The sequence below is a fragment of the Pelophylax lessonae genome (assembly GCF_965119305.1).
Source record: "Pelophylax lessonae genome assembly, chromosome: 2".
NCBI classification, from domain to species: domain Eukaryota; kingdom Metazoa; phylum Chordata; class Amphibia; order Anura; family Ranidae; genus Pelophylax; species Pelophylax lessonae.
The window spans coordinates 560,122,186-560,185,302 of NC_138769.1; the positions used below are offsets into that span (position 1 = coordinate 560,122,186).

At 43.2% G+C, this 63,117-nt stretch overlaps 1 protein-coding gene across 1 annotated transcript; it reads left to right on the top strand.

Annotated features, from left to right (window-relative positions):
- The first annotated feature begins 16,268 nt into the window (after positions 1–16,268).
- On the top strand, positions 16,269–44,189 carry SKIC8 (SKI8 subunit of superkiller complex). Its single transcript, XM_082248366.1, has 10 exons — positions 16,269–16,494; positions 16,618–16,645; positions 30,508–30,613; positions 31,863–32,035; positions 32,141–32,289; positions 32,376–32,469; positions 36,852–36,945; positions 39,502–39,594; positions 39,684–39,762; positions 43,790–44,189. The coding sequence occupies exons 1-10, from the start codon at positions 16,483–16,485 to the stop codon at positions 43,877–43,879; spliced, it is 918 nt and encodes a 305-aa protein (XP_082104492.1). The 5' UTR covers positions 16,269–16,482; the 3' UTR covers positions 43,880–44,189.
- Positions 44,190–63,117: the final 18,928 nt, after the last annotated feature.

Sequence of the window (63,117 nt, forward strand, 5' to 3'; positions counted from 1 at the left end):
AAAGGTCGCAAAGTTCAAGGGGGCCAAATACTTTTGCAAGGCACTGTAACATTCTCAATCACAAAAATTTAAAAATCAAATTTTTTCATAATTTTAGGCCAATTTGTATTCTGCTACATATTTTTGGTAAAAAAAATTCTAATAAGAGTATATTGATTGGTTTGCACAAAGGTTACAAACTAGGGGAAAGATTTATGTCATTTTTATTTATTTATTTATTTTTACTAGTAATGGCAGCGATCAGCGATTTTTAGCGGGATTGCGACATTGCGACAGACAGATCAGATCCCTAACTGACATTTTTGACACTTTTGAGGGGACCAGCGACATTACACACTCACTACAGTAATTGATGCTAAAAATATGCACTGTTACTGTACTAATGACACTGGCAGGGAAGGGGTTAATAGCAGGGGCAATCAAAGGGTTAAATGTGTCCCTAAGGAGTGCTTTCTAACTGTGTGGGGGATGGGCTTGCTAAATGAACACAGGGACCCGTGTTCCTAAATAAGAGGAACACAGGATCCCTGTGTTCATAACTGACAGAACAGCGGTCTGTGTGTTTACAATGGCACACTACCATTCTGTCTCCACGGGGAGCAATCGCGGGTGCCCAGCTGCAATTGCGGCTGCTGGACTCACTGATTGGCTCCCACTGTGGCCAATGGGAGCTAGCGGCACCGCGAAGCGATGTACAGGTACGTCATTTCACGGGACAGAGCCGACCTACAGTAAAACTATGGAGGCTGGTTGGCAAGCAGTTAAAACATAAACTGAAAATCTTATAAAATTATTGAAACATAGACAGTATTAAGACAGCACTCCTTAGACTTAAAGTGATTGTAAAGTCTTATTTAAAAAAACAAACAAACAAAAACAAACATGTTATGCTTACCTCCTCTGCGCAGTTGCTTTTACACAGGGCAGTGTGGATCTTCCTCTTCTCGGGTCCCTCCTCTGTGCTCCTCCCTCTCTCCTGTTGAGTGCCCCCACAGCAAGCAGCTTGCTATGGGGGCATCCGAGCCGAGCTGCAGCTCCGTGTGTCCATTCAGACATGGAGCTGCGGTTCGGCCCCATTCTCTCTTTCTCCCGATTGGCTAACTGAATTTAATTGACAACCGCACAAGCTAATGGCGCTGTGTCTCAGCCAGTCAGGAGGGAGATTCCTGGATGGCCGAGGGACTCGTGGACATCGCTGAATATAGATGGGGCTCAGGTAAGTATTAGGGGGTGCTGGGGGGTCTGCCACACACAGAAGGCTTTTAAACTTAATACATAGAATGAATGAAGATAAAAAAAACCTTCTGACTATACAACCACTTTAAGAATGGCCAGTGCGCTCGAGTAGGGCGATGTACTGGTACCTGTTCTGCCTGTTTGTCAGGGTGCCAGGAAACCAGACCACACGAAGATGCAAGTAAAATAAAGCGATTTATTTATGCAACAATAATAATTGCACAGCAAGAGAGAGGAACAAAATCAAGAACAGCCGGGCTCAAGTTCGGAAGCGGGTTGTCATCCAAGCCAGGATCAAGTCCAGGAACAGGTAGTCATCCAAGCCGAAATACAGTCCAGAAGCGGGTAGTCTGCCGAAGCCGGGTCATCGTCTGATGTGGGATCGTCTGCCGATGCGGAATCCAGGGCCAGGAAGGTCGTCAGCCAAGCCAAGTCATGCACGGAGAAACCACAGAGACCATAGGACTGTTAGCAGTAATGCACCTTGGAGCACAAACGCAAAGGCAAGGTCTGAAAGCCATCAGGTGATTTATATAGTCAGGTGCGCAACATCATCACTGAGCGATGCCCATGCAGCAGACAAGTGATGATGCAAACAGAGTTTATAAGAGACAGCAGTCTGCACATGTCCAAGATGGCTGCCAACAGGAAGGCAAGGTAAGACCTTGACAGTACCCTCCCCTCAACGGCCCCTCCTCTGCGGAGCAAAAAATTGTTTCTGAGAAAAGTGAGCATGGAAAGCGCAGAGAAGGGTGGGAGCATGAACATCAGTGGAGGGAACCCAGGAGCGCTCCTCAGGACCATAACCATTCCAGTGAACCAGGTATTGAACCTGACCTCGGAACAGATGAGAATCCAAGATGTTGCTAACCTCATACTCCTCATGATTGCCCACAGGAATGGGACTAGGGCGAGGAAGTGAAGAAGTATAGCGATTGCAAACCAGTGGCTTCAAAAGTGACACATGAAAGACATTGGAGATATGCATGACAGGAGGTAGATCAAGGGCATAGGCCACCAGGTTCACCTTACGGAGGATGCAAAAAGGGCCAACAAAATGAGGTGCCAGTTTTGGAGTGGGCACCTTGAGGTTGAGATTACAGGCCGACAACCACACCCTCTCCCCGACCTGGTACGAGGGAGCAGATAAACGTCTCCGGTCTGCCTGGAGCTTCTGACGCTGAGACGCAGAGATCCGTAGAGTCTCTTGAATCTGCACTCAAGAGGAACGGAGGGCACGAAGGTGATACTCCACAGCCTGAATGTCGTGTGGCGAGAATAACTCGGGCAACACAGCCGGTTGGAACTCATAATTGGCCTTGAATGGAGACATTCCGGAAGACGAGTTGATGGCAGAGTTCCTGGCAAACTCTGCCCAAGGTAGCAGATCAGCCCAATTGTCCTGATGGTCAGCGATATAGCAGCGGAGAAATTGCTCCAGAGCTTGGTTGGAACGTTCAGCAGCACCATTGGACTGGGGATGGTAGGCCAAGGAGAGTTGAATACCCAACTGGGAGCAAAAGGCACATCGGAACCTACACACAAACTGACTCCCAGGGTCCAAGACAATCTCCTTAGGCAACCCGTGTAAGTGAAAAACCTCCCTGGCAAACACCAAGGCAAGCCCCTGAGTGGTGGGCAGCCGCTTAAAAGGAACACAGTGGCACATTTTGGAAAGGCGGTCGACAACCATGAGGATAACCGTGTAACCTCAAGACGCGGGAAGTTCCACAATAAAATCCATGGCCAAGTGAGACCAGGGATGCTCCCCATAGGCTCAAGGGAAGGTGGTGCTGAGATTTGTTCTGGGCACAGACCGAACAAGCAGCCACGTACGCAGCAACATCAGTGCGGAGAGATGGCCACCAGAACTGACGGAAATAGCTCAGGACATCCATCTGGTTCTTACCAAGATGACCGGCAGTCTTGGAATTGTGGTATGTGCGAAACAGTCCAGCAGGTCTCTCAGTGGGAGCAACAGGTTGGGCAGCCAAGATCTGTTCCCCAAGAGGAGAGGTTAAGTTGGTGCGGATGGCAGCCAGGATATGATCTGAAGGTAGGACCGGTGTCCGGTACGGAGTCCTCCCTAGACAACTCAGAATACTGGTGAGACAAGGCATCAGACATTCTTGGAGCTGGGCAAATAGGAGAACACATAGTTAAAACGAGACAAGAATAAGGATCATCTGGCTTGACGGGGTGTGAGCCTCTTGGCCTCCAAGAGGTATGTTAGAATTTTTATGATCAGTGAGAATGAGAACTGGAACCACAGAACCTTCGAGCAAGTGTCTCCACTCCTTGAGAGCCAGGATAATGGCCAAGAGCTCTCTGTCTCCAATCTCGTAGTTGCATTCAGCTGGAGACAGCTTCCTGGAGTAGAACCCACAAGGAAGTAAGGGTCCATCAGGTGTCTGATGCTGAGACAGTAGGGCGCCTACTCCCGTCTCAGATGCATGCACCTCTAGGACAAACCAGGATTGGGATGAGACAGAATGGGAGCCTAAGCGAAAGCAGACTTGAGGGCCTCCAAAGCTTGGATAGCAGCAGGTGTCCAATTGTGGGGATCGCTGCCCCTCTTGGTCAGATCTGAGATAGGTTTGGCCAAAGAGGAAAAGTTACTAATAAATTTCTAATAGTAGTTGGCAAACCCAAGGAAACGCTGAATGAAACGGAGACCACTAGGGCGAGGCCACTGTAGAACAGCCGAAACCTTCTGAGGTTCATAGAGAACCCCTCAGTAGAAATTATGTAGCCCAAGAAGGCAACCTGAGACAGGTGGAATTCACATTTCCCAAGCTTACAGAAAAGGCCATTCTCACGTAACCGTTGCAGCACTCGTCTGACATCCAGGTGGTGTGATTCAATGGAGTCCGAGTAGATCAAGATGTCTTCCAAATAGACTTCCACGCATTGCTGCAACATATCACGAAATACATAATTGATGAACTCCTGGAATACAGCGGGCGCATTGCACAAGCCAAAGGGCATTACTAAATATTTGTAATGACCGGTTCTGGTATTAAACAAGGTCTTCCACTCATCGCCTTCCTTGATCCTTACAAGGTTATACACGGCCCTTAGGTCAAGCTTGGTAAAGATCGTTGCTCCCTTGAGGCGGTCGAACAATTCAGTAATCAACAGAATCGGGTATGCATTCTTGACCGTGATGCGATTGAGACCCCTATAATTAATGCAAGGTCTCAACTCACCCCCTGTTATTTATGAAGAAAAATCCGGCATCCGCTGGAGAAGTGGACTTGCGAATGTGCCCTCGGGCAAGCGCATCCACCACGTACTCCTTTATGGCCTTATTCTCAGGCAACCAAGAGAGGATAAACCCTGCCACGAGAGGGAATAGCACCAGTTTGCAAGTCTATGGCACAATCGTACGGACGATGAGGAGGAAGAGTACCACCGCACACCTTGTCAAATACATCTCAATACTCATGATATTCAGTAGGCAATACTGAATCTGAGGAGGTACAAAGTACCTTAACAGGCCCATGGATACAAATAGCACCACACTGTGGAGCCCTAGAGAGGATCTCAATCGACTGCCAATCAAAGGTCAGATTATGCTTCTGAAGCCAAGGGTACCCTAAAACAACAGAGTAGTGTGGGGACGATATAACCTGGAAACAGGCTGACTCCCTGTGAACAGCCCCTATAGCCATGTCAACTGGAACAGTCTCATGGCTAACCTGTGCCGGTTGCAGGGGTCTGCCATCAATCGCCTCGATGACCAGTGGAGCAACATGGGGCTGCAAGGGTATGGAATTCGCAGCAACAAACGTACTGTCAATAAAGTAACCGCCAGCACCGGAGTCTACCAATGCCTGGGTAACCACCGAGCCTGCTGCCCAGGAGAGGACAACTATGATTAGTGGTTTATTTTTACAGGAAACCAGGAACAAGGAAATTCCACCAAAGATTGGCCCGACAGGATCTTACTGTAGGTGCAAGCGTTTCCCGGACGGGTAGGACAAGATTTCAGGAAATGTCCACCAAGGCCACAATACAGACACCGGCCCTCCCTCCTCCTAAAGGCCTGCTCAGCCTCAGAAAGGCAAGTGAACACTAGCTGCATGGATTCACAGCCAGACGCACCATCCCCAGGAGGCATGGGAGGTGAGGGAGGATTGGGTGGGAAAGAAAACTTAGGAGCCAATCTGGTAGGAGGCCTCCGCAGGTGCTCCTTAAACGATGGTCACTCCCTGAGCCTGGTATTGATCAAAATCAGGAAGGAAATTAGAGCCTCAAGCTCATCAGGGAGATCCTTGGCCACGATGGTCGTCTTTCGATGCATCGGAGAGACCATGAGAGAAGACCGTCACCAGAGCCTCATTATTCCAGCCCACCTCTGCTGCCAGGGTACGAAATTCGATGGCATACTTGGCAACGGTTCGAATACCCTGTTGAATAGACAGGAGCAACTTAGCAGCAGAAGCAGAGTGAGCAAACACATTGAATACCCTACGAAAGGAGGCAACAAAACTCAGGTAATCAAGAATCATGGAATTATCATTCTCCCATAAGGAATTCGCCCAGGCCAAGGCCTTGTCCGAGAGAAACGTGATTAGGAAGCCCACCTTTGACCTGTCAGAGGGAAACCCCTGAGGAACCATCTCAATATAAATTCCCACTTGGTTTAGGAAGCTACAACACTGACTTGGTTCACCCCCATAGTGCTGCGGGAGGGGGGCTGAACCAGTCATCCCTCTGGTAACAGCGACTTCAGCTGCAGGAGCAGGAGCAGCAACAGGAGCAGCAGCGGGTGCAACATCAGGAGGTACCACCGGCCCAGCAGCACCAGGAGCAAGGTGTGCTGTGCATGCAAGCAATGTCTGCAACACCTGAGGGAACTGACCCAAAAAGTGATCTTGTTGATCGAGCCTGGTAACCAGCATGGGAAGCGTAGGAGCACCCGCATCGTCGGGATTAATGGCCCTTGCGTACTGTCAGGGTGCCAGGAAACCAGACCACACGAAGATGCAAGTAAAATAAAGCGATTTATTTATGCAACAATAATAATTGCCCAGCAAGAGAGAGGAGCAAAATCAAGAACAGTCGGGGTCAAGTTTGGAAGCGGGTAGTCATCAAAGCGGGTAGTCATCAAAGCGGGAATCGAGTCCAGGAACAGGTAGTCATCCAAGCCAAAATCATCTGATGCAGGTCGTCTTCTGATGCGGGGTCATGTGCCGATGCGGAATCCAGAGCCAGGAAGGTCGTCAGCCAAGCCAAGTCATGCACGGAGAACCCACAGGACTGTTAGCAGTGATGCCCCTTGGAGCACAAACACAAGGGCAAGGCCTGAAAGCCATCAGGTGATATATATACTCAGGTGTGCAACATCATTACTGAGCGACACCCAGGCAGCAGACAAATGATGATGCAAACAGAGTTTATAAGAGGCAGCAGTCTGCACATGTCCAAGATGGCTGCCAACAGGAAGGCAAGGTAAGACCTTGACACTGTTCAAGCCTCCGTTCAATTACGGCTGGCTCGTCAGCAAGTGATAAATAATAAAGTAAACAGACGAAAAGGATTATGGAAATGTTTAGGCTGCAGCCTCTTTATTGGGTTTAAATCAATTTTAATTTTTAAATAAGCTTAACTCTTTATTACCAAACAGAACCGCTGTTAACTATTAACAGTCCATCATGCTTAGTCTCTCTCACTCTTATTCAGAATGATTGGTTAAAACCAGTGTTCCTTGCGCTTTTCCTGCACCGCGTTCAAAATGCACTGGGTGTGCAATGCAGTGCACTCAGCTGCGGGAGTCAGTATAATCCTAGCGATACCCCAAACACAGAATGCAAATGCAGTGTGCTTGCCTGACACCAGATTGCATGATACCACAGTACCATGTGATCCTGGGCAGTGTGTTTTTGAAAAGTAGTGCATGCACGACTTTTTGTGTGATCCAGTGAGATTTCAGCCTATTGAAATTAATGGGCTGAACACCGCACCGCACTGAGTCACACAGGAATGCAGACCATGTTTCTGTGCAATTCAGGTGTGAACCTTAGTGAAGGATAACCCTTCTTTTTCATGCCTCTGCATTTTAGTCTATGTGTCCATGCATGCATAGGCGTTTGGAGGCAGAAAAATTCAAACAACCAGCACATCCAGGAGCAGCGGTATTTTGGCAGAAAAAATTGCTTGGTGAATGTAAATGCGTCTAAATGTGCGTTTAGCGCTTGAGCATTAATTCATTTCAATGGCCAGAATAGATTATTATTTGGCCAATTTATTGAATAAATGCCTAAGCACTTGACATGCCTAAACCTGTGTACATGCAACAGGCGTTTTTTTTTCTGCCAAAACACCACTGCCAGGAGGAAAAGCGTGTAGCAGAGATAGCAAATACGTTCAGTATGCATGAGGTCCAAATACTGAAACATACCACTATACATTTAAAGTGTAAGTTTAGAAAAATTCTAACTCAAGCTAAATCTACTTTCACCCCCATTCTAAGACTATTCTATCTGAAGCCGCTGTCAGCGGCAGCTTCAGTGTAGAAGAGGGACAGCTAACAAAGGATGACCCATACTAACCCTAGGGGGGGCGCCATCTCACAGTCATTTGCAGCCGCTGTCAGTGATCTCTCCTCTACACAGAAGCCGCTGCTGAAGAGATCGTGTGATTGGACTAGAGCGGATTCAGAATAGGTATACAGATTTAGCATACATATCTTATCTTTACAGGTTTAAATAGAAAAGGCTTATTATAATGGGGGTGGGAGTAAAGGCCCGTACACACGATAAGAAAATTGGAAGCAAAATTTCATCCGACGAACGATCTGCCGATTTCCGGATCGTTAGTATAGTTGTGACGAAACCACATATTTGGGATGTTTATTTATATCCTGCATTCAGTGGACCTTGGTATCAAATACCTTTTTCCCCTTCAGCCAGGACAGCACGGTATTTGGCATGGCTGCCCCTAAGACCCAAATTATCCAACGCTACTCCTGAAACCAGTGGACAGTTCACCTTTTTGGGTCGATTTGGAGACATTCAGCACTCACCAACCGCGACCACTGAACTTATGGAACATTGTATGAGCTTTGCCTCATAGACTATTGTAGGTCAGAGCCGGACAGTCTCCTACTGGGGTCTTCTGCTATGGTCTGTTTAATAGGGTGTTCTGTGTTTATACGTAGGATAATATAGTGTAATGTACTATGTTTTAGCCTTGTTGCTGGCCAGTCTGGCCATCCAGGCTGGTTTTAGTGCTGAGTTAATTAGCATGCTAATTATAAAATTGTCTAGGTCTGGATTCCCATTCACCTATTGTTTCTGTCCAGATGGCTAGTTAATTAGCTCAGGTTAAATATGTTTCTGTATACAATTTCATCTGCATACGATAATGTAATCAGGCTCACCTGACCTGGTGGGGTAAATATTCTGTGTGAGGTTGTTCAATAAAAGTTCCTGTTGTACCCTTCATCTAGTTTCGACTGATGTTTGGGTATGTGATTGCGGTGTTTCTTTATTCTTCTTCTATGCTCACTAGGATTTTGGGAACGATCGTGCTCCAGGCAAAAAGGGCTATAGTCACAAAGTCCCTAGCCGGTTCGGGAATGTCTGAAAGAACGGTTATTCGGGATACCAGAGTTCTTTAATAGTACTTTCGACAGCTGATTGCGAATTTTCGTACGACAAAAGCTGAATGTGCAGGCTATAAAATTATTATCGTATGTAAACACGTCTGATTTTCATTTAATTAGTACAGTTTTCGTCTGAAAAAAAAATCGTAAGAGCAAGATTACACATTCTCGGAAACGAAAGAATACATACAAAACAATTCAACACATGACATCACTTCTAAAGTTGAATTCTGTCGTACGAGCATGCAACAAAAAACGGACGATAATCTGATCGTGTGTACGAGGCTTAAGATTTCATACCTCCCAACTTTTTGAGATGGGAATGAGGGACACCTATTAGCAAAGTTATGTTGGCATAGGACACACCCCCTTAAAGAAGAATTATACAAAAAAATTAGAGGTGCGCTGAATGGAAATATTGGTGCGGAAACTAAAAATTCTGAATGCACTTGCCCGAAACCGAAAATGACAGTTTTTAAAAAATATATATTTTTATATATAATTGTAGTATTTTCAACGTTTTTACTAACCACTTTACCACTAGAGCATTTTGGCTGTCTTACGTCTGGGCCACGTTTTTGCGATTCGGCGCTGTGCGACTTTAACTGACAATTGCGCGGTCGTGTGACGCCGTACCCAAACAAAATTTACGTCCTTTTTTTTCCCACAAACAGAGCTTTCTTTTGGTGGTGTTTAATCACCTGTGCGATTTTTACTTTTTGCTCTATAAACAAAAAAAGAGCGTTTATTTTGAAAAAATAACAATATTTTTAACATTTTTTTATATGAAATTCCCCCCAAAAAAGATGTAAAAACCAATTTTTTTTTAATTTTTGGCCAATTTGTTTTCTGCTACCTATGTTTGGTAAAAAAAATCGCAATAAGCGTATTTTGATTGGTTTGCGCAAAAGTTATTGCGTTTACTAACTAAGGGAAAGATTTCTGTCATTTTTGGTGTTTTTTTTTTTAACGAGTAATGGCGGCGATCTGCGATTTTTTTTGCGGGACTGCGACATTGCGGCGGACAGATTGGACCCTTGACTGACATTTTTGACACTTTTGGGGGTACCGGTGACATTACTGCAGTAATCAGTGCTATATATATGCACTGTTACTGTAAACATGACACTGGCAGGGAAGGGGTTAATTTTATTGGCGAGGGAGGGGTTAATGTATGCCTGGTGCTTACTAACGTGTGGGGGGGGGAGGTGACTGAGTGAGCCAGGGACAGATCGGATGTTCAGCTATGCTGAACACTCCGATCTGTCACTCCCTGTCACTTAGGAGATCCGCCCGCTCTGTTTACACAGGCGGGCGGATCTCCAAACTGGATTCCCCGGCGATCGGGGCAGAGCAGCGGCGATCGCCGCCGCTCCTCCCCTGGCCCGACTCCCGCTGTGAATGAAAACAGCGTGAGCGAGCCTCCGGTGGCGCGCGAGCGCCGCCTACAGGGGGAGGAGTCTAGCGACGTAGGTCTACGTCGCTAGACGATAACGAGCCACTGTGCCGCAGTAGCAGCACAGTGGCTAGTGCTAAAGTGGTTAATATCAATAATTTGAATGAATATGAATTTTTTGTCGGACATTATCGGCACCTTTAGCGCAAGAAAAGCTCAAGAAAAATGCATTCCTTTAAATTCTATGAATTTGTTCACATTGGTCTGTTGTGCTGTTAAAAATCTTGCTTGCTACATTTTTGTTAGTTAAAAAAACCACCGCACCAAAACGCACCTCCCCACTGAAATGTATTGAAAATGCAACAAGAACACATCAATAACGCACCTGTGTTACATTTTTAATGCGATTTTCGAGTCACATAACCTATGAAAAACACAATTGTGTGCGATTTCTGTGCCATTATCAGCACCTTTTTCTTTATTTCAAAATTCCGAAAACAATATTTTCGGCCAATATGTTTCCGCTGCCAAAATTTTGGTGCATCTCCAAAAAAATAATTACTTAACCACTTGAATCCTGAAAGGTTTCACTTCTTCATGATCTGGCCATTTTTGCAATAAGGCACTGCGTTGCTTTAACTCTCAATTTCACAGCTGTGCGATGCTGTACCCAAATAAAATGTATGTCCTTTTTTCCCACAAATGGAGCTTTCTTTTGTTAGTATTTGATCAGCTCTGCGTTTTTTTTTTTGGTTTTTTTTTGCTCTATAAACTAAAAAAACACTTAAAATTTTGAAAAAAAAAAAAAAAAAATTTTACTTTCTGCTATAAAACACATTCAATAGAAAATTTAAAATATCGAATTTATTCATCAATTTAGGCCAAAATGTATTCTGCTGCATATTTTTGATAAAAAAAATTCCAATAAGCATATATTGATTGGTTTGCGCAAAAGTTATAGCATCCAAAACCTATGGCATTTATTTATGGGATTTGTATTTATTTATTTATTTTACTAATAATGGCAGCGATTAGCGACTTAGCGCCGGTTCACATTACCGTGACGCTACTTCGGGTGGCGACCTCCGAGGTCGCGGTGCGAGCAGCGCGCCGCGACCTCGGAGCTGCCGCCATGGACTTCATAACATTGAAGTCTATAGCGGTCGCCTCCTGGTCGCCCCAAAGAAGCTCCGGACCCTTTTTCTAGGTCGGAGCGACTTGTGTCGCTCCTATTAGAACGGGTCCGCAGCTTCCCTATGGGAGGCGACCTGCGGCGACCTGTGAGGCGACCAGGTCGCCTCACAGGTCGCCCTAGTGTGAACCGAGCCTTATAGCAGGACTGCAATATTGCGCTGGAGAAATTGGACACCTAACTGACATTTTTGACACTTTTTTTTACCACTGATCACCAAAACAGTGATCAGTGGTAAAAAATATGCACTGTCACTGTACTAATGGCACTGGCAGGGAAATGGATAACATCTAGGGCAATCAAGGGTTTAAATGTGTGGCCAACATGTATTAATGTGTGTGCTGTTCTTACTAAGTTTTGCAGCATGAAAAAAACAGGACATTGCTGCTGTCAGAAGAGAGCCTTGTGTTTGTTTACCTACATAGGGCTCTCTTCGGTAATGTCAGGAGCCGATTGTCAGGTGCCAGCGACCAATCAGTGGCTGGCACCCGCTGATTGGTTCTTGGTGCAGCCAATCACAGCACAGTCGGTGCTGCCTTATATGTACATTATACGGTCAGCAAGGGGTTAAACCCACATGTGATGTTTTTTTTACCATTACTATTCCTTTATACTGGCTTCTGAAATTTAAAAATGCAGCAATTAAGAAATTGGATGAAAGATTTACCACTGGGAAATAGTGCATTAAATATAGAACTATATAGATCAGACCAAAATGAGGGGCAAATGTGGAGGAAAGAGGGACAGGGGGACTTTGTTCCAAATCAGGGACAGTTGGGAGCTATGCATTTAGCCTTAGTAAGAATTTGCCTAAATTTACACTTTAGCCGCTTGCCGACTGCCCGCTGCATATATATTGCGGCAGGCTGGCTCGGCTGCGCACATCGCTGTACCTGTACGGCAATCTGCGGGAGCCATCCTGGGGGCATGAGCGCGCTCCCATTAGCCAGCGGGGAAGCTGATTCACAGGGTCGGCGCCCGCGACTGCCGCTGGGCACCAGTGATCACTCCCCATGGAGAGGGAATGACAGTCTGCTGTTGTAAACACAGCTGACCGTTGTTCTCTCTGAAGTGAACACAGAGCGCCTGTGATCCTCCTATTTAAGAGCATAGGTCTCTGTGTTGATTCCACAAGCTCACCCCAATCACAGTTAGAAAACACCCCCTAGGCTCACATTTAACCCTTTGATCGCCCCTGAGTTAACCCCTTCCCTGCCAGTGTCATTATTATAGTAACAGTTCATATTTTTAGCACTGATTACTGTAGTAATGTCACTGGTCCCCCCAAAAATGTCAGTTAGGGGTCCGATTTGTCCGCCGCAATGTTGCAGTCCTGCTAAAAATCGCTGTTCGCCGCCATTACTAGTAAAAAATAAATAAATAAATAAATAAAATCCAAAAATATGTAGCAGAATACAAATTGGCCTAAAATGATGAAAAGAAAATTGATTTTTACTTTTTTTTTATTGGGAATGTTATATAGCAGAATGTGAAAAATGTATTTTTTTTTCTCAGAATTTCCGCTCTTTTTTTGTTTATAGCGCAAAAAAAAAAAAAAATTGTGCAGGTGATCAAATATCACCAAAAGAAAGCTTTATTAGTGGGAAAAAATTACATTCATTTTATTTGGGTACATTGTCGCACGACAGCGCAATTGTCCGTTAAAGTAATGCAGTGCCGAATCACAAAAAATGGCCTGGTCATTAAAGGGGTAAATCCTTCCGGTCCAGAAGTGGTCAAAGAATAAGTCCACCCTAACACTAAAATCCCTGTATCTACAGACATCTATGATCTAACACTAACCTATCTAGCCCTGTAAAGAAGAAATCAGTATACATACCTTTTTTGAAGCAGATCCGACTCGATCCCACGCTGAGCTATCAGCCGTGGCTTCGCTGTGGAGGCAGGTGCAGAGGACACATCCGACTATAAAAGCCCTATCATAAGTCTATGGGTGACGTCACGTCCCATTCATTTCACAGCTCTTATCCGTTGTGTCCTCTGCAGAGCTTCCGCTGCAGGGGATGGGATCGGCTTCAAAAAAGGTATGTATACTGATTTCTTCTTTACAGGGCTATATAGGTTAGTGTTAGATCGTGGAGGTCTATAGATGCAGAGATTTTAGTTTTAGGTAGAACTAAGGCCCCTTTCTCACGGGGTGGATCTGCTCAGCGGACTCCACTAGCTCAGCGGGGATCGCTCCGTTGATCCCCACTGAGCAGGCGGATGACAGGTCCGTCTCCGCTCACTGTGCAGAGATGGACCTGTCATAGTCCTGCTCTCCTATATTGGGAGATTGGATGAAAATGGACAGCATGTCCGTTTTAATCCGATCCGACCCGCTGGAAGGATGGCGAAAGTATCGCCATCTGTCTGTTTTATGCGGATCTTGTCGGATTGGATGACAGACGGGTGTCAGCGGACACATCTCCGCTGACATCTGCCTCTCCATAGAGTAGAATAGGTGGCCCAATCAGGTCCGCCAAAAAAACAGACAGGCGGACCTAATCGGTCCGATCGTGTGAAAAGGGCCTTATCCGTGTCCAAACTATGGCCCTCCAGCTGTTCAGGAACTACAATTCCCATAATGCCTAGATATGGGATGTGTAGTTCCGCAACAACTGGAGGGCCGTTGTTTGGACACCCCTGCAAGGCTTAACCACTTGCCGACCGCTCACATGGAGCGTACTGCGGCAAAGTGGCTCATTCCCGTCCAGCGACGTAGACCTACGTCGCTGGACTCCTCCCCCTGTAGGCGGCGCTCGCGCGCCGCCGGAGGCGCGCTCCCGCTGTTTTCATTCACAGCGGGAGTCGGCCAGGGGAGGAGCAGCGGCGATCGCCGCTGCTCTGCCCCGATCGTCGGGGAATCGAGTGAGGAGATCCGCCCGCCTGTGTAAACAGAGCGGGCGGATCTCCATAGTGACAGGGACTGACAGATCGGAGTGTTCAGTATAGCTGAACATCCGATCTGTCCTTCTGTCACTCAGTCACCTCCCCCCCCACACGTCAGTAAGCACCAGGCATACATTAACCCCTCCCTCTCCAATAAAATTAACCCCTTCACTGCCAGTGTCATTTTTACAGTAACAGTGCATATTTATAGCACTGATTACTGCAGTAATGTCACTGGTACCCCCAAAAGTGTCAAAAATGTCAGTCAAGGGTCCGATCTGTCCGCCGCAATGTCGTAGTCCCGCAAAAAAAATCGCAGATCACCGCCATTACGCGTTTAAAAAAAAAACACCAAAAATGACAGAAATCTTTCCCTTTGTTAGTAAACGCAATAACTTTTGCGCAAACCAATCAAAATACGCTTATTGTGATTTTTTTTACCAAACATAGGTAGCAGAAAACAAATTGGCCAAAAATTAAAAAAAAAAATTGATTTTTACATTTTTTTTGGGGGGAATTTCATATAAAAAAATGTTAAAAATATTGTTATTTTTTCAAAATAAACGCTCTTTTTTTGTTTATAGCGCAAAAAGTAAAAATCGCACAGGTGATCAAATACCACCAAAAGAAAGCTCTGTTTGTGGGAAAAAAGGGACGTAAATTTCGTTTGGGTACGGCATCGCACGACCGCGCAATTGTCAGTTAAAGTCGCACAGCGCAGAATCGCAAAAAGTGGCCTGGACGGAAGACAGCAAAATCCTCCGGTGGTCAAGTGGTTAAAGGGTAAATCCACTTTCATGGGAAAAAAAAATAGCAACTAAAGAAAAAAAAAATACAGCGTACACTATTGTGACACAAATCATATTGTAATTGAATGTTATTAAAAATGACCTTTCCTTTTCAATCTGCAGCTGTTGTAATTTTCTGAAAATGCAATGCAATATGGCTACCTGGAGGTGTTCTGTACACAGAATTTGTACTGACCACACCCCAGAAACATCATTTCCTGCTTGTGTGATTGGCTCACCAATTTCCCCAGAAGTCTGCCTAAGATACAAGTCAGATTTCTGGCATCCCCTGCACCAAAAATTACATTTTTGGTGAGATACTCCCAATAGGAACACGTCTAAGGGCTCTTTCACACGGTCCGCCTCCGTAGGCAGATCCGTGCTGCTCAGAAGGGGGATCGATACACAGATCCCCGCTGAGCAGGAAGGTGACAGCTCTCTCTCCCCTCTGTGTGCGGAGAGGGAGGTGTCAGAGCCCCATGCATCTCTATGGGGGAATCGGATGAGAACGGGCCGCCTGTCCGCTGTCATCTAATCCCATTCGATCCGATCCCCTGGACGGATGGAAAATATGGTTTCCATCCGTCCGGATTTGAAGGACAGGATGCGGATGGCAGCGGGTGTCAGCGGACATGTCTCCGCTGACATCCGCTGCCCCATAGGGATGCATGGAGGATCCGATCAGATCCGCCTAAAAAACTGATAGGCGGATCTGATCGGATCGCTCATGTGAAAGGGGCTAAAGGACTGCAGGCCCAGCAGCTTTCCTTATTAGAGCCCTGCAGCTGCTACAGCTGACAAATCATTTTTAAACCACTCTCAACAGACCCACTCAGCACAGGAGCACAGAGGAACAAACAGATTTCTTCATAATAACAATAGGAATCTGCAACAAATTTTGTTAAAATCTGTGTAATGTATATAGATCACCCAGAGGGGAATGTTTTTGTTCTCAACAAAGTGGAGTTAATTGCTAAAGATAAAACTTTTGCCACAAATAAATAACAGAGGTCTGTACATCGGGCATTTGAAGAAGAAGAAAGAGGAACCGAACATTCTTGTTCTGAAATGAAGGACATTTATGCCCGAGAACTAATTGAATCAGCAGCCCACATAGACACGCCCACTCAGAGAAGACCCGGAAGTGAGCAAAGCCTTCCCTCTAGTGCTGGTTGAATGAACACGGTCCTACGACGTCATCTGAAAGCGACTGTTATGTCAGCGGAGGAACTTAGAAACTGCCATTAGCAACGTGAAGCTGCAGTAGAGTGCGGACTTGGACGCTCCATAGACGCTGTGGAGAAGGAGATAAGCTGGTGTTGTACAATCAGGGAGCGGCTAGCTCTCCTCCATCCAGCGGCTGGACATGAGCACACAGGTAACTGCAGTGTGGAGCACATGACATGTCCCTGATCTGGGGGACTGCAAGGCTTTCTGTTAGAAGCTGTCTGTTTTGTGCAATGTCTTTGTTTTAACACTCTATCTTTTGTATCTTTAACAGTACAGCATCCTCTACAAGCAAGAGCTAGGTAAGAGCCCCAAAGACTACAGAAATGATGATGTGCTGGGATTTTTTAGCCTTAGTCCTGCAAATCATTAGCTGGGTTTGTTTGATTCTATGTAGATTTTATTTTTGCAGTGCTTTTAAAATGTTACTAAAGGCTTTGCAGCCCCTTACCTCCTCTTTTGGTGGCCCTTGCAGGCGCTCTCCACTTATCCTTTTCTGTTTTTCATAGCAAGCTGCTTGCCAATGCTGGCACAAGTGCGGGCTTGCTCCTGAGCATGGCTGTGTGCATCCATAGATACACATAGCACAGCTCGGCTACATCCCCTGTTACCGCCTCACAGGATGTAAAGGACAGCAGCAGTAGCCAATGGCTCCTGCTGTTGCCTCTGTTTCTGTGAGGGCAGGGATAGGGACCAGTGCTGGATTGATACATGACAGGTATTTAGGAAGGGGGTTGGTGCAAACAGCTAGACGCAGGGATATGCAAACTATGGCCCTCCAGCTGTTGCAAAACTACAAGTCCTATCATGCCTCTTCCTCTGAGTGTCATGCTTGTGGCTGTCAGAGTCTTGCTATGCTTCATGGGACTTGTAGTTCTGCAACATCTGGAGGGCCACTGTTTGCATATCCCTGAGCTAGAGGAAGGTTTTTACCTTGACGTGGAGCTTTAGTCAGAAAATGAAGTCCTGCTAGATGGCTTGAAGCTGGTCCCTTTTGCAGGCATAGCTATGTAAAACAATGAAAATAAGTGTCTATACCAGGGTTTCTCAACCAGTGTTCCGTGGAACCCTGGGGGTTCCTCCTGGAGTTGCTAGGGGTTCCTTGAGCAATGGGCAATGTCTGCCTCTCAGATAAGTTTCCAATGACACCATTGTTCCTTTTAGCTAATTCTTCCCAATGTTGACAGGAGTACGGCACATTCTTCCCACTGACTGTCACACTGTGTCATTAATTGTAGACTTGTCATTTTTAGCAGGGGTTCCCCCGAGACCAGAAATTTTATTTCAAGGGTTCCTCTGTGTTGCAAAGGTTGAGAGGCTGGTCTATACTGTTTAAAATCCAGTAATACAATGTCTTCCCCTACTTTGCACATGCTTATTTGCTTTCTATTTTTAGGCACAGTTGAATTTGTAGTGGCCGATCTGCTGACAGCCTTAAAGCGGAAATAAACACTCCTTTAATTTACAGCCAAGGAAGTTGCTTCTGTTTGATCTGCAACTGCCATTGTGCTGCACATGTGATTCAGTCTAAGTTTATTATTTTAATAAAAAAAAAATAAAAATCATTACACGTACATATAACAATGTGGTAATACACATATCCTAGCATATATAATCTTAGTGTTAATACAGCCTTCAATGATAGGTAATAAATACATTGCCTCAAAAATAAGAAAAACAAAAGAAAAAAAAAACAATTACAAATAGTAATCTGACCGTTAAAATTGATGAATCCTAACTTATAAGAAAAGAGTAAAAATCATGTTTTAAGGCCTTAAAGAACCTCAATAAAGTTATACTACTACAATTTTCCTCTTTGGTCAGCACCTGTCATGTGCACACACAAAAATAAAAAATAAAAAACAAAAAATTTATGATAATAAGAGTATGAATAAATTCTCTTACAAAAAGTATGTTACAAAATCTTGAGAGTTTCTAAAATATCTCCACTCTTACAATGTTGTATTATATGTATCTACATTGTCATTTTCCCAGGAGGCCATCTATTCCATATGTCTTAAGGCTCGGTTCACACTGATGCGATGCGGGAAGGCTGCGAATTCGCAGCCTGTTCCCGCATCGCACACGCACCCCCGGCAGTTCACACTGCCATATGCGATCCGCTGGGGGTGTCAATGTAATCTTAACGACACCCCCAGTTTGATCGCATATCGCAGTGCGATCGTGCACTTCGCACAGGATCGTATCGCACAAGTGTGAACCGCTGTGCGATCCGATCCTGATGCGGCAGCAAAAATGCCTCCTGTGCGTGTTTGCTGCGGGTGCGATGCGAATTTAGCCATACAAACTGTATGGCTAAACTCGCACCGCACAGCTGATCGCATGTCATGTCGGAGCAGTGCGCTCCGACATGACATGCGAACCCCGCACACGCAGTAGTGTGAACCGGGGCTCAATGGTCCATCTCCCATGCCCTTTCAATCAGGGGAGGAGTACCAGATTTACACCAGTTTCTAGATATAACGGTGCATGCTGCAGTTAGAAAATGGGGAAGTAAGCATTTTTTATTCTGTTTATAGGACCCAGGCATTATTGATAGCATTATAATCTAAGGATCATTAGGAATCCAATCTCCAACCAATTTATAATCCAGTTGGAAGAATTTATCCCAAAATACCATAAATAATGGACTAGTCTATGTTACACATAGTGCCCCGGGTACTATGTGTAACATAGTACCCAGGGCATTCATACATCTCCAACACATATTTGGTATGTAAGATTGAGGGGGGTCTTATAATTATATTCCTGAGCTTTATAGATAATAGAGGCTTTGTAAATAAAAACACTAATATTTTGTCCCAATCTATCTCTTCTTCACCAACAGCAATATCCTCCACCCATTTAGAAAAGAATCATGGATTTAACTGATGTGTCTCCTTCAAAAGAAGTTTATATACTATAGATAGAATGTGTGCTGGTCTCTCTGATTGAATAAGTAAAGTTTCAAATTCCGTATAAGAACGGATTACCGCCTCACACGGTTGGATACTTGGAAAATAGTGACCAAGCTTCATGTATTCTAGCCATGCATGCGAAGGATTATGACAATATGGCAGGAGATTAAAAAGAAGAGGTAACACACCCTGAAACAGAGTGTCCCCTAAAAACACTCTTGATATCCTGCTCCAGGATAAAAAATAGGATGCGTGCATAGTTGGTGTAAATGCAGAATCCCCAAACAATGGTAATAGGGGACATGGTCTAGAAGACAGTTGACCCTTATATTAAAAAAAAAAAAAAAAATGATCCCATACTTCTAGTGTATATGTAACCAAAGTTGGTAAAGAATCTAACGGTCTCTGAGCTGAAGAGGTCCATAACAGAGAAGTAAGGTCCGGAACAACAAGGTCCTTTTCTAATAGGACCCATAATTTAGTTGATTTATTATGAAACAAATCCACAATACGAATTAAAGACGATGCATGAAGATATAACAACATAGTGGGAATTGCTTTTTTTTTTGATTATAAACTTTTATTGAAAAATCTAATCAATACAAATAGTATAGTAAACGTAAAATTTACATACAGGTGTTTCATCAATAAAACATTTTAAGTAATAGGCATGTGAAAAAACATACAAGCGATAAAAAAGAAACAATAATTAAACAAAATATAAGATGTATATCCGTTCTTGATGGAAATATAGCGTTGTAAGAATGATAAAATATCCAAGAGTAGAGTGAGCAAGTTAACAGAATACGTGGGAAATCGTCAATATGTAGATTACCTCCTTCGCCTCAGTGAGAGGTGTCCAACTAACATAAACCATGGGTATGGTGTGGTGGAAAACAGAGATATCGAGTAATTGTATAGACAACATATGTTGATTGGTTAAGTTGATGTGATATTCATGTGGTTAGGGAACATTTGTATATTGATCAAATATTGATTTTTGATCAAATTTGATCTTAGTGTTTGTGATGGTGTGATGGTATTGTTCCATTAGTCTTATATCTTCTATTCTACTGATGACCTGATCAAAGGGTATGAAAGTTTCTTTCCAGTGTTTGGAGATAACCCATAACATTGCGATGCAAATGGTATGTGTTAGGCGTGTGAGATCTGTGGTGATTTCTGGAATATTTTTAAAAAGTAGACATTGCAGGTGCAAGAGTGGAAATTTACATCCTGTAACTCTCTCTATTAGATTGAATACTTCCTGCCAGACATTTTTAATTTTGGGGCATTCCCAGAAAATATGTATCAGAGAGCCCACTTCATTACAACCTCTGAAACAATTTGGGGAGACCTCGGGGTAGAATTTATTCAATTTTTTGGGGGTATAATACCATCTCGTGAATATTTTAATAGCCGTTTCCCTCACTCCTAGGGATTTGGTTGTCTTACACATATTTATCCACATGTCTCGCCAGTCGGCTATTGATATAGCAGTCTGTAGTTCCAACTCCCATTCAACCATGTAACCAAGTTTTGTATCCGGATCACAATTGTTAAGTGAGGAATATATTGTAGAGATATGTCCCCTACTTGAGAGATCTTTTAGACAAATATGTTCATATGTGCTGAGAGGAGATCCTGAAGGCTTAGGGTAGTGTGAATCAAAGAAGTTTTTGATAAGGTCATAATTGAGCTTTTCCGATAGTGGGATATTTTTGGTGTGTAGTAATGACTCAAAAGAGAGGAAAGTCCCACCATCATATAAGTCTAGTAATGAAGTTAAATTATTTCCGGACCACCATGCGAATCTCTCGGGGGTAATAAATGCTTCAGAAAATCTGGGGTTTCCCAAAAAGGAGGTGTCGAGAGGGGGATGAGATGCGAAGGACCATTTTTTGATAACAAGTCTCCACACCCTGAGAGCGTCAAACGATTTTATTACAGGAGAAGATTTTGCGTATAGGGACTATGTGGTCCCATAGTAGCCCTGCTAAGTGGTATGGGGCGAGTGAGTTTTCCTCAAAGTTAATCCAAGGTATATCTGAGGAACGATCGTGCCAATGGGCCATTTGGGCCAATCTACTACTAATATAGTAAAACCATATATTAGGAAGGCCCAGACCTCCAGTACGTTGGTGATGATATAGTATGCTCGCTACATACCTGGGTTTTTTGTTGCCCCAAACGAATTTATTGATTATAGATTGTAACTTGGTGATGTATGCTTTGGTAAGGTAAATGGGAAGTGCACGGAACAGGTATATAAATTTAGGAAGAATGGTCATTTTGATTGCTGTGATCTTACCTAGAAAAGATAGCTGGTATGAGGACCACATTTGGAGCATACCTCGTATCTTGGCAAGCAACGGAGGATAGTTAGATTGAAAAATAGAATTGTAATTTTTATTAAGTTGTATTCCCAGATATGAAATCTTCTCGGAGGCCCAGACAAACGGGAAAAGGGTCTTCAGCTGTAGGGTGTCGGACTCTGAGAAGTTAATTGGTAGGGCTACCGATTTGGATAAATTGATGCTAAGACCTGAGATTCCTGCAAAGCTTTCTAAAGTATTCAATAGATTGGGTAATGTGGTGAAAGGGTCTGGTATGTACATGAGAGCGTCATCAGCATATAAGTTTAGTTTGAATGTCTCTGATTTCTTTCTATATCCTGAGATTCCAGTATGTCTTTTAATCGCAATCGAGAGCGGTTCGATGGCAAGGGCAAATAGAAGTGGTGATAAGGGGCAGCCCTGTCTTGTGCCCCTGCCCAAAGGGAAGAAAGATGAGTTACAGCCCGGGATCTTAATTCTCGTTTTAGGATTTTTATATAGAGCAGAAAAGCCATTTAGAAACTCGTTAGAGAAGCCGAATCTGGGTAGTAATTTTCCAAGATAGCTCCAAGTGACACTGTCAAAAGCTTTGTGTATGTCCAGTCCTAATAGTACCAATTGTTTTTTAGATAAATTTGCGTCTTGTATAATGTTGCATGCAAGTCGGATGTTATCCGTAATTTGACGGTTGGGGATAAATCCTGACTGCGATGATGAGATGAGTTTTGGGATAATCTAGAAGCGAGGATTTTACTGAATAATTTAAGGTCGTTATTAATAATTGAAATTGGCCTAAAGTTTTGGGGGCTAGAAAGATCCTTGTTCGGTTTGGGGAGAAGAGTCATGTTTGCTAGGGACATTTCTTCTGGGAAGTCGTTGCCCTTAAGTATGTGATTAAAGAGTATTGTAAGTTTAGGGGATAGAATAGGAGTAAACTTTTTATAGTATGAAGCACTGAAGCCATCTGGGCCCGGTGCAGATGAATTACGAAGGGATTTAATCATATTAGTTACTTCAGTTTCTGTAATGGGGGCATTTAACTGCTCTATATCCGAGGGAGAGAGTGATGGGATAGGGATTTCATCAAACCAGGTTTGAGAATGTATTGGTGCCACACAGGGGGGGAGGAAAGTAGTGTAGAATAAAATTTTTCAAAAATGCTCAAAACCTCCTTGGGATGAGAAGTGGTCATTCCTGATGATGTATTTAATTTATATACGTGTGGAGGTTTTAACGTCTGGTTCAATTTCCTTGCTAGCATTGTGGAAGCGGTGTTACCATATAGTAGGAATTTGGATCTTGAGTGTCTGAGGGATTTCTCTGCATTATCTGAGAGAATGTTATTTAATTCTATTCTCTTTTGGTCAATTAATAGCCTGGTGGATTGATCATGTAATGTAATATGGTTTCTATACAATAATTGTAATTCCCTGGTGAGATCTTGAATCTTAGCAGTACGTGCACGTTTTTTTCTAACTGCTAACGAGATTAATTTACCTCTTATATAGGCCTTGTGAGTGACCCATGTGTTTGGGATTGAGGTGTCCACAGTAGGGTTTAATCTAAAAAATTTGGATATGGAATCGGAGAGTTCCTGAGAGTCTATCGGATTGGCTAATAGGGAGTCATTAAGTCTCCATGAGAAGGGAGTAGGAGAGAGACCTATTCCTGATGTGTCATATAGCACCATATGGTGGTCCAACCACACGCATGGAACAATGCTAGCAGAGATCGAATTGGCTAAGACCACTTGTGAGAAATAAATGTAGTCAATCCTAGCTGAAGAATTGTGCGGGTTAGAGTAGAACGTAAACTCTTTGGAGCCCATATTAAGACACCTCCATGTATCTACTAACTGTAAGTTATTGAGTCTACGCTCCAAGGATCTGGGGAACTTCTTGGAAGTCGAGTTTGGGTTGCTTCTATCCATGGTGGGATGAGAGACCATATTGAAGTCACCGCCTAGGATAATGTGGGAAGAGTGATGTTTCTCCAATATGTTAAAAAAATCAGAGAAAAATTTAACTGTGGCTCCATTAGGGGCATATATATTAGCTATTGTTAATTCCTTTCCCATAATGCGTCCCTTAATTATTATAAAGCGACTTTCTGTGTCTCTATATACTTCTTGGACATCCAGCGGGAAAGAATTATGAACGAATATTGCTACACCTCTACTTTTAGAGGAGTGTGTGGTATAAAAGGCCTGGTTATATGTCTTATGGAAGTATTTGGGGTGATTGTGTTCAGCAAAATGCGTCTCTTGGAGCAGCAGGATTTTGGCGTCCATACGCTTGAACTGGTGAAAAGCTTTCCTGCGTTTATTAGGGGAATTAAATCCCTGCACGTTATGTGAGACTATTCTAATGGTCATTTTGAGGCGAGAAAGTGGAATTTGCTATGGTGGGGTTTTAGGGTGATCGAGGTGTCTAAGAACCCATCCGTGGAGTTCAAAATTTGGAAGGGCCGTGGAGTAAGTGAGGGTGGACCCGAGGGATGAAGGTCTAGGTTGTGTAGCTCAGGGACATCCTGTGTCCGGAAGAGGTTTACCCAAGCACATGTTAATAAAAGGCATTCTGGATAACTGTAGGTATTGAAACGTCTGCGGATATACGTTAATAAATATGAAAAACTCAAAAAAGCAAAACTATAAAGGTCAACGTTTAACAAGTAAGATAAACCATGGATCAGTAAACCGTTAAGGTACTGATAAAAGAAAAACATAAATGAAGGATAAACTCCTTCTAAACAGGCGACCGAGAGCCAGCAGCAGAGCAGAAGGAGAATCGGCCCATAACTGGGGATCAGAAAGGGCGCGACCTCCCCGCGACCACCAGTGGCCACCGGTCGACTGAGTGGGTACAACATGTACAAGCGCGGTACCTCATTTAGGCCTTTTGAAGGATCCCTTCGCAAAGAGAAGGGAACAAAATGAGTGCAATGTCTGGTTATAGGTGGTTCTAAAAGAACCTAAGGGGGACATCATCGAGAAATAGCCAACAAAGATAGGGAGAATAAGAGGGTTGGGGGGGGGAAGGGAGGGGGGGAGGGAGGGAAGGAGGGAAAAGGATCAAAAAGCATACATTTTGGTAGTATATAAATCTATAACAATTATATTTCCTACATATGAATTCAAGATCATGTGGAAAAATATAAGGAGTATTAAAAAAAAAAAAAAAAAATGGAAAAAATAACTTGCGGATTAGGATGAGAACACCAAAAGATCTTGATAGATGTTAGGAGCAAAGATTGATTGGAGTTAATGATCTTCGGATGAGGGTTCCTTGCAGTTCAGGATTTGACCAGTAGGTGTCTCCCTTTGTCCACTGAACAGTGAATAGTGCTGTGGAGTATATTGGTACTGCATGGGAAAAAATTAAAAGGAAATGGGGAAAAGAGGACGGGGAAGAAAAGAAAAAATATGAGGGAATAAAATAAAGAAAGTACGTCAGATAAATCTCGTGCTTAATGTTTTTTGAGGAATCTCCAAGTATAATTCCGCAAAATTCTTGATTCCTAAGAATCAGAAGATGTGAAAACTAACAGAAAGCCTCAGATCCTGTCATTACGTGGTCTTCTGTTTCCTCTTCTAGAAGCCGGGGTTTGCCAAAGCGGTGAAGGTCTAGGAGCAGGGGGGGGGTGAGGGGTTAGAAGAGGGATCCATCAGTCCTAGCTTAATAAGGACTTCACGACCCTCTGGGATATTAGTAGCCACGTACGTGGAACCATTGTGAGGGATTACAAGCTTAAACGGGAAACCCCATTTATAACGTATACGTGCAACTTGTAGGATTGACGTGATTTCTTTTAGATTGCGTCTTCTCTCCAGTGTAGCCTGTGAGATATCCGGGAAAATCTGAATTTTATTGCCGTCGATAAGGATATTTGGGGTGTTCCTCGCAGCCCTGAGGATTTCCTCCTTGGTCAGGAAGTCCTTCATACATAAGATAATATCCCTTGGTGGTTTATCAGCAGGGGGTTTTGGACGGAGGGCACGGTGGATTCTATCACAAGAGAACTGGGACTCCATTACTTCAGGCAAAAGCGATTTAAACAGGCGATTTACTGTGGGTATGAGATCGGTATAGGTTTCAGGGATCCCCCTTAACCTCAAATTATTGCGCCTGTTGCGATTGTCCAAATCCTCCACATGTGCCTGCAGCTGGTTAAATTCTGAGCTTGACACCTCATGATCTCTGCTCAGCTCTCTGTAAGCTAGGGACAACTCATCATGCTTTGCCTCCAGCCTGTCTGTTCTTCCTCCAAGGGCAGAGATCTCCTGTGTAAGGGTGGTCTCTGTCTTGTGGAGCTCAGCCTGGAACTTTGCCATCAGCTTAGTGCACATAACTTCCAGGCTATTATCAAGGTCTTGTTTTGTGAGGGGAGCAGGGTACTCACAGTTTGCAGGGGTCAAGGAAGTCTTAGGAGCTGAGGTCTGTATGTTGCTGCCGACATGCACAGGAGGAGGAGGAGGAGGGGTGGCGCCATCTTGCTCCATATTCAACTTCTCCCGGGCTCTGAGGAGGTAATGAGTGAGGGACTTCTGTGGAGTCTTGCGTTTTTTCCTCTTGCAGGAAGACATGCACAGGAACTGTGGCTGCCAGGGGGTGATCTTTGGAGGAGTTTCGGCGGTGGTATATGGCCCCTGTAGCCGGGATCGCGGCCGGAGTGAGCGGAGCAGCAAGTTCAAGCCGCCATCCGTCCCGCGCATGCGCATGCATAGTTTATCCATTTTAAAAATATTTATGCGTCCAAACCAAAAAAAATGCGACTGATTGTAAAATTACAGAAAATTTTGGATGGTATGCAAAATTGGACTTAAAGTCAAATCCGCAACTGTCGACAGACAAGTAGGGATATGAATACCCAAATATTTATTTGCTTACTTCTCACATTACTGGGATGGAAAAACTACAGTTGATGATATGGCATTATACGTTTTCTTAACAAAAAAAGAAATAGAATCAGAAAAAAACTTAAAAAATCAAGAAGTAAAACCATCCGGTCCAGGACTCCTTTTCAGCTGAAGAGAAGTAATCGCTTTTACGAATTCCTCAATCTGAAAGGGTTGTTCTAATCTAGACTATAACATTTAAGGATGGGGAAGGCAGGGCAGTTTGTGTGATATATATTCCCTAATTTTAACAGAAAGGTCTTGATTTGGGGTATCTGGTGAAATATTATACAGACGTTCGTAAAATAAACTAAACCTCTCATTAATTTCTTTAGGATTATAGGTCATTTGACCATTTATTTAAAAAAAAAAAAAAAAGAGGTCGTACCCTTTCTATTACATAATGCCTTAGATAATAATCTACCTGGTTTCTCACTCCATATATATCTGCTTAGTAAAGTGATCTCTCCTAATAGCCGCTTTCTGATTCAATAGATCCATCAATTGATGTCTAGTTTCAGAAAGCTGTAACATTGTCATTTGTCTGGTTTCTTTTATGAAAGATTTCAAGTTGAGCAATCTGAGTGAGCAATATTTTACTTGACAATTCGCGGATTTTCTTTAAACGTGAACCATGCTTAATGAAAATACCCTTTAAAATGCATTTTAATGCTTCCCATTGAATGGGCAGAGGGGTGTCGTCGCAACGGTGGTCTTAAATAAAATGGGAATTAGCAGTTGCAATTTCTGTGGTACATTCCGTATCCCTCAACAAATTTATTGTTCAGTTTCCATGTCCAATCTTGTCTGGTTATATTTGGTGATGAAAGAGATAGGTATACAGGGGCATGGTTAGACCAAAGCATGTTGCATGTCGCATTTTGGTTGAAAAGTAAGAGCCTATTGAATAACGAAGAAGAATGGACCGTGGAATAACATGTATAGTCCCTTTTCTGTGGAATGAGTTATCCTCTATATATCCACCAAATTATATTGGGTAAGAAGCTTATTAAGTTTTTGAATCTGAAATTTAGAAATAGAACTCCTACCCGACGAAGTATCTAATGTAGGATCTAGAATACAATTAAAATCTCCAGCCAATATAATCACTCCCTCTGTAAATTCCATAAGATCTTGAATATATTGAACACTCGTTACAATTTGGTCACTTTTAAGGATATACATATTGGGGAAGGTATATGTTTTACCTTATAACGTCAATTTGAGAAAGATATCTTCCTTTCAGAGTCTGAACGTGAATCTAATAATTGGTAAGTCACTGACCTGTGGAAGGCAATTAAGACCCCCTCCCCGATACCGATATTTTGGTCATCGGATATTGGTATTGGCCGATATTTTAGGACATTAAAAAAAATAAAATAAAATTTTAATGTCTACAGGTACTGTGGTGGAGGGATCTGGGAGTCTAAAACCCCAAACCCCTCCTCTGCACTTAAAAGCATTCAAAACGCTAATTCTGGCTGTTTTGAAGGCTGTATGTTTTTGAATTCGGCGCCGCCAGTACCCAGAAGTGATGTCATGTCATGACATCACTTCCGGGTACTCGGCGGCACCGAATTTTAAAGAAATGGACACTCAGTCAGACGGCGTCGGTGCAGATGGAGACCCGGTCAGATGGCGGCGGTGAAGGTAGGATGCCCGGGTCTCCCGGTGGGACAGGAGACCCGGGCGAGCCGTGGGAGGGGGGGGGGATGTCCCCTCACACGCTCCTTCAAAATGACAGCCGAGCGGCTTCACAGCCGCATCGGTTGTCATTACAAGACAGCCAACCATTGGCTATGGACACCGGTACCGGGGTGATGCCTCTAGCTGCAGGCATCACCCCCGGTACAAGCACTTTCAAATCAAAAGGCCGATTCCGATATATCGGGCAAAGTGCTTATTGGCCCTCGATATATCGGCTTTGCCGATAATCGGTCGATCACTAATATGTAATATGATACATATCCAATTGTAATCAGTAAAACCCCATGAGCAACCAGGTAGCGATTATTGCTGCAAGCACTCCACTATTTCACAAGTGTAAAAACAATGTATCTAAAAAATCTGAGCACCCATTCACAAGGGGGTGCACGGTCCATTGGGGGAGTTCTTCACTGTGTCACCTCGGAGCACTGGCCACTTTATGCGATTTCATGTTTGCACATAAAAAAAAAAATTAAAAAGGGCGGGAAAAAAGGGAAGATTTAAAAAAAAAAAAAAAAACCCCTCCAAAAGGTCTAGAAAAGCAAAAAAAAATAAATGCATACAAATCTAAAGGTGGAAAAAAAACCCACTATTACTCCAAAATGGAGAAGTGGTGGAGCGGAGTTATCCCTAAGTGGGAAGCATGTCTAACCAAGGAGAGGGGGGGGGGGGGGAACAGCCATCAGCCATCCCAGTACTACTGTATTGTAAAAAAATAAATTGAAATAGATCAGAAGAAAGAGAGAACCATATTCTGTACATGTGATCAGTTATGACAGCAGCCATTTGATGGTTTGACAGTTTGATGGAGCACAAAACCAAACGATTCAGTTAGCAATGCCACCATTCCAGGAATATACCTGTTTTTAGAAACCGGTAAATTGATGGGTTTAGTTTCACTTTATGATTTACTGATGTTCAGGGGCTCTGGGCTTCAGCAAAATGGCAGCGTCCAGCAAGAAAAAAACAGGAGCAATGCTAGAGGCAATTCACAGCACACACTAATGTTGGTAGCATAATTATTAATATGGAATGTATGTTCCTTGCTCCAGAACATAATTTTTTATCAAGTTGTTATGGGTAAAGTTGCAGGTCATGCATTAAGGTAATAAAAAAAAAAAAACCTTTCGACGTTCGATTTACTTTAAAGAAAAAAAGAAACACCACCCCCACACTGAATACGATCCAGTTTGCTCAAAATGTGATAGGAATTCTATATAAACATTAAAGGATACGTTCACCTTTGGGAACATGTTACATGTTCCACCTGTTTTTAGGGGAGATTGCCACACCTCTGAGCTGCTTTGCAGTGGAAATGAGGCACATAAAAAACCATTGTCTTCTTTGTGCCCTAGCAGTGACTGGCATTCATCCAGTATGTGAACGAGTCCTAAAAGATTAGAAAACATAACCTCAGTTTGGGATCTTGATGAACAGAGCGATTTGTTACTTAAAGCCTAATACTGATCCCCATGTTTTAGTGACTTTTAAATAGTTTGTTTGGCCAAAGCTGTTCCAAACAAACTATTACCTTTACTACTAGATGTGTACGGTTTGTAAACTGTATCCTTCGGTACATACAGTATATAGCGCTGTATTCGGGCAGTGGGATCGGAAGTTCCTGTCCCACTTCCAGAACAAAATCAAGTCAGCCTGAGTGCTGCTCAGCCATTCACAGGGAGCTTTGTATTTTATGAATGAATACAAAGCTTCCTCTAATTGAATGAGAAGGAGGAGTTTGACATCTTCCCCTCCTCTGTGCCTCAGCTAATCACAGGAAGCTTTGTATTCATTCATAGAATACTAAGCTCGCTTTAAGTGGCTGAACAGCACTTAGCTTGACTCGATTTTTTTTTTTTTTTTTTTTTGATCCCAGAGTGGGGTAGGAAGTTCCCATCCACCTGCAGGACACAGTGCTACATACAGTTCACACAGGGGGCACATCTAGTAGTGAAGGTAATAGTTAGTTTGTTTGGTCCAAACTATTTAAATTTCACTAAAACACAGAAATCGGCTTGAACTCAAGGAAAATTGCCATTTTTAGATATTTGCTTTGTAAAAATCAATCACTTCCTAATAGTGGGTGTCCCATGTGTGGATGGTGCTGCAGTAAATAAAACCATTTTGTTTCATTTATCCTGTCACAAGTGCTGAACTTCCGGCATTGAGACTTAAGTTCCACCTCTCATATAGTGTATACAGTGGTGATAGTGGGTTGCGTGTGCTTCACCTCTTGATGTTCCATGTTAATATTCTGACATTATTATGGAAAAGAGACCTATGTTGAACTGCATGCTTTTCTTTCCTAGCCCATGGCGATGCCATATGGTCAGTAGCTTGGGGTAAGAACACAAATGATGGGTCCGAGACAGTAGTCAGTGGCTCCCTGGATGATTTGGTGAAGGTGTGGAAATGGTAAGTGAAGTTGCTATAAAAATATTTTGCCTAATCGAAAAAGTAAAATATTCTGATTCCTGTTGTTGTAATAATGACTTGTCTCTCCCTGAGACCTCTATATTTGACCTGAATATCACTGCAGACAATATTCATCAGATAGCTAAACTCACCAAACACAGAGAGTGATTGCTGTAATCACAGGCTGTCACAGCGATCATTAACATGAGACCCGGTGTAACGTTAGAAATCCATACCCCGTGAGAAATCCATACCCTCGTCACTTCCTGTCAGGAACAGCTGAGCAGCGTAGCAGTGCGCATGCTCACAGCCCCGGATACGTCATTGAACAGCCAAGGGCCTGACGAGTGCGCATGCTCGGAGGGTATGGTTTTACACGGTAGTGTGTGTAACGTTACACTTGCGGCGGTTACATTAAAACAGCTGTGCTGCAATATGAGTCATCTCCGCTCCTATCCCTGACACTTCCCTGATCTTGGCTAGTAAATATAAAAGCAGCGGCGGGTGTATGAAATGTAAATGACGGAGATGTCGGCTCCATGATCCGCTTTTATATTTATTAGCCAAGATCAGAGAAGTGTCAGGGATAGGAGCGGAGATGACTAATGTTGCAGCACAGCTGTTTTAATGTAACTGCCGCAAGTGTAACGTTACACACACTACCGTGATAAATCTATACCCTCCGTAGGTGCACCGGAAGTGACGAGGGTATGGTTTTCTCACGGGTATGGTTTTTTCACGGAACATCGGAGCTGTCGTTAACAGCTCAAGCTCAGTGCTAGGAGCTTCCAGCACAAACACCGGAGCACATATATGCCCAGGTATAAAGCCTTCTTCCCGGAAACCATATATGTGTACTATGTGGTCATGAAGAGAGTTAAAGTGGTCAAAATTAATAATTTCTCTAGCCTTAATGTGTGTCCTGTATCAACAACCATAGAAACTCACAAATGCGTAAGGAGGAAATTACATCATATGGGGGGGGGTGGGGCAGAATTATAGACAATTAGGGAAAATGAAACCATAACCACAGGGTGGCAGGCCTTCTCCAAGCATGTAGCTTGCACATGAGGGATCTTGGAGCAGCACGGATGAATTCGGGTGATAGAGTAGACGGTTAGTCACACAGGTGATCTATTTATTTGGTAGCCCACTTACTATTAGCAAAATAGATTTAGATATGGCCTGACTAGCCTTAAGAAGGACTCTGTGTTTCAACATGTCTCAAATGCATGTTCTATTAATGCAGGAGTGGTGAGAAGCTGGATCTGCAATGGACATTAGAAGGTCACCAGCTGGGCGTGGTGTCTGTGGATGTCAGTCACACTGGAAACATTGCAGCTTCTAGCTCTTTAGATGCCCACATTCGCCTCTGGGATCTCGACTCTGGCAAGCAAATGCGTTCCATAGATGCTGGACCTGGTAAGATCTTACTGTTTTTAGTAGATAATAGTTTAGTTTCTAGTGCAAGATATCATATACTGTATTCTATAGAGTTGTATATTGATCTTTCTATCCTGTCTGCAGTGGATGCCTGGTCTGTGGCCTTTTCACCAGACTCCCAACACTTGGCTACAGGAAGCCATGTGGGAAAAGTGAACATCTTTGGTGTGGAAACTGGAAAGAAGGAATTCTCACTTGACACCAGAGGCAAATTTATCCTCAGTATTGCTTATGTAGGTATATGTGGCTGAAGATGTAATGCAAGCAAATTAAAATGGCAGTACACTGATTACATTTTATTTTTCACTATCCCCAACAGAGTCCAGATGGCAAATATCTGGCCAGTGGAGCCATTGATGGAATTATTAACATTTTTGATATTGCAACTGGCAAGCTTCTCCACACGTTGGAAGGTAAGAGGGAACTTGCTGAATAAACAGTTGCTTTTTAACCACTGTGGCTGTGCTCTCTCCTCCTCCAGCTCCTCCTTCCTGCCAGTGCAGCATACCTATATTAAGCTGTGTGTACAGGAATACAGGACTGCAGCACTAGCACTTACTCCCTATGTGGATCTTCACCCTGTAGTGGCAGCTAGAGAACTTAGAGTGGCATGTTCTGCTAACCATAGCTGCCCCACATGATCATTGTGCCATCTAGTAGAGTGGATCTAGCAGGGATGATTGATAGAGCCTTCTCCCTGCTAGCTGCCCCATGTAACACAAATGACTCAAGCAGGACGGGCATGTTGCACATTTTTAGTGGCAGCAACCCAATTTTTTGTTAACAGTGCCAGTCAGCGTTGTACAGGTGTGGAAAGACTCTTCACACATACTAGAGTGATGTATAGTAGTCGTCAAAGGAATACTGTTTGCTCCCCCTCTGGATTTTACATCAGGGTGGGTGGGTGTAATTTACAGTTGTCACGTGACTGGTGGTAGACTGTGATTAAAAGGCGTTTGGAGCATTTATTTTGCTATTTAATATCTATTTTTAATTTTAGCGTGGGTAATGAGGAAGATCTATGTGAAGTTAATGTCATGGGTTTAATAACCCTGTAATAGTTGGTAAAATAGGAAAATCAGTAGGAAAGAAGAGAAAGGGAAGGAGGCATTAATTAGGGATAATTAGGGTAAATGTGAGGGTTAAGAAGAGGCTTAATAGAAGCAAATGTTATTAAAAAACAAACTTCATCCTCTTATCTGCAGGTAAACGTAAATGCAAAAGTAACAAAGTAACTTTTTATCTCTATAGTCAAAGGAGTTGTAAAGGCAGACTTTTTTTTTTTTATCTTAATGCATTCTATGCATTAAGATAAAATGCCTTCTGTGTGTAGCAGCCTCCCCAGCACCCCCTAATACTTGAGCCCCATCTCTATCCAGCGATGTCCATGAGTCCCTCGGCCGTCCTAGACTCTCCCTCCACGGCAGCTCCCTGTCTAAATGGACACACGGAGCTGCAGCTCAGCTAGGGTGCCCTCACAGCAAGCTGCTAGCTGTGGGGGCACTCGACACTAGGGAGGGGCCAGGAGCAGCAAAGAAGGACCTGAGAAGAGGAGGATCCGGGCTGCTCTGCGCAAAACCACTGCACAGTGCAGGTATGTATAAAATGTTATTTGTAAAGTCTTGTCTTTTTTTATCACTTTAACAGTATTATAAAAACAGTATGTCAGAAGGCCAAGCGAGCAATGACTGCTTGCTTGGCACTGCCAACGTTCATAGAACATTTTGTATCTTTTTCAATATATAAAAGACTTTCTCTAAATGGACAAGGTGGAGAGGAGGGGTGGTGACCTTGCGATCTCTACCTCATCCAGTCAAAGAACACGTTGTATTAAATTGAAAAATGGACCCCCTATGGTCAGTGAGCAGATGCTGCTCCCACAGAATAAGACCAAAAGTATTTTTTGCTATCACTGTAGTAGCACTGACTACTGCAGTCATTGTCCGCTTCCCCAGCAATATGCATACTTGTGGAGGTGGACCAATGTGTGTATATATGCGATAAAGATCAAGCCTGGAGTTCAAGTTTTAGAAATTAAACTTTTTCCTTGCTTGTAAATGCAGCACTAGTTCAGTGGATTTTAGAAATTGCTCTCCCTGTCATACAGTAGTAAAGGATTATAGTAATTTCCAGAAACACGGGTTGCAAATTGGAAACCCAGTATGCTGATATGACATTATTCAGCTTGATGGGAGGGGTGTACCAAATATAATCAAATGCTTACATTTTTGGTGCTGTAAAGCCCCTTGTTAAGATCATCCCAGCCCATCTGTACAAGTGCTGTACACTTTGGGTGCAGTTTCTCTCATAGGTTGGGGATCATTAGGAAATGGGTAATTATACGACTAGCAGGGGGATATACACTGTTCCCAAAAGTATTGGGACACCTGCCTTTACACGCACATGAACTTTAACCACTTCATACCACAGTACGTCATATGACGTCCTGGGCTTTGACTGGGGGTATCTGAATGATGGCTGCAGATGCAGGCATCATTCAGATAATTTCTTTCAGCCGGTGATTCCCTGCACCATAAGAACAATCATAGCAGCTGTTTCGACTATTGTTCTGGTTTTTTTTTTGTCAAAACATTTTTATTGAGAGGAAAAGATGGAATACAAAAACAAGGAATGCATATGGAAATACAGGCATGAATTGTTAAACAAGGTAAATAAAGCATCATAACATAGGACAACTAAACCAGCATACAGAGGATCAAAGTTAACAAAGATCCGAAAAGAGGCAAGACATTCCAAGCAACTACTCCGAAAGGTCAAGTTGGGTCATAGGTAAAAGGTACCCTAATTACGGGCTTGTTCTGTTGATTGTTCTTACCCCTCCCGCCGCCCTCCGGTGATTCTACTGGCTCGCCCATGCGATTGGCGAGCCGGAGGAGGAATCCAGTTCACCATAGAGAATACAGAGGACCTGGTGGCCCCAGCAGTCTCTGTGACTCTCAGGGGGCCCAGTCGTGACGTTATGACGTCCGGCCTGGCAGTGGTAAATACTGCAGGTTTTTTTTTTTTTTTATCTCAGTCTGGAGGAGAGATGTGGGGTCTTATTGACCCCAGATCTCTCCATGAAGAGGACCTGTCATGCATTATTCCTATTACAAGGGATGTTTTAATATTAATTTTTTTTTTTTTGATCACTTTTTTCCTATTACAAGGAATGTAAAGGGAAAGTGTAAAAATAAAATAAACAAACAAACAATAAAAAAATGTAAAGTTCCCCCAATACCGCCTGTTCGCACACAGAAGCGAACACATAGGTATGTCGTGCCCACCTATGTAAATGGCATTCAATCCACACGTGAGGTATCACCACAAACATTAGAGCGAGAGCAACAATTCTAGCCCAATAACTCCTCTGTAATCCTGAACAGATAACCTGTAAAAAAATTGAAAGCGTTGCCTATGGAGATTTTGAAGTACCGAAGTTTGGCGCCATTCCACGAGTGTGCGCAATTTTAAAGCGTGACATGTTTGGTATCTATTTACTCGGCGTAACGTCATCTTTCAGGTTATACAGAAAAATTGGGCTAACTCTAATGTTTTGTTTTTTTTTTTTTTTTTTTTTTTTTATCATTAAATCCAAAAAAAAAAAAAGTGTTTGAAAAATTGCCTCGCAGATACCGTGTGACATAAAGTAGCAGTGACCGCCATTTTATTTCCTAGGGTCTCTACTAAAAAAAAACATTTTTTTAGTAGAGACCCTAGGTCCCCGCTGAGCAGGTGGATGACAGGGGATTCTGAGTAATTTTCTAGCAAAAAAAAAAAAAATGATTTTTTACATGTAGGAGCGGAGTGCCAGAATTGGCCTGGTATGGAAGTGGTTAATGGCATCCCAGTCTTAGTCTGTTGGGTTCAATATTGAGTTGGCCCACCCTTTGCAGCTGTAACAGCTTCAACTCTTCTGGGAAGGCTGTCCACAGGGTTCAGAAGTGTCTATGGGAATGTGTGACAATTCTTCCAGAAGCACATTTGTGAGGTCAGGCACTGATGTTGAACGAGAAGGCCTGGCTCGCAGTCTCCGCTCTAATTCATCCCAAAGGTATTCTATCTGGTTGAGGTCAGGACTCTGTGCAGGCCAGTCAAGTTCCTCCACCCCAAACTCGCTCATCCATGTCTCTTACGAACCTTGTTTGTACACTGTTGCACAGTCATGTTGGAACAGGGAAAGGCCATCCCAAAACTATTCCCACAAAGTAGGGAGCATGAAATTGTCCAAAATGTCTTGGTATGCTGACATCTTAAGTGTTCCCTTCACTGGAACTAAGGTGCCAAACCCAACCCCCAAAAAACAACCCCACACCATAATCCCCCCCCTCCACCAAATGATTTGGACCAGTGCACAAAGCAAGGTCCATAAAGACATGGATGAGAGAGTTTGGTGTGGAGGAACTTGACTGGTCCATCATCAGTGCCTGACCTCACAAATGTGCTTCTGGAAGAATTGTCAAACATTCCCATAGACACACTCCTAAACCTTGTGGACAGCCTTCCCAGAAGAGTTGAAGCTGTTATAGCTGCAAAGGGAGGGCCAACTCGATATTGAACTCTACAGACTTAAGACTGGGATGTCATTAAAGTTCATGTGCGAGTAAGGGCAGGGTGTCCCAATACTTTTTGGTAATATAGTGTATGTCATTTATTTTGTTATGTGGTCCTTGAAATTGATTTTTTTTCTCTGCATGATATTTCTAATTTTTTTTTTTTTTTTTTATTCACTCTTGCTAAAAAAAAAAAAAGACGGACAAAAAAAAAACCTAGTACCTTCTTTATTTCTTCACAGGACATGCTATGCCTATCAGATCACTGACATTCTCTCCAGACTCCCAGCTGCTAATCACAGGTTCTGATGATGGATATATAAAAATCTATGATGTGTAAGTTTTGGGACTTGTTTGCTTGTGAAAACCCAGTGATCTTAATCTTAATATATTATTATTATTGGAGTTTTAAACAAATACAAACCTAATAAAGAAAACATTAGTATTAACAATGACTGAGCTATAGATTCAAATAGACTTTCCTATATAACAGTCATAGCGTCCAGAAGACATTTTATTTAGATTGAGGATATAGATAGAAAGAAAACATAAGTTGTGTAATAACAGCTTAGGAGTTTGAAAGAGTGTACCCATGGGAGTGTAAGAGCATAAAAGTTACAACAGTGGTAAGGCATTTTTTAAATATGTGCTCCAGGGGAGCCAGTCCAGCGCTGTTTTTGCCATTCGTCCATCTCTAGACGCCAAAATATGCTCATAAATGAACATCTCATTGACCAAATTGGTTACTTCCCTAACTTCTGGGACTTCATTCGTTTTCCATTTTCTCATTCTTAAAAGCCAGTGATCTTAACTAGAACAGGATAGAAATGTGTCATCATGGTTACTGGTGTTTTTAAAGCTACAAGCTCCAGAAGTTTTCTCCTCACTCTTGTTTTTCTGTTTACCTAGTACGAATGTGCAAGTCAGTAGTCCTGATTTCATGGTAGCTCATTGTTGTGAATCATCTGCAGACTTGTATGGGCCCAAAAACTTATTCCGGCTGTCTGCAACATTGTCTGACAGCCAAAGTGCAACGACTACTAAACTTTATACTTGCAGATATCTGGTTTTGGGCAGCGGAATGAACACACAGTAGTGTCTTTTTTATAACAGAAGGTTTTTAAATTGCATCATAAATTCCAGAAAAAGGCAGATTATCCTTCTTTTGGGAGAGTGGGCAGCACTATGCTAATCATTCTTTTTTTTTTTTTTTTTTTTTTTTTTTTTTGCCTATTGGCCAAACTTTTCTCATCCATATCTGTAGATTTTTGAAGCTAGATTACTTCTTTAAATCTATAATACTTTTCAAAAAACAGTGTTGTCATCTGAAATAATATTTACACAAATGCAATTAACCAGGTAACTTGGAACCTGTCATAATATAGGAAGGCACAAAATGTTTGTTACCTTGGCACCTGCCACTGCACTGATTGTCTGATTTTACAGAAATATTGCTACAGCACACAAAGAAATTACAATTCACTAAATGGAATTAATAGTCAGATTTGAATTTGCTGTGTAGGGGTTCAAGAAAGGAGAGAGCGGCGCCAGCTTAGTATAGTACAAGTTTATTTAACACTGTTAAAATTGGTGACTCACTGTCCGAGGTTGGGTGAGACCGGTACACAAAGACTGTTAGGGTCATCCATCTTCCTCTTCCAGGATAGTGGTCATAGGAGAAGGTGGTGAGGTTCCAGAGGTATAGCCGAGCCGCTGTGGGGCTGCTAGTTGTCACTGGCCGCGGCGGAGCATGCACAACAGGGCTCCGGCTGCCGACTTCTGATCCCTGATGACATCACTTCCTGGCAGGAGAAAAATAGGGGTTGCACGCGTTCAGAGCATCCGTGCTCCTTCGTCAGGCGATTAAGGTGGATCGCCTGACGAAGGAGCACGGATGCTCTGAACGCGTGCAACCCCTATTTTTCTCCTGCCAGGAAGTGATGTCATCAGGGATCAGAAGTCGGCAGCCGGAGCCCTGTTGTGCATGCTCCGCCGCGGCCAGTGACAACTAGCAGCCCCACAGCGGCTCGGCTATACCTCTGGAACCTCACCACCTTCTCCTATGACCACTATCCTGGAAGAGGAAGATGGATGACCCTAACAGTCTTTGTGTACCGGTCTCACCCAACCTCGGACAGTGAGTCACCAATTTTAACAGTGTTAAATAAACTTGTACTATACTAAGCTGGCGCCGCTCTCTCCTTTCTTGCATCTCTCAGGGCTTCTCCACGCTTCAGCCGGCTGCCGCGGACTATAGCTTCCCTACAGTACCAAACTTTGTTACCCCCCACGCAGCCCCATAACCCCCCCCCTCCCATCCACCCACATTCCTTGTACCACCTTGGGATATTAGAAGAGCGCCATGACACCCCCCACTTTCATGTCTGTGTAGGGGTTCATACTATCTTGATGGTGTAAATATATCTTTTGCATTAAAAAAAAAAAAAAAAAACACAGCAAAGCACACCAACCAAATCTAGCGTCGACTTCTCTAAAAAATACTGCCATGACTGGCTCATTTAGGCCCCGTTCACATCGGGGCGACGCTACTTCGCACCGCGACCTCGGAGGTCGCGGTGCGAGCAGCGCGCCGCGACCTCGGAGCGGCCGCCACGGACTTCATAACATTGAAGTCTATGGCGGTCGCCTCCTGGTCGCCCCAAAGAAGCTCCGGACCCTTTTTCTAAGTCGGAGCGACTTGTGTCGCTCCTATTAGAACGGGTCCGCAGCTTCCCTATGGAAGGTGACCTGCGGCGACCTGTGAGGCGACCAGGTCGCCTCACAGGTCGCCTCAGTGTGAACCGGGGCTTAATTCTAAAAGAATTCTGATGGCTAGCTGAATATCATCTTTTTTTACTTTGCTAAATATTTACTGTATGTTTTTGCTGTCAGGCAACATGCCAGTTTGGCTGGTACCCTCAGTGGACATGGCTCCTGGGTTCTGAATGTGGCTTTCTCCCCCGACGATGCTCATTTTGTCTCTAGGTAAGTCTCTCAGAAAATCACCTGATACAGAGCGAGTCCTATGATATGATTTTGGGAGATATTAAATTACTTGTCTTTTTTCTTAACAGTTCTTCTGATAAAAGTGTAAAAGTATGGGATGTTGCTAGCAGAACATGTGTACATACATTCTTTGATCACCAAGAACAGGTAGGATTATGTAAAATATAATTCTCTTTGGGAAACTGTGAGGCTAATTTAACAAAAATTGGAGCAATTGTGCATGGCAACCAGTCAGCTTCTATCCTTAAAGCGTTTGTTACCCCAACACTTTCATATTCCTGATATTTGCCTGCTGTACAATGTACTTGTATGAGAAAGTCTCCTGTTCTCTTTGTATTGCTTTTCTTGTGTGACATCCTTGGTGTTCCTACTAGTCCTCTCTCTTTCCAAATAAAAACTGACCACACTAAGCAGCAGAGCACACTGTGGTAAGTTCTCTAGCTATGCACACCTCAACGGTAAAAAAAAAAAGGAAAACTAGATCTGCTTCACAACACAATGCTGATTTATGCACTGTGCTGCAATACAGTGCAGACCGTTTTAGGTTTATGCATATAGGTACATCTGATAAAATGCCATCAAAAAGTTTTATTTTTTTCAGTAATTCATTTCAAAAATTGAAACTCGTATATTTTTATAGATGCGTTTCACACAGAGTGATATATTTTAAGCATTTTTCTTTTAATTTTGATGATTATGGCTTACAGCTAGTGAAAACCCAAAATGCAGTATCTCAGAAAATAAGAATATTACATAAGACCAATAAAAAAAAAAAGATTTTTAATACAGAAATGTCAGAATGTATGTCCATGTACAATATAGTATGCACTCAATACTTAGTCGGGGCTCCTTTTACATGAATTGCTGCCTCAATGCGGTGTGGCATGGAGGCAATTAGCCTGTGGCACTGCTGAGGTGAGCCTTTAGCTCATCTACATTGTGGGGTCTGTGGTCTCTCATCTTTCTCTTGACAATTCCCCACAGATTCTCTATGGGGTTTAGATCAGGTGAGTTTGCTGGCCAATCAAGCATAGTGATACCATGGTCATTAAACCAGGTATTGGTTTAAAGCCACTGTCCCTCTTCTCCACCTCATCCAATCCGAGAATGCCTTATATTAATTAAAAAAAAATTCATAGCATTGTATGGATGCAAGCAAGCGACCCTCCTGTCATGGTCAGTGTGGAGCAGCCACTCACCTGAGCAGATTTCTGCTATCACTGTAGTAGTGCTGACTACTACAGTGATTTCCAGCTTCCTTAGTGGTCCATTGGATATGAGGAACGCATGCAATATGCCAAGCCTCACCAATATACAGTGCATACGGAAAGTATTCACAGTGCTTCCCTTTTTCCACATTTTGTGTTACAGCCTTATTCCAAAATGTATTAAATTCATGATTTTCCTCAAAATTCTACAAACAATACCCCATAATGACAATGTGAAAGACGTTTGTTTGAAATCTTTGCAAAAATGTAATAAAAAGAAAAATGAAAAAAAATCATATGTACATACTGTAAGTATTCACAGCCTTTGCTCAATACTTTGTTGAAGCATCTTTGGCACCGATTATAGCCTCAAGTCTTTTTGAGTATGATCGTACAAGCTTGGCACACCTATTTGTGGGTGGTTTCTTCCATTCTTTTTTGAGGGACCTCTCAAGCTTCATCAGGTTGGCTGAGAAGCGTCTATGCACAGCCATTTTAAGATCTCTCCAGAGATGTTCAATCGGGTTCAAGTCTGGGCTCTGGCTGGGCCACTCAAGGACATTTACAGGGTTGTCTCGTAGCCACTCCTTTAGTTATCTTGGCTGTGTGCTTAGGGTCGTTTTCCTGTTGGAAGATAAACCTTTGTCCCAGTCTGAGGTCCAGAGCACTCTGGAGTAGGTTTTCATCAAGGATGTCTCTGTACATTGCTGCATTCATCTTTCCCTCGATCCTGATTAGTCTCCCAGTTCCTACTGCTGAAAAACATCCCTACAGCAGGATGCTACCACCACCATGCTTCACTGTAGGGATGGTATTGACCAGGTGATGAGAGGTACCTGGTTTCCTCCAGACATGACACTTGCCATTCAGGCCAAAGAGTTCAATCTTTGTTTCATCAGACCAGAGAATTTTGTTTCTCATGGTCTGAGAGTCCTTCAGGTTCCTTTTGGCAAACTCCAGGCAGCTGTCATGTGCCTTTTTACTGAGGAGTGGCTTCTGTCACTCTACCATACAGGCCTGATTGGTGGAGTGTTGCAGAGATGGTTGTTCTTCTGGAAGGTTCCCCTCTCTCCACAGAGAAATGCTATAGCTTTGTCAGAGTTACCATCGGGTTCTTGGTCACCTCCCTGACTAAGGCCCTTCTCCTCTGATGGCTCAGTTTGACCAGGCAACCCGCTCTAGGAAGAGTCACGGGGGTTCCCAACTTCTTCCATTTACGGATGATGGAGGCCACTGTGCTCATTGGGACCTTCAATGCTGCAGACAATTTTCTGTACCCTTCCCCAGATCTGTGCCTCAATACAATCATGTCTCTGAGGTCTACAGACAATACCTAGGACTTGATTGCTTGGTTTCTGCTCTGACATGCACTGGTAACTGTGGGACCTTTTATAAATCCTGTCCAATCAACTGAATTTACTACAGGTGGACTCCAATCAAGTTGTAGAAACATCTCAAGAGTGATTAGTGGAAACAGGATACACCTGAGCTTAATTTTGAGTGTCATGGCAAAGGCTGTGAATACTTACCGTATATACTCGAGTATAAGCCAAGTTTTTCAGCACTTTTTTTGTGTGCTGAAAACGTCCCCCTCGGCTTATACTCGAGTCATAAAAAATTTTAAAAAAATGTTCCCGGCCGGCCCGACGTGCTCTGAGGCCCCTTAGATTTAAAAATAGCGCCCCGGCGCCAACATGTTATTGTGCATGCGCCGCCGCTGCTCGAGGGAAGGATGTACATGTTCAGCTATTCCCGGGAATAGCCGAACGTATACAAGCTTTCCCGAGCAGCGGCAGCGCATGCGCAATGCCATGTTTGCGCTGGGCAGCGCCGTTTTTAAATCTAAGGGGCCTCAGGAACAGGTAAGTGAGACTCCTCCACAGCCGCACTACCTGCCGTTATGCGGGGCTGCGTGCATACTACAAGATATGCAGAGCTGCGGGCATGGTACACCTGATGCAGCCCTGCATTCTCCTCTACCATGCCCGCAGCCCTGCATTCTCCTCTACCATGCCCGCAGCCCTGCATTCTCCTCTACCATGCCCGCAGCCCTGCACTTTCCACTACCATGCCCGCAGCCCTGCACTTTCCACTACCATGCCCGCAGCCCTGCGTTTTCCTCTACCATGCCCGCAGCCCTGCATTTTCCTCTACCATGCCCGCAGCCCCTGTTTTGGGTCTGGTGGTGGTCCAGTAGCTGCTGCATTTCCCACCCTAGGCTTATACTCGAGTAGATCATTTTTCCAATTGTTTTTTTGGTGGTAAAATTAGGGGCCTCAGCTTATATTCGGGTCGGCTTATACTCTAGTATATACAGGGTATGTACATGTGGTCTTTTATTAAAATAAAAATGTGCAAAGATTTCAAACAAACTTCTTTCAAGTTGTCATTAATGGGGTATTGATTGTAGAATTTTGAGGAAAAAAATGAATTTAATCAATTTTGGAACAAGGCTAGAACATAACACTATCTAGAAAAAGTGAAGCTCTGTGAATAATTTCACTAAGTATGCAATAATATTTACTTCAGCTTTATTTTTTTTCTTTATTTTTACTGTCTAAAGTAGATCTTCACTTTAAAAGAATGAAGATCCACTTTAAATGTGACCTAATCATTATGCACTTTTTAAGTGATGGATTTTTTTGTGGAGAACAGCTTGAAAGTAAAGGTAAGTTTAAAAAGTAGTGCAGGCATATTTACATCTAAATTTATGCTTCTGTAAAATGAAAACCTAAAATATATGCTGTTTTTCAAAACACATCTGTGGTCATTTGAAAGCAGGTATTGTATTGGAGTGCCTTTTTGTGTTTTTTTTCTTGTTTATCCATAACGACATACCAAGATACATCAAGCATTGTTTGGCTGTTACTGCTCATCCTTTACCTTTTTTTTTTTTTTTTTTTTTTTTTTTTCCTAATATAGAACCAAAATATGACCTATAACTGTGCTTTTTTTTTTTCTTGCAGGTTTGGGGTGTTCAGTACAACAGAAATGGCTCTAAAATTGTATCTGTTGGAGATGACCAAGAAATCCATATTTATGACTGTCCCATATAAAACATTGTTCTTCATTGTAGAAGGACTAGGAGAAATACCTTGCTTGTCTGCTACTTCTATGAACTGTCGTAATTACAGATCCTGGATTTACATGTGCTGCAGTCAACAAGAGAGTATATTTGCACAGAACAAACATCATGCTGTTTTCAGTGAAAATCTAATACCTATGACTCACCACATACATTAAAATCTGGTTGAACAATCTTCCTTAGATCTACCAACAAATATGTAGTGCAAGGGCTTGCCTGATTGGATACAAACTTATTGGATAGATGAGGCAGGTCCTAATATTACATAGTTTTGGTAAATCTAAAGTTGACTGTACTAAGATTGCATGGTCAGATTGTAACATGTATGGTGACCCTAAAACAGAAACGACATCTTTTGCAAATATTTTTTTTTTTTTTTTATAGCTACCATTTCTTTTGGTCATGCAAAAGTTATTAAAATTTTTAATTAGGGTCTACTTTTTGTGATTATTTAAATTAAATGTAGATTGCAGTTTCTTGCCAGAGAAAAAGAGGAAGCTGTTTGCTACATAGAGCAGCTTCAAGCATAGCCCTATATTTAGGGTATGTTTACAGTGATGCTGTGGCGCTTTAACAGTGGGGACCTATAATGAACATTTTTGAACCATAGTTACCAGTGTTTTTTAGGGGTGTGTGTAAAATCAATCTAAAAAAGGTCTTTTGATATATCTGTGGTTCATGTACATACATATGGTACTCATGTAATGAATTATGCATTTCTAAATGCAAATGGAGAAGTGCCGTAGCAGCTACTGAAGAAGTAAAAGGGTACAGTGTTCACCAGTGAAGAATGCTATGTTCATGATTACGGTGATGTGGAGAAAATCAAAAGCAGATTAATATTTCTATAGGGGATTGGGGGGGGGGGGGGGGAGGCGCGACACACTCCTATCTTTGCTAAAGAATCTTCATCTTCCAACACCCAACCAGCCCTTCTAACATTCTCCCACCACTGCATCCTAAAGTGGAACTAAACCCATCAATGTAACTGGTTCCCCAAAACTGTTCAATTCAAGGCATGGTGTGAATAATACCTGTCACAGTTGCTAGTGCTTTCAGTCAAGCTGTCAAGCCATCAAATGGTGTCAATTCTAAGTTATCACGTGCAGCTCCATGGCAACTACAGATCAAACGGAGACCAAGGAAGATGCATTTAAAGTGGAGTTCCACCTAAAAAAAAAAAAAAAAAAAAAACATGAAAATACCCCCGGGACAGTCAGGGCTAGTGCATTCCATAATGGATAGCCTCTGAACTGTCCCGGCTTGCACTTAACCTGCAAGAAGAAATACTTACCTTGAAAATGTCTTGTCCAGCGCTGGGCAGCTTGAAGCCAGCGCGATCCTCTTCTGCGTCCTCTTCCGTCTTCTTCGGTCCCACGATGCACTGCACCGGCCCCGCCGTCACTTCCGGTGCTTCAGCGTTATCCCTGCACAGCTTCTGGGCATGCCCAGAAGCTGTTTAGCAAGGTATGACGGCGTCTGCACCTGAACTGACGTCGGGGCCGGTGCAGGCGCATTGATTCCTGGGAGCGATGACGTTCAGCTCCCAGGAATTATTGCAAGCCAGGAAGTGACGACGGGCCGTGACCGCCGAGGGGAGGAAGAGGAAGTAAGGTAAGTATATTTTCTTCTAAACAAGGTAAGTAAAAAAAAAAAAAAAGTGTGATTATCCATTTGTTTTTCAGGTGAACCCGGGCATGAAGATGGGCCAAAGTCACATTTTAGGGTGGAACTCCACTTAAAAAAAAAAAAAAAAAAAATCTGGGGGCAAATTGCTCTGGATCTGAGGGGAAGCTTTGCTGATTTCGATCATCCAATCATGTACAAGCAAAAACACAGTATTTTTATTTTCCTTGCATGGGATTGAGTATTCTTTGAAGTTAAGCTTTACCTCATTTACTAAGCTCTGGAGCAAATGCACTTGCAGAGCACAGTATATTTGCCTTTAGTAAATCAACCGCTATGTCTATTTCAGTGCACTAGGCAGTCATGGGAGATATGGGCATAGCTGGCAACTTACTGACATTTAGCTCTGGTTGCCAGGTCATTACTGGCATGGTTACATTTCCAGAATTTCTATTCTGGAGATGTAAACAAAGCACTAGGGATGCACCTATATCATTTTTTTCTTTTTATGAGTATGAGATACCAATTGCCGATACCTACCACAACGGTTTTGTTTACACTTCTGCTATCGGCAATGATACAAAGCATTGAAAAGTTATTTACAAATTAAATTAATTTATTTATTTTTAATTTTGCGCTTTTTTTCAATATTAAATGTGTAAATATATGTTAAAGGTGTAAAAATATTAATAATAGTTTTATAAAATAAAAGTGAACAAAAAAAAAATCAGGAAAATAATTAAATGGAGAAGAAGAACGAGTAGTTAAAGTAATTGTAAAGTCTCATACTTGTTGGTTTTTTTTTTTTATAAATAAACATGCTATACTTACTTACCTGCTCTGTGAAGTTGGTTTTGCACAGAGTGGCCTCCTCCTCTTCTTCTCAGGTCCCTCTTCTGTGCTGGCCCCTCCCTCCTGTTGAGTGCCTCCACAGCAAGCAGCTTGCTGTGGGGGCGCTCGGCCGAGTCACAGCTCCCTGTGTCAATTTAATTTGACCTGACCCGGTCCCGCCCCCTCGATCTCCTGACTGGCTGACAGACTTTGACAGCAGTGGGATTATGAGGAGGGGAGTCCAGGGCAGCTACGAATCTCCTGCAACATCACTGGATAAAGATGGGCTCAGGTAAGTATTCGGGAGACTGATGGGGGCCGCTGCACACAAGGTTTTTTTTATCCTAATGCATAGAATTCAATTTTACAATCCCTTTAAGGCTAATTAGAGTAAATTAAGGGTTAAAAAGGGCTTAAACCAAGGAACATTTAATAACAATAATATTTTTTTTTGTTATTAAATTCTGGAAGTTTCTTCTCTAAGGGATTATGTGCACCCTCTTCAGGAGTAGCTAGGCAGTGAAAGCTTTCAATAGGCACGCCTTTAGGGGCCATCCTATCCACATGCCCCCAGACACACCTGTTCATAGAATCAGTTTTCTTGCTGCCTAGCTTAGGAGGACTCCGGTTTTTCTTTTCTTTTTAAGAAATGTTTATTTTTCTTTACTCACTATCGCTAGCTAGTGTCAGGGGGATCCTCCTGGTGAACTACAAGCGACAGCCGGGCTGAGGTTTTGCACTTGGATAATCTAGATCCTTGCAGTCTCCCAGCCTGGCCAACGAGCGTGAGCAGGTTGTGGTCCTCCCAGACCTCGCCACGACAGAGCCCCGACGGATGGGGACGAGCCTGCCAACAGATGCTTTTGCCGGGATGCCTCAACCTGGAACTCTGAGTTGCAGCGTACCCTTCTTGGCTGGCAGCACCCCCACTCAGGGTGGGAGGAGAGCTGTATCGGAGCAGATCCCCACAGTCCATGGTATGGTGAGTGATGCAAGCCATCCCTGTGTCCCTGGGACAGATGTCTGTGGGGGAGCTGTGGGCCCGCTCCTGGGGATAAAAGGGCTGTGTTTCCTAAAATATCCCCCTGGCCTGACAGGGCAGGCCCTGCCCTCCCTGCTCCCGCTGGGGGCACTATAGCGGCGACTAACGCGACCCTGTGGGGAATTCTGGAGGTGGATCTGTTCGTGTCTCGTCTGAACAACAAGGTGGAGAGGTTTGTAGCCAGGGCTTGAGATCCCCTGGCGGGCGCCACAGTCACCTTGGCAGCGCCTTGGAGCTAATACCAGCCGATTTATGCCTTTCCTCCGATACAACTGCTGTCCAGCTTCCTCCGCAGGTTGGTGGTGGAGAAGGTGTAGGTGAGTCTGGTGGCCCCAGACTGACCTCTATGATCTTTGTACACAGACCTGGTAAAGGTGATCGTCGAACCTCCCTGGTGGCTGCCTCAGAGAGAATCTGCTGTCTCCAGGGCCGATCTTCAAGTATGCTTTACGGTTGCTGGCTTTACCGGCGAGGCTTTTGAAGGCCAGGTATTGAGGGACAGAGGTCTTTCTGCTTCTGTGATTCCTACCTTGTTGAGAGCTAGGAAGGCAACTTCGGGGATGTTTCTCATTATACTTGGAAGATTTCTATTGCCTGGTGTGAGTCGCTAGGGTTGCATCCTCGCCCCCTTTCGGTGGGGGGGGTTTTTCGCTTTCCTGCAGAAAGGTGTGGAGCAAAATTTGACATTTGAAAGGTCAGGTGTCGGCCGTGGTCATTTACTTCCAGCGTCCCTTGGCGACTAGTTCCTTGATTTGCACCTTCATACAGGAGGTTCGTCATCTAGCTACACCGAGGAAATCCCCTTTACCTCAGTGGGATCTGGATTTGGTTTTGTCCGTTCTACAACGACCTCCTTTTGAAAATATCAGAGAAATTTCTTTGCCCTTGTTGTCTCAGAAAGTTGCCTTTCTGGTGGCTGTCACCTCTGCTCGCAGGGTGTCTGAATTGATGGCTCTGTCCTGTGGTTCGCCTTATCTGGTCATTCATAGGGACATGGTTGTTCTGCCACCTAACCAATCTTTTCTTCCTAAGGTGGTGTCTGCTTTCCACCTCAATGAAGATATCACGTTGCCTTCGCTATGTGCGAAGCCCAAGCATCCCAGAATAAATTGCCTTGCATTTGCTGGATGTGGTTCAAGCGATCAGGGTTTACCTGTCGGCCACGGAATCCTTTTGATTCCCTGTTTGTCCTTCCTGAGGGATCTCGTAAGGGTTCGGCTGCGTCTGCTGCAACCAAATCAAAATGGATCAGACTATTGTTCAGGCCGATTCATTGAAGGGTCAGGTTCCTCCTTTCCCTGTGGGGGTGCATTCTACTAGAGCGCTGAGTGCCTCTTGGGCTTTTCGTCATCAGGCTTCTGTGGCTCAGGTGTGTAAAGCGGCGACCTGGTCGTCTGCACACACTTTTACAAAATTCTACAAGATTGATGTGATGGCATCCACGGATGCTTTCTTTGCCCGCAGAGTTTTACAGGCCACTGTTTACTAAAGAGACTGAGTATTCTCTTTCAGGGGTGAATTTTTTGTTTTGGGATAAGCTCCTGTTGATGTTGGTTGAGCTTCTGTTGCCCTGTTGGCTAAGTTTTTTTTAGCCTTGTTGAAACGTTAACAGTTGTTGGTTGTGTGCTTCCCACCCCTCATGCCTTCACTGCTATGGGACAGCCCATTAGTGAAGAAACTTCCAGAGCTGTGCCTGTCAGAGGACGTAAGAGAAAATTTCATTTTTGTAATGTGGATGGGACGGCCCCTAAAGGCGTGCCTAGTGAAAGCTTTCACTGCCTAGCTCCTACTGAAGAGGGCGCACATAACCCATTAGTGAAGAAACTTCCAGAGCTGCGTCTGTCAGAGGAGAGAAAATAATTTTATATTAAGTTCTTAACAAAAATTCAATTTTTTTTTTACTTGACAGGTTCCTTTAAACTGACTTCAGCTGCAGATCAAATGATCTGTAGATGAGTAAACAGAAAGATAGAAAAAGACAATATTTCTTTTTTTTTTTTTTTTTTTTTTTACGTATTTTTCAGTGGCTGAGCAAAGTTGTTGATAAACATTGCTCTGCTGCCCCAGCTCCTGCTGGCTAGCACCCTGACCACCTTAAACACAGCTTGAAAATTCTAAGGTCACATGGAAAAAGATGTTACGGTCAGATGAGACTTAAATTATTTGGCCTCAACACCAAATGATATGTCTGGCGGAAAAGCAATATAAGTCACCATCCAAATAACACCATTCCTACAGTAAAGCATGAAGGTGGTAATATCTGCCCCCCCCCCCCCCCTGCCAGAAAGTTGTCAGTGACAAGAAGGTTTACCTTACAACATGGCAAAGACCCAAAGGACACAGTAAAAATGACCATACAGTGGTTAAAGGACAAAAAGGTGAATTTCCTTGCATGGCCTAGTCAGAGCCCAGACTTAAACCCCATTGAAAATCTGTGGAATGACTTGAAGACTGCAGTTCACAAATGGTCACTATCAAACTTAACTGAATTTGAGCAGTTATGCAAAGAAGAGTGGGCAAAGTTAGTAGAGATCTATCCAAACAGACTAAAAGCTGTAATTTAAAGCAAAAAGTGGTCCAATAAAATAGTGATATAAGGGGGGATGATCCTTTTTCCAACTCAGTGATTCTGTTTTTGATTTTTTTTTTTTTTGTGACATGTTGGTATTATAGCTTTCACTTGGATGTTATAAGTTACATACAGTAACTTACGGTAAATACAGCTGGATAAAACAAAAACGGTGTTTGTTTTCATTTCATGCTGCAAAGCACCAAAATGTGATTATTTTAAAGGGGGTGATTCTTTTCTATACCCTTTGTAAATATGCACACATTGTATATACAGCTTCCAGTATTTTTGCAAAGAAATGAGCCATGTCTGGCCTGAAGTTAAGCTGGGTACATATGGAACACAATTTGTCTGGTTCAGCAGGGACTGGACAGATTTCACTCTGTGTGTATTCCTCCCTGTTAGAAGCCTATTGGGACTACTGTAAAACCTTGTTTGATCGGTGGCTTGCAGCCAATCGGCTGCAGAGCCGATCAGTGTATTCTGACGAGGAGCTTCTGCTGCCTGGTGTCCTGACGGACTGCCTGAAAAAAAAAAAAATATGTGCGTACCCAGCTTCGAGCACTAACCCCCATCAATTTAACAGTTTTAAAAAACAGTTACGTTCCGAGCATGCCGCAAATGCTGTCACATTTGCTTGTGCTGTCAACCAAACTGTCAAACCATCAAATGACTGGTGTCATAACAAATGACGTGCAGCATCACAGCAGTTGCAGATCAGAGCCTAAAGCCTCGTACAGACGCAACAAATGTCCGCCGACCGGTCGTCCGTCTTTTGTCCAGGTGGTGTCTGTTGGTTGGAATGTGCTCTAGACTGCACACGAATTTTCCCGCACGACAGAATTCTACTTCAGAAGTGATGTCATGTGTTGGATTGCTTTCTTTGTGTTCTTTCATCTCTGAGCATGCCTAGTCTTGCTCATTAGATTTTTCCTAATCGAAATCTGTACTAATGAGACGAAAATCGGTCGTGTTTTGACGGTCAACAAAAATTATATAACCTGCACACCAGGATTTTTTCGGCCGAAAAGTCGGAGTCGGTTGTCGGAAGCACCATACTAACAAGCCGAAAATCGGCAGATCGGTCATCGGACGAAATTTCCCGGCTGAATTTCTACTCGTGTATACGGGGCTTTAGAAGGGCACCTTATTTTGCTGTAAAGGATAGGAGCGTTTAGTTCAGCTTTAGGGAAAGGAGGTACCTTCACTGCTGCATCACACAAACAAGCTTTGTGATACAATAATTACAGGATGATCCCTGTCTTTTTATGTTCTTTCTCCATGTTAATATAAATATTCCTACTTCTTCTAATATAGAGGATATTTGGAATAGAACTAAAGGCAAAGCTTTTTTTTTTTTCCATTTTGGATGAATGAAGGAACCCCTGATGTTATTTTTTGCCCATCTGCATCCTATTTAGGATATTTCCCTTCACTTCCTGTCCCACTGACAGAACAGAAACAGAAAGTGAGAGGAAATCTCTCCAAACTGAGGGAATCCTTAGTTGTCACCAGCGTCCCCATTTGAAGATTTCCCCTCTATTCCTTTTCTTGTGTCAACCCAAAATGTGAAATTTTCTTACACTCTCATTGATAACAGTAAACAAAATAAATAGAGAGGGTGACTCCTCCCTAACCGAGGACACAGACAGCAATAAAAACCTGACCGGTATTCTAATCCCTCGCCACAAAAAAAAAACAAAAAAAAAAGGTTTTGCCTGTAAGTGCTTCTAAAGGCAGAATGTTTTTATTACCTTAAAGCGGAGTTCCGGCCTCAAATACCTTTTAACTAAAAATACCCCTATAATACTAATCCATCGCCCTTTACGCTATTCTCATACTTACAAGGTGTACAGTATTGGATTTTAGTCAAAATCTTACTTTTAAAAACTCTGTCTGGGCGCGGCCATCTTAGACGTGGGCATCTGAAGCCGCAGTCTAATCTGCTGTGTCCTTCTTCCTGATTCCAGGGAGTGTTCTGGGATTTCTTCCTGATTCCAGCCTCCTGGGAGTGATGACAAACAGCTCCCAGGATGCAATGCAAAGGCGGAAGTGATGTTGGTGGCCGTGGCCACAGAGGGGGGAGAAGCAGGAAGTACAATCAAAAATGCCCTGAAAATAAGGTAAGGGACCCCCGAAAAAAAATTGAAAATGCCCAATTGTTGCTCAGCATAGCGAGCACTCCAGGAATCACTAAAGTTGTAAAATAGGCCAGAACTCCACTTTAATGCATTTCACGCATTGAGGTAAAAAAAAAAAAAATCTTCTGCAAGCAGTCCCCTCAAAATACTTTGAGTCCTTCTCGATCCAGTGATGTGCTTGAGAGCAGAGGTTCTCTAGGCTCTTTCTCTCCTCATTGGCTTCTGCTGCTGTCAATCACAGCCAGGGAGCTGGGAGCCGGGCTGAGCCACACTCTGTGTCCTATGGAAACACAAAGCCAGCTCAGGAGCGAGCATGTACTAGCGCCCCCATAGCAAGTGGCTTGCTATGAGGGTGCTGGTTGGAGATCAGTATCCTCAGTGGGGGACCCTAGAAGAGGAGGATCGGAGCTGTTCTGTGCAAAACCATTCCACAGAGCAGGTAAGTAGAACGTTTGTTATTTTAAAAAAATAAAATGCCTTTAAAATCACTTTTAGTTATACTTTAACCACTTCCGGACCACCTGCTGCATATATACTGCAACAAGGTGGCCTGGCTGCGCAAAATCATGTACATGTACGTGATTTTGTGCATGAGATCTGGGACCTGTGGGCCGCCAGAGCCCCACTCCCGCTGTGTCCCACGATGGTCGCCAGAACTCGCTGATCATTCCGAGGAGAGGCAGAACGGCCATTCTGTCACAGAGGAAAATTGAGATCTTGTGTTCCTGCTAAGCAGAAACATGGATATCTGTTTTTCTCTAGTGCATCAATCCCTCACAGTTAGAAAGCACTCCCTAGGAGCACATTTACCCTTTCATCGCCTCTGATGTTAACCCCTTCCCTGCCAGTGTCATTTATACAGTGACTGCATTTTTTTTTTTTTTAGCACTGATCACTGTATTGTGTCACTGGTCGCCAAAAAATGTCACTTAGTGTGAAATTTGTCCACCAAAATGTTGCAGTTCCGCTAAAAATCGCTAATCGCCGCAATTAATAGTAAAAAGAAATTCCATAAAGTCTTATCCCATAGGTTGTAGATGCTGTAACTTTTGTGCAAATAAATCAATATAAGCTTTTTGGGATTTTTGTTTACCAAAAATATGTAGCAGAATACATATTGGCCTAAATTGATGAAGAAATTTGATTTTTTTTTACATTTTTTATTGTTTTATAGCAGAACGTAAAAAATATTTTTTTTTTCCAAAATTGTCGGACTTTTTTGTTTATAGCGCAAAAAATTAAAACCGCAGAGGTGATCAAATGCCACCAAAAAATGCTCTATTTATGGGCAAATAAGGACATACATTTTATATTGGTACAGCGTTGCACCACAGCGCAATTGTCAGTTAAAGCAATGCACTGCCGTATCGCAAAAAATGGCCTAGTCAGGAAGGGGGTAAAACCTTCCGGAGCTGAAGTGCTTAAAGAATGGCTTCCAGTTCATCAAGAAACATCTATTAAAGTTTTAAAGTATTACTAAATGCAAAACTTTTTTCCTAAAATTTGGATAGAGGGGAGAGTAATTAGCACGCTTGTCACTTTTTATAGTTGTCCGTGTCCCTGTTTAGGAGATTCGCCCTCTCTATTTGTCCTGTTTACCATTATCATTTAAAGCGGAGTTCCACCCAAAAGTGGAACTTCCGCTCATTTGCTTCCCCCCCCCCCCCTACGGTGCCACATTTGGCACCTTTCAGGGGGAAGGGGGGAACGAGTACCTGTTTTTAACAGGTACCCTTCCCCACTTCTGGGAGATGGCGCCCCAGGGCCGTCCCTCAGAAGTTTGGCCCCCTCCTCCTTTCCCCGCCGCTGAGCCAATCCAAATGCGCAGCGAGCTTCGCGCATGCGCATTAGGGACCCGCCCGTGAAAGGCTTCACTGCCGGGTTCCCTCACTGGCAATGGCGGCGGCAGCAGCACCTGACAGCCGACGGAAACATCGGCTGCGTTGCTGACATCGCTGGACTCCAGGACAGGTAAGTGTCCCAATATTAAAAGTCAGCAGCTACAGTATGTGTAGCTGCTGACTTTTAATTTTTGGAGGGGGAGGGGGTGAGGCTGGAACACCGCTTTAAAGTGAAGGTTAAAGAAAATCACAAATTTTGGGTTGTCCCCAGAATAGTAATAGAGGGGAAATCTTCCAATGGGGACACTAGTTCTGGTGACCTTGGGGGCCCCAAGGAATTCCCTTCATTTGCAGGGATTTTCTCCCACTTCATGTCTGGCTATGGCACAGGAAGTGAAGGGAAATCTCCCCAATGGGACACAGATGCCAAAAATAACACTTACAGGGAATATAACCCTCCCTTGTTCTATCCAAAATGAAAAAAAAATTAGTTTACCCACTTGCCGACCAGCAGCCGCATTTATACGGCGGCAGGTTCCTACGAATCGCTGTACTTGTACAGCGGTCCGTGGTAGCGATCCTGGGGATGCGTGCGCACAGTGGGGAAGCCAATCCACAGGGCCGAAGGCCGCGATTGCCGCCAGTCACCCGCGATTGCTCCTCGTGAAGAGAGAACGGGGGTCTGCTGCTGTAAACACAGCAGACCATTGTTCTCTCAGGAATCATTATAGAGCTCCTGTGTTCCTGCCATTTAGGAGCACGGGTCTCTGTATTGATTTCACAAGCCCATCCCCCCACAGTTAGAAAACACCCCCTAGGCTCAGACTTAACCGTTTGATTGCCCCTGGGTTAACCCCTTCCCTGCCAATGTCATTATTACAGTAACTGCATAGTTTTAGCACTGAGTACTGAAGTAATGTCACTGGTCCCCCCAAAAGTGTCAAAAATGTCAGCTAGGGGTCCGATCTGTCGCAGTCCGGTTAAAAATTGCAGATCGCCGCCATTACTAGTAAAAAAAATAAAAATGACATAAATCTTTCCCTTAGTTTGTAGATGCGATAACTTTTGTGCAAACCAATAAATTTACACTTATTGGGATTTTTTTTACCACAAATATGTAGCAGAATACAAATTGGCCTAAAAGATGAAAAAATTAGATTTTTACATTTTTTTTTTTATTGGGAATGTTTTATAGCAGTAAGTAAAAAAAAAAATATTTTTTTTTCCAGAATTGTCGCTCTTTTTTTGTTTATAGTGAAAAAAATGAAAATCGCACAGGTGATCAAATACCACCAAAAGAAAGCTGTATTTGTGCGGACATCACGTTTTTTTGGGTACAGCATCACACAACTGCACAATTGTCTGGTAAAGTAAGGCAGTGCCGAATCGCAAAAAATGGCCTGGTCATTAAGGGGGAAAACCTTCCAGTCCAGAAGTGGTTAATTACCACCTTAATCAGCCACAGAACCTGTGTAATTAATGTGTGTCCTGGTTTAAAGGGATGAGGTGGCAACCCTAGAAGATGGATGCGGCCTCCAGCAGGGACAATGAGGGCTTTGTTTGTAGGTCACATAATGTGCTAGTACATAATTGTAATCATTTGAAAAAAATTTCCAGGGACACTTTGCAGCACAGCTATCAATTACTTACCACACCCACTTCCATGAAGCCCCACCCACTCCACATAATCTCCGCCTACTTATCAGATTTCAGGGTCTACCATATAAAGAGAGAATTACAGGAAATTAAAAAGGGAATTTTAAACTTAAAGCGGAGTTCCGGCCTCGGGGGGTCAAATTTAGCTAAAAATAACCCCGGGACAGTCAGGGCTAGTACATTCCATAATGAATAGCCTCTGAACTGTCCCGGGTCGCACTTACATGTAAGAAGAAATACTTACCTTGAAAATTTCTTCTCCAGCGCTGCCATTTCAGGTGTGGGCAGCTGAAGCCAGCGTGTCCTCTTCTGCAGCCTGTTTGGTGACGTCGGCATGCCCAGAAGCTGTTTAGCAGGGAATGCCGCGTCTGCACCGGAAGGGATGAGCGGGGCCGGTGCAGGCGCATTGACTCCTGGGAGCGATGACGTTCAGCTCCCAGGAGTCATCGCAAACCGGAAGTGACAGCGCGGGCCACGGCTGCAGAGGGAGGAAGTGGAAGGAAGGAGAGTATATTTTCTTCAATATCAAGGTAAGTGACCAAAAAAAAAAAAAATTGGGAGTATCCATTTCTTTTTCAGATGGCCCTAAGCAAGCGGATGGCCCAAAATCGATTTTGAGGCCGGAACTCCGCTTTAAGGCCAACATAGAGTTACAATAATTCTCCCATTCAGCTGCACTACATCCGCCTAAAGTTTAAAATTCTCATCACATTTCCCTGCAGTTCTAAGGCTGCATCCACATGTCAGCGTATTGATCGTGGGCAGAATTGCCGCGATTCTGCCCGCGATCCGGAAATCATTGCAAATTGCGGGACGCATGTGCGTTGCCTGTGATTTGCAATAACACCCCAAAGGCTGTGCGATGTTGCCGCGATTTCCGCCTGCCGAATCGCGGTAACATCGTGCAAAATAAATCGCGGGACGCATTACGCTCCAAAGAAGCTCTTGTACTTTTTTGGGCGTAATGCGTCCCGCACTTTTTTTTTTTGCGCGATGTTACCGCGATTCGGCAGGCGGAAATCGCGGCAACATCGCACAGCGTTTGGGGTGCTATTGCAAATCACGGGCAACGCACATGCGTCCCGCGATTTGCAATGATTTCTGGATCGCGGGCGGAATCGCGGCGATTCTGCCCGCGATCAATACGCTGACATGTGAATGCAGCTTAAAGTGTCAAATGTGCTCAGGTTTGACCATACAAAAAATGTAAATATAAATAAAGTGCAAAGTGTAAATAAGTACATTGTCGGGACAATGTAAATTACCCGGGACAGGCTCCTATTTGCTGGGACTGTCCCGGCAAAAACGGGAAAGTTGGTAAGTATGCTAGTATGCGATGCATACTAGCACATTATGCCTTTTCTTTGCAGGTAAGGAAAAAGTAAAAAAAAAGTGACTTTACTTCCTCTTTCACTGTATGCTGAAAAAACAATCAGTTATAACTACATCATTACTAGAACAAATACAAGACATGCTGTCATTTTAAACTAAAATGTCACTATTTCTAATCCTCATACTATTAAAAATATATATTTCTTGGGATGCAGCCTTGTGGACAGTAAACCATTTCCAAAGCATTTCGTGAATAGCTGTATTTAGATCGATGGAATATACAGTGCTGTATTATCCATATATCCCCCTCCAAGGTCTCGGATTACAACCTAACTAGACCAACGCCCCCTACCGGCCCACGCTGATGTAACTTATTACAATTGGTAGCAGGATAACGACAAACCACGCCCCCACCTTTAAGACACGTGGATACATCGCCACGCAACTGGGGTCCTATACAAAGAACTTTTAGGTGTCCTAGTAGTGCCTGATGTCACCAAATTTATTTTGGGGTTACCGCATTGGCATTAACTGCAGGTAAAGCGGTTTTATGGTGGTCAGCCAACTAAAATCTTAGGAGACGTTTCAGTCCGATATTCCTAGGCAATGCTTAGACCTGCGGTAATAAGGCAGGAGAAAGACAGCTCGGTGAGGGGGCTTCGCGGCTCAGTGTAGCCGGAGTAACCGGTGTGGACGAGTCTCAGGTAATGATGATAAGAATAGAGGTGAGGGGGGAGGTCACCTGTAGATGACAAGGAGGCGAGTCATATAGAAATATTAGAGGGATTAGTGTTCTGCTAATCAGGAGAGGTGGTTTGTATCCATAGAAGAGCACTCAGCACCTCCTATGTGTAGTATTGTGTACACACATCTATCACAGCTCACAGGGAAGGATTTCATTGTGAAATGTAACAAGCCATACTGCAAAAGCTCGGTGTTCCCTTTATCTAATACAGCATCGTGCCCACTTACCTTTCTACTGATTTATGCCCTGGGTTTGACTTGTTTTATTACAATATATTTACTTTCATCAAACTCCCAGCATTCTGTGGCCTCTTTCCTGAATACTGATATGGTTGTGGTAACATACTAACACCATCTCATCCCTTTAAACCCAAATAAAATCTGAATTACAGGTTCTGAGGCTAATTTAGAGGATAAGTCCAGGCAAAACTCAGTGGTGATCAAAAACTAAAAGAAAGTTCAATTTGTGTCAAAACTGATCATGTGTGCGTCTCCATGGCAACGCCAGATCAAAGGCATGCTAAGATGGCAGCTTCCTTGGTTTAAAAGGATTGGCGGGTTTCATTCCACTTTTAATCACTTGACCTTCACAAGATTTACCTTCCTTCATGACCAGACTGTTTTTTCTTTACTTTACGACACTGCGTTACTTTAACTGACCATTGCACAGCTATGCAAGGCTGTACACAAATTACATTTATATCATTTTTTTCCCACAAATAGAGCTTTCTTTTGGTGGTATTTGGTCACCATTTTTTTTTTTTGTGCTATAAATGAAATTTTTGAAACAAAACAATATTTTTTACTTTCTACTACAAAACCTGTCTAATAAAAAAAATAATAATAATAAAATGTTATTTCTTCATCAATTTAGGCCAATATGTATTCTACTACATGTTTTTAGTAAAAAAAAAAAAAAAAATCCCAATAAGCGTATATTGATTGGTTTCTGCAAAAGTTCCAGTATATACAAACTATGGTGTGTGTGTGTGTGTGTGTATATATATATATATATATATATATATTTCTTTTATAGTGGGACTGCTATAGTATGGCGGACAATCTGACACTAACTGACACTTTGGAAACCAGTGACACTAATACAAGAGTGATCAGTATTAAAAATATACACGGTCACTGTACTAATGACACTGGCTGGGAAGGGGTTAAACATCGAGGGTGGTCAAAGAGTTAAATGTGTGCCTAACCAGTGTTTATGTGTGTACTGTGAGGTGCTTTCACTAAGGTATGTGACGTCAGGGAAAAAAAAATCAGCACTTTCCCGCTGACAGGACAGAGCTCTGTCCTGTCTTACTCCTCGCTGATCAGTGGGTGCCGGTGGCCTTTCGTTAGCCAGCACCCGCTGTTCAGCTGGCACGCCCCCTACCTGGAAAAGCAGGATCACGTGTGTGTGTGTGTATATGTATGTATGTGTGTATATATATATATATATGTGTGTGTATGTATGTATGTATGTATGTATGTATGTATATATATATATATGTATGTGTGTGTGTATATGTGATTCTGCACAGCTGGCCTGCACTGCTGCTTTATTGCAGTTGGCAAGTGGTTAAGGAGGAGAGGTGGTACCTTCACTGCTGCATCACGCAAACAGCTTTGTGATACAATAACAGGGGAAGGTATAGTTCCGATTCAAGCGTCATGTGCAGTTAAGCTCCTGTGCATGAGATTCCAGCACCCGTAACTAAACGCTGGGTTCTCATGCACCAGGGCTAAACACCCAGTTTTCACAAGGCTTTAAAGGAGAAGTTCACCTTTACAAAAAATAAATACGTAAATAACTGAACATTATTATTATTATTATTTTTTGCAGGTAAAATATATGCATTTATTATTTCTTTGTTAGGAGACTGTAAAGCATTGTGCTCTTGATCAGCAGATCACAGATGCAATCTCAGGCTCCTGCAGACTGTCAGTGTAGCTGTCTGCTCGTACCCTGTACAGGCATGCAGTTACTAAATGACTAGAAACTCAATGAACTAACTATAACTAGAGCTGCACTATTAATCATTAAAAAATTGTGATCTTGATTCACCCCCCCCTCACGATCTTAACATGCCATTTCCTCGATTCATATAGAGCAGAGCTGTTCTCTGCTCATTCACAGCTGTCAAAAAAAGAAGCCTCCAGCAAATTTTTTATCAACATTGCCAAGGCTGGGAGATAACTGTAAACACAATGTTTTACAATGTATCATTTCGTTCTTTTAGGTCAAAGGAATGAACTTCCATCTGTAAGTGCCAGTTCACATATATGCGATGCAGGAACGCTTCAAATCCACTGTGGGTTCCCACATCGCATTCAACTCTTAAAATTTCAGGCAGTTCACAGCAAATTGCGGGGGGTGTCAATACAAAGTTAACGACACCCCCAGATCAGTTCGCATATCGCAGTGTGAACTGTCAGTTCAGACATTAATTGGATTGCATTGGTGTGAACATCCATGCGATCCGATTCTGCTGCGGACCCAAAAAATTGTCCTGTGCCGTGTTGTGTCCGAATCGGATGCAAATTCAGCCATACAATCTGTATGGCTGAATTTGCATCACACAGACATCGCATGTGATTTTCAGAGCAGTGCACTCGGAATCACATGCAATGTCTGTCATCGCTATAGTGTGAACCGGGGCACGATGCGAAAATCGGAAGTAAAATTTAGTCCGACGAACGATCTGCCGATTTTCGGATTGTTAGTATAGTGCTTTCGACAGCCTATTACAAATTTTAAGACGACAAAATCTGGATGTGCAGGCTATAATATTTTTTATCGTACGTCAACACAACGTCTGATTTTTGTTTAATTAGTACAGTTTTTGTCCGAAAAAAATCGTAAGAGCAAGACTAGGCATGCTCAGAAACGAAAGAACACATACAAATCAATTCCATGCATGACATCACTTCTGAGGTTGAATTCTGTCGTACGGGAATTTTCGTATGAAAGTAACCTCTTCACTTTCCACTTGAGACCAGCATGCAACAGAAAACGGACGCAAGATCGTTCGATAATCTGATCGTGTGTACGAGGCTTAAGTGAAGGCAGTTTAACCTCTTAAAGACCCAGCCCTTTTCTGACACTTGTTGCTTACAAGTTAAAGTCTGTATTTTTTGCTATAAAATTATTTTTTTTTTAGCAGAGACCATAGAGCAAAAAATGGCGATCGTTGCAATACTTTGTCACACTGTATTTTCGCAGCGATCTTTTAAACGCAATTTTTTTGGGAAAAAATACACTTTAATTTTTTTTTAAAACTAAACAGTAAAGTTAGCCCAATTTTTTTGTATAATGTGAAAGATGATGTTGTGCCGAGAATTGTGAGAGAATCGTGATCTTTATTCTAAGTAAAAAAATAGTGATTCTCATTTTATCCAGAATCGTGCAGCTCTACTTAGAACACTCAACAGCGCCCTGGTAGTTCATTGAGAACTAGAAGTTAACAGCTGCAAAGGCTCTCAGGACTTGTAGTTCATTGATTCCCAGGGATCTGTGAATCAGTGATGTAGTCATGTGGGGGGAGAGCTCATATACTAAACATGTTACACCCTAAATATGGGATTTCTTTGCTCATGAATAATCAGTTTATGTGGCTGAAGCTGCCAGATGCTGTTTGCAGCCACCCATATAAGTCTAGGGGGCCACAATGGCTACAGACAATTGCTCGTCCTAATTTGAGAGGCATGGGGGTTGGCGGATGTACACGAAAGGGGAAGAAGCTGGCAGAGGGATTGCCAGAAGAGGATGTAGGCAACCTTTCTGTGCAATATCACTGAATAAAGCAAACAAATGTAACTTTTTTTTATTAAAAAAGATACTGTATACTAATGTAGCATTTGAGAAAGTGATGCTGATTTTTTTAAAGGAGCCAAGAATCTTCACTTTATAAATTGTGGCTGTGTTCACTTTGGTTACTCACTCACGTTCAGTTGAAGTAAAGATTTACTCTTCGTGTGATTGGATAATTGAAGTGAATCCTCACCCTCAGTGAAAGTTCTCAGCTCCTTTAATACGGGCCATGTCCGATGACCAATTTGTTCAGCGATTACTTTTTTCCCAGCAATCTCTCACCAAGGAAATCCTAGTTATTTTCTGTAGAATTGCTAATTTTACACAAATTTTTCATGCTATGAACAAGCTTGCCAGTGACATTCATGCTGCATGCATCTATAAAGCTTAGCTACAGATCGCCGAAGGAAAGCAATTCATAGCAGCCAGCAAGCACTAACGTAATGATTGAGCACAAGTTTAACTGTTAACTGCGATTTGTTAATAAGAATCAATATTTTACAGAGTATAGTGATGCCTTCCATACCTTCAAATCACTGATCATCACTGACATTCATAGAAATTCGTAGTGGCCAGGAATTGCTGCTATAGGTTTGCCCGTCTGGTATGGGTCTTAACGTCCTGTCTACCAAGGTACCTTGAAAAAATGCCCTGGTATTCAAGGGGTTAAAGAAAATCCTATCTATCTAAATGTTATTTTTATTTTTTGGGTGGGGGGGGGGGCAGTTTCTATTTCATCATAAAAAAAAAAAAAAATCAGGAGAAATTCATTGCCATTTACCTCAAAATGAAAGTATCCAGAACAAACAAGGTATAAGCCACCTGGATACACTACATAGTTGCTTTAACATGTACAAAGCAGGAAAACTGTGTTCAGGTGTTAAGATTTGTTTTACCTTCAGGTATTAAAGGGTGAAAGCGGTATGAAATCCAAAACCAGAAATGTTACATATTGCCATTCACCAATTATTAGATCTGATGGCTGCATTACTTTTCTTCTTTTTTAGTTTTTTTTTTTTTCCCCCTCTGTTTTCACCTGGTGATCTGGCCAGTAAAACTCCCCCTTTATTACAGTGCCCCAGTGGCGGCCCGTGCTCAAAATTGTTTTTGGGGGGGGGGGGGGACGCCAACAGAAAAATGTAATAGGCATTGCTTTGCGGCAAAAAACGCTGTAAAGAATTGCATGACTTTGAGGTCACAAAAGTGTGAAAAGGGCCTTCAGTAATCGAATTATAGTGTGCCCCCATTCAATGCAGAGAGACCAGCATGCCCCCATTCAATGCAGAGAGACCGGCGTGCCCCCATTCAATGCAGAGAGACCGGCGTGCCCCCTTTCAATGCAGAGAGACCGGCGTGCCCCCTTTCAATGCAGAGAGACCGGCGTGCCCCCTTTCAATGCAGAGAGACCGGCGTGCCCCCTTTCAATGCAGAGAGACCGGCGTGCCCCCTTTCAATGCAGAGAGACCGGCGTGCCCCCTTTCAATGCAGAGAGACCGGCGTGCCCCCTTTCAATGCAGAGAGACCGGCGTGCCCCCATTCAGTGCAGAGTGCCCGGCGTGCCCCCATTCAGTGCAGAGTGCCCGGCGTGCCCCCATTCAGTGCAGAGTGCCCGGCGTGCCCCC

Coding starts and splice junctions, on each gene's coding strand:
- SKIC8 (XM_082248366.1), top strand. Junction 30,614..31,862: donor TTGGTGAAGGTGTGGAAATG/GTAAGTGAAGTT, acceptor CTATTAATGCAG/GAGTGGTGAGAAGCTGGATC. Junction 36,946..39,501: donor TATATAAAAATCTATGATGT/GTAAGTTTTGGG, acceptor TTTTGCTGTCAG/GCAACATGCCAGTTTGGCTG.